Consider the following 69,848-nt stretch of genomic DNA (forward strand, 5'->3'; position numbering starts at 1 on the left):
GCGCAGGTGTGATGTAAATGGTGTTTTTCACGCCACTGGGGTCAGAGCCCAGGGGGACGCTTGCTGGCTGCAGGGGGAGGCTTGCTGGCTGCTGTGGTCAGGGTGGGCGTAGCTTCATGGGAAAGTACCGAACTGAGAAACCATTGTTCAAATGTTTAAACCTTAGTCTTCACCGCAACTGCTTGGGGTCGGTGCTGTCCTTACCCCACCCTGCAGGTGAGGGCACGAAGCTGCCCTCGGGTTAGGCAGCTGGCTGGGGGGCACGCGGCTGGACCGGGCAGATCTCAGGAATCGGAGCTCCACCCTCTCGCCTGATGCGAAGGCTTTGCTGCCCGCTGGCCTCTGCTGGATCCCATGTGGCCTTCTTCTGCTTCCCTGCCTCCACCCCTCCTCGGACAGCCTGGCCCGGCCCTGCCTTCGTGCTGCACTTGTCCTGCGCGTTTTCTCCCGAGGTGATGTCGTGTGGGCTCTCCAGGTGGCGTGCTCACTCCCGTGCAGCCTGGGGCTGCCGTGTCCAGGAATGGCCTGCTTCTCCTGCTGCCGGCACCTGGCAAAGCCGCTGGTCTCCAGCAGTGGCCCCAGGGGGCAGGAGGCCCCCCCCATCCAGCCTGCTCCTGGCTACTCTTCTCCCAGGCCTGGCACCAGCCCAGGGACACAGCGGTATCCAGTGGTCACTAGTGGTCAGCTTGGCCTTGAGTTTTTGCTGTGCAGCAACAGCCCCTCCGACACCCTCCACAGAGACACGTTCTCCTGCGAAGGACACGAGCTCGTGCTTGCAGATCCAAACAGTAGACCAGAGCAGACTACGAAAGGAAGGTTTCTCCTCCTCGTTGCTTGAGGTTTGCCCTGCACGAACAGTGTCTGTTCTTGGTCGTCTGGTTACTGGCTCACAAGCCTAACTGTCAGGATGGCAGATGTGAATTCCTGATTGATCAACCTCAGAGAGCGTCCTGTTGACTCCCCCGGAGGGAAGAGAGAATTTAGTGTTTTAGGACCTTCCTTCCTTCCTGCCCCTTACTTCCGGGTTTTGACTTGTAAAATAAGAAGGTTTTTCCAAGGGTTTGATTTATGCTTGAAAAGAGTGACTTGAATCTATTTCTCGATGTACCATCTCAAGACAAAATCTGTGGGGTCTCGCCTACAGGAAACAAGGAAATAGTGCTTGCAGACGGGCTCGCTGCCTCCAATTTCTGTCAGGCTAGCGTGTTTATGGTATAAGAAGACGGAAGCCACCGTTGCTAAGTGTCCTGTGCTTTGGGTTAATTCTGAAAACGCACTGACCCAGCGTGAGGGTATCACGATGCCGCCAACATTACCCGTGCAGAAGCCAGCTCCGGGATGAGGCGCCCAGGGAAGGACATAAAAGGCCGCGTAGGGAAACCTCAGGCGCTCGGACGACAAGGATCCACAGGGGATGGATTCTTCCCTCCACTTGGTCAAGTGCCCACCACCTCCCTGCACGGAGCCTGTGTCAGGTTTGAACCACGACTCCCTGAGGTGCCTGGTTTCTCCCGGGCTTCCTGGTTGCTGTCGTCTTTATTGTTGCTGCTCCTGAGAGATCGGAGGTCCCTACCACGTCTTCTGGGACGAAGGCCAGCTCAGGGTCTTCGAGTTCCAACGCGTCTGTTGTCCACACGACTTGCTCTCTGCACACAGTCTTCGCAGAGGCCCTGCCCGTCTTCAGACCACCTCCTCACCTGCGGTGTGGTGGTCAGCTTGGGGCTTTTCTACTGTGCACCCAAATCCTACATCCCCCCCCCAAGTAGTCCACGGTTATGGCCACAGAGCTGTGCCTCCTGGACAGAACTTCATCGTCTTGGGAGTCTCTGGGGCACGCGGTGGCTGGTGCACTAGCGGGAGCCCTAAAAGACGGCCAGAGAGCTCAGACGATGTCATCTGGGGAGAGTGATGGGGAAGAGAGGGGCTCTCGGCTTCAGGGGTGGCATGGCCTGGAGTGGCCTCTGACGCGATCACCCTTCTGACCCATGTCGGAGTTGTGCAGGGACCAAACCTCCCTGCCCGGGCGTGCTCCCAGGCAGCTGTGGGGGGGAGAATCCTGGAACAACACTGCCCCCCCCACACATGTAGAAATATGCACTAACACACAAACACGTTTAAAAACTTTGACTGAATCACTTCAAGGTATTTCAAATATTTTAAAAAATATTCTTAAAGTAATACCAGATTACTGATTCATAGTATCAATACTATATAGTTCACATTCTATGTGAACTGTCTCCAAAGTTTCTCCCGTGGCTTCTTCTTGACCTGGAATCTGATCACGGCTCCCAGCAAGCCGTCCCGCCTCCTTTGTCTCTGGCCCTCCCTGCCCTTCTCGGTCCTCATGACCTTCGGAGCAGGCTCTGTCAGAACAGCCCACACTTGGAGTGCGTGTCTCCTCCTGGTGACAGGTGAGAGCATGTCCCTGTGCCCACACCAGAGGGCACAAGGGAAGGGGCTGTGAACCTACTGGCTCGGGCAGGGGTGTCGGCCCCTGTGCAGGGAGGAGCTGTCCTGGTGTCAGGGGCTGACCTTAGTGTCTGAGGCAGACGGGGGCTCGGAGTACAGCCCCAGGGTGAGGAGGTCTACGGCCCGCCTGCACCTGTTCCCAGGGTCACGTGCTGTCCCACTTGGCCGAGTGCTGTGGTGGCCTTGCCAGGCTGATGACCATTGAGGAAAGCCACCGTGAAGGGCAGGTGTCCGGAGGGGGCAGGTGTCCACAGAGGGGGATAGGTGCCCGTGGGGATGACAGGTGTTCACAGGGGGCAGGTGTCCGTGGGGGGGGCAGGTGTTTGCAGGGAGAACAGGTGTCTGCGGGAGGGGGTCTGCAGATGAGGTCCGGAGCAGGTCCCACTGAGGAGAGGTCAGGGAGTATGTGGGAGGGGGCCTCAGAACAGGGACAGTGGCTGAAGCCTACTGAGGAAACCAGGGGACAAGATGGCCCTGGGTGGGTGCCACATGTCACTGCACAAAAACCCATGAGCTCTGGGCTGTCCCTGGGAAACAGCGATGTCCTGCGGGGCCCATGCTCCAGTCACACTGACAGCAGAGGCCACAGGATGGGGCCTGGAGCCGTTCAGACCTGCCTACGTCCACATCCCACCCCAGGATGGCTGGGGTGCAGGGTATGTGTGTGGACTCAGCTTCGAGGAGCTGTGAAGACTGGGGGGGACGCCACCTTCACCTGGGAGTAGATGACCGAGGAGTGCTGGGGTCTGGAGGAAGGCTGCTGGCTGGTGGCCGGGCCATGGCAGGGCAGGTGGGTCTGGAGGAGCCTGAATGTGGAGTGTGAAGCCGCTGTGGGAAGAAGAGCAGCACTGAGCTGGCCAAGACGGCCAGCCCTCTGGCCCAGCTCCACGTCCCCAACGTCCCCAACCCAACCTGGGTCCCCCCCCCGCCTGGACGGCAGCATCCCTGTACCGCCAGGGCCCTGTCCTGAGAGCCCGGCCTCCAGCAGAGCCCAGCCTCTCCTGGTCTCCCGAGAGCAGGAATCCACCTCTTCTCCTGCTAATGCGCGGAGCTCAGACTCCTCTGGCGCACTGCAGAGAGCCGCCGGGTCTCCAGGGTCAGGTCCCCACCTCCTCTCCTGCCTGGCGGTCTCGTCCGTATGGTGGGAGAAGTAGCATCAGCCCCTCTGGGGTTAGTGTGCATTGACGAGTGTGTGCGCGAGTGCGTGTGTCTCTTCCAGTGTCCGTCTCATGTGCCTGGTACCGTCCCACCCGCTGTGGGTGAACACAGAAGTCCACGGAGCGTATTTATTTACAGCACCTGGAACTGTACTGGGCACATGGGACCTTAACACATGTCGGTGGTATGCTAGGTGTTGTGATTACTTTTATACACTGTCCTAATGGAATGGAACAGGGCATCCAGCAAGCGGCTCTCTCCTGCTGGCCTGGAGGGACCATCTAGGCTTTGCAACTTCAGGCCGTCACTCAAGGTCCTCGGCCTTAGTTCCCTCATTTACGACCCACTTCAAAGGAGGCTGTGAGCGAGAGTGAGCTCCTGTGTGTGACAGGTGAACCGCTGAACCGAGTATGAGCCCAAACACAGTTCATTTCACTTTATACAAGAGGATTGGGAAACCAGAGAGGGAAGCAGAATGGCTAAAATCACACAGCACTCCTCGCGGAGCACTGGTGGAAGGGAGTCTGCCCCACAGGCCCGTCTCCCTTGTGCAGGAGGGAGCCAGGCTAGAGCCGTTCCTGGCTGAGCACCCACTGAGGAGGACAAGCAGAGCCTGGCCCCCAGCAGTGAGTCATCCTCGAGGTACTGGGACGGCATCCCCACGTCTGCTTTCTCAACCCTGTGGGTTAGGGTAGGAGGCAGAGTCTGGCCCCGAGACATCTGTGTCCCAGTCCCTGGAACCCGTGACTGTGTGACTTCACAGGGGACTTTGCAGATGGGATTAAGATTAAGCACCTTGCAATGGGAAATTATCCTGGGTTATCCGGTGAGATTTCGGGGAGAACTTTCCCAGCTGTGCTCAGAGGGAGACCCAGTTTGGACAAATGATCAGAGGGACACAGCACAGCACCACCCACTTCGAAGATGGAGGAAGGGGCCCTGAGCTGGGGGGAGGGGCGTCCTTGAGAAGCTGCAAAGGGCAGGGAAGTGCTTCTGCCCCCGGAGTCTCCAGAAAGGAGCGCAGCCCGGGCAGACCCTCGATGTGAGCCTGGGGGGACCGGGGCTCCAGCACGGTGAGATAATGCACTGGTGACGTCCGTCATGGCAGCAACAGAAAGCAGACGGAGGGAGGGCGGGGATGCTAGCCTATGTTCTGTGGCAGTAGGGAATGCCACAGCCCTAACAAGGCAGGTGTCTCCTGAGGCCGTGGGTGGGGGATGCAGAGCGTGGCCTGCACGGTGGGGCCGGGGACCCCAGCAGGGCAGGCGGGTACAAGTGAAGAAAGGTAGTGACCCCGCATGAGGGCGTCTCTCTGTCCCATTGGCCCAGACCTGCAGAAGGGCTGGCGGCTACGCTGCGTGCTGCCCACACCTTCGAAGTCGCGGGTCTTACCTGCATGTCTGTTCCCCTCCTGAATCCGCACTTCCGAGTACACCACGTCTCCTCCTTTAGGGTTGACTGAGAGAGAAAGCGCAGTTTGAGAGAGCTACAAGGTCCTTGGCCCTTGTCCGAGCTATTCCCCAGCCAGAGCTTGTCCTCTGCACGGCCCCGTGATCCCCGCCTGCCTCACCCCTGCCTGGACCAACCCTGGGGTCCCTGCCCGGGTGGGCACCGTAAGTCCTCACCATTGCTGTACACCGGCTGCAGCTCCATCCAGCCTGGAACGTTGTAGTAGGTGGGCTCTTGGGGGTCTGTGTCTGAAGGGCTCCTGCGAGACAGAAACAACCACGTCTCCCAGCAGCCCTGACGAAGCAGCTATGGTCATCACTCCCCGCTGCCAGGTCTCTCTACCACCAGGTGGCTGCCAAGCCTGGACGCAGAACCGAGCCCACACCCGACGGTCTGCTGTTAGGAGCCATCACGTTACAGATCACAATGTTTCCAGACTTCACGGGCACCTGGTACATAGCAGGCACTGTGCTAATGTTTATAAAAATACGAAGCTGATTCTGTCAGTATCCCTCTTTTATAGGTGGAGAAGGGGATGGTCCCAAGAGGCGAAGTGACTTGCCCAAGACCACGTGACTACGAAGGACAAAAGCCAGGATTCCAACTCTTAGAGAGACCAGGATCTCAGAGAAATCAGTCGTGTTCAGGGCCCAGAGGAACTCTGGTTTGGATGCTGCGGCCATGGGCTTGCCCAGAGATGGACTGTGAACCACGGCAGGGCTCCCAAGGTTCGCCTCTGAGATCCAAGACGGCAGCCCCTTCTTCCTAGGCAGTGCCTCTGGGTGGCTGGTCATGTGACTCCGTCTCTTAGGATGTCCCCAGAGCAGGTATTAGGTTGGTCATGGCCAGAGCTTTGCAGGCTGACCAAGCTGAGACTAGCTTAGGACACGGATGGATTCAGTCTTGTAGTGGTCACGCAGACCACCAAGGCAACAGGGGTAGAGAAGTACATCACTAAATTTAGTACCTCTTGATGCAAGAAGGCATGTGTGGCTAAACTGGTGGGGAGAAGGTCCTGGCAATTGCCTTAACATATGCCCAGGGAAACAGTAACAAGAAGGTCACAGGACCTACCTATCACACAACATGCCGCACAACCCAGCAGTGACCAGACCCAGTTCATTTTTATCCCCTGTGGCCTCTCATTAACCACGCAACACGGTCCGGGACATACCTGGAGGGGTCAGAGGTAGGCCTTCCTCCTGCAAAGGAAAACAGAGGGTCACTGGGGCCAGGAGAAGGGGCCTTTCCCAGGGACACGGGTGCTCGGAGGGTCACGAGAACCTGCCGCGGGTCAGCGGGACTGCGAGGACCCAGCTCTGCTACGCCCAAGGGAGGTGGGAGATGGGGCAAGACCGCCGGCCCTGGCTCGCAGTGGGGCACAGCTACACCACGGAAGAGGAGTTTGTCGAGAGCAACGCTGCGCAGCTGTCGGTGGGAAACAGGTCTGAGCAGCTGCGGAAACGCTGCCCATTAAACAACCAGCAAGTCATCAGGTCCCACTGCGTTTTTGTTCTCACTCCCATTTCTCGGTCTTTCTCCTCTTCCTCCCATTCCCTGGGGGCTCGTAAGGGTGCAGAGGGAGACATGCTGAGGTTTATGATGCTGGGTAAAGTCTGTCTCACGGAGGCATCTTCTGTGCACTGGGCTGTTTGGGCAACTCTGTTTGTAAAGACGAATTCTGGGGAAGTGGACGGGGAAGGTGGGCACCGGGACTGTGCAGGGGGAGGAGGTGCTGAGAGCTCAGGGGTGCTTACAAAAGCAGCAGGAGCCTGAGCAGAGAGGGCGGGGAGGGCAGGGACTCAAGCGAAGGCAACCCACCTGCTCTCCTGGGGAGACGGCAATACAACAGCAGAGCCACGACCACGAGGCCCACCACGCTGAGCAGGCCCCCGGCCACGCCTGTGGCAATAGGGCCACTTCTGCTCCCTGTCAGCCCTGGAGGGGAGACCCCGCGTGTGAGCTGGAGGGAGAGGCTCGTGGTCTCGCACTGCTCTGACCCCTGGAGCTGATGCCCAGGTCTGGGAGGGAGGAAGAATCCAGGCACCACGCCTCCCGGGAAATGGCTCTGCTCCCGGGGAGGGAGCTCATGTCTTTAGCTGAGGCTGGGCTGGAGGGCCGGGCTGGACGGGGCCCAGCGGTAAGCATCAGAGTCAGGGATCCTTCTTGGCCCCTGCTCCCACTCAAGTACTGTCCCTTCAGAAACACTTCAGAAGAGGACCACGTAGAGAACTCTCAGCTTTGTGTCGCTGTCCCTGAGAAGCCGTGCCCAGCCCAGGCATCATGAGGATTATCAGAACATCCTTGGAGACAGCTGTCCACATCTGCGGCCTGGGCACAGGAAACCCACCTGTGATGCTGAGGGTCACCACCTCGCTGCGCTGGGCCCCCAGGCCGTTGTCGGCCTCACAGGAGTAGTTTCCAGAACGTTCTGCGGTCAGAGAGAGGTTGAAGGATGCTCCTCCTCCAGAGGCGGCCGAGCTGCTCCCCAGGATGATGTCCTCGTGGTAAAACCGGTACAGGATGGGGGGAGAGCCGCTCTGGGCCTCACAGTGAAGCTCCACCATGTCCCCCACCACGGCCTGGGGCCCGGGCGCCCTGAGGGTGAGGACGGGGCGGGACGCTGGGACTGAGGGAGACAAAAGTGAATACAAGTTCCTATTTCTAACATATTCGTAAACAAGCAGAAATGATAACAAGTGGCAGAGGTCAGACTTCAACCTTGGATTCAGTCTCTAGACGGAAACCCCTGTGACAGACAAAGCTAATGACCTTCATCGACAGAAGCACAAAAATACCTAACAGAAAAGCGAGGGAAGGTGTGAATCGCTGAAAACATCAAGCAGTCAATAAATAGATAAAGAGATGATTGTTTTTATTCCTAATTAAATACATACAATAAACACACACAAGAGACAGATAATCCTCTTGGGCCTGTGGACAAACAGACCTCACCACGCTCTGGAGGGACTGTGGATTTGAGACACTTTCTCACATGGCAATAATTGCCTGATCTAGAATGCACGTCAAATTTGACCCCACAAATCTACCGGAAAGACTGCTTCCTTTAGGGATACTGACGTGAGTTAGTCAAAGGCATTTGTGCAAGGATTTCTGTGGTAGAATCTTACAATAGCTAAAAACTAGAGACAACCTTGTTAAGTGACTGATGAAATACAAAAGACATCCAAGATGTATTTTTTTTATGGGAAAATGCAAGTTGTAGAATTACATATAACCTGATTCTACCTCTGTGAAAAAATGTTATATCTCTATGTTTATAATATATTTGAATATTTCTAGAAAAATACCCACGAGTTCAGCACCTTAGGGGTGGAATATTAGGGGTTTTCTACATAGACTGTCACGTCGTTTGCGAAGAGTGGAAGTTTGACTTCTTCTTTGCCAGTTTGGATGCCTTTTATTTCTTGAATTGTCTGACTGCTGAGGCTAGGACTTCACGAAGGTGTTATGCTAAAAGAAATAAGTCAGTCAGAGAAAGACAAATACCATACAATTTCACTCCTATGTGGAATTTAAGAAACAAAACAGTGAACACGGGGGAAGGGAAGAAAAAATAAGGTGAAAACAGAGAGGAAGACAAACCGTGAGAGACTCTTAACTCTAGGGAACAAGCAGGTTGCTGGGGTGGAGGGAGGTGTGGGGGGATGGGGCAACTGGGCGTTAAAGGGGGCATATAATGTTCTACGCGACTGGTGAATCACTAAACTCTGCCTCTGAAATTAATACTACGTATATTAACTAACTTAAATTTAAGTAAAAAATTAAAAAAAAAAAGAAAAGTACCCGTGAAACTCTCTTCTTTTCTTCCCCGTGAAACTATTAACAGTGGTTATATCTGGGAAGTGTGTGGACGTGAAAGTGTGTTCGTTCCTGCAGGGATGTTGAGACCTTCACTTTTCATACTGTCCCTTTTGTGCCATTCATTTTCTTATCATGAAGATTTCTGTCTTCCTTCAGAATAGTTGCTAAAAACTCGGAAGTTGAATACCCACCATTTGTATTGACATGGTTGGAACTGGAGGGAATTAGGCTAAGTGAAGTAAGTCAAGGCGAGAAAGACACTTACCATGTGGTTTCACTCATAGGTGGATCATAAGAAATAGCAAGTAGGATGTTAGGGGAAGGGAGGGAAATCTGAAGGGGGAGAATTCAGAGAGGGAGACAGACAGACCATGAGAGACTCTGGACTGTGGGACCCAAACTGAGGGTTTCAGAGGGGAGGGAAATGGGGTAGCCAGGTGATGGATATTCAGGTGGGCACGTGGTGTAATGAGCACTGGGTCTTACATTCAACTAATGAATCACTGAACACTACATCAGAAACTAATGATGTACTATATGCTGGCCAACCGAACGTCATGCAAAAATAAAATAAGATTAAAAACTCGAAAGCTGAGTGAAAACACAGCCATAAAGGAATGTCACAATGTAGACTTGGGTGAAGACCTGGGTAGAGCCATCCTTCAACCTGGCTTTCCCATTGCCAGCTACGTGTAGACTGGCTGTTTTCTACCTCTAAGCCTCTCTTTCCTCTCCTGCAAATTGGGGATAAAAGTGGTTTCACTGGTTTATCTTTAAGATGAAATGAGGTATTACATGCTAAACACTAAGCACAGGGCCTAGTACAAGTAAGGACCCTGGCGATGGTGGTGATGTTGGTGGGTGATGGTGACGTGATGACGGTGGTGACCAGAACACCCATCTCAACTGCCCTTTGCATACTTTCGTTACACCCCAGTTCCCCCTAAGAGGACTTTGGAGGTTGGGCCAGCAGCACAGGGGCCATCACAACAGGTTCAGAGCTCACAAGCAGCAGCTTTCCTTTGGATATAATACTTAACGTCAAAAGGTGAAAGGGCATTGTAAAGAATGGAGGAATTTGGTGGAGTGCTGGCCGATTCCATCCATGCCATCTAGCTTTCACCTCTCTGTGCGGGCTTCCTGTGTCCCCATTGCTTTAAGAGTCATTTTGTAAACAGGATTGGCTTTGTCTCCTAAAGGGCTATGCACAGACTTACTGTTAATACAGAGTTTTTGATATGGAAGTTTGAGGCATGTTTATATTTATGGTAATAAAAGAGGCACAAGAATAGAGGCTTGCGAGAGTCAAAGAGAGAACAATCCAGGCAAGGAATGGCTAAATACTCAAAGACATATACTCAAAGTTTATTAATTTCTCTTCCGCAAGCATAACTACAGATCAGTCTAGAGTTTATGGTCTAAAAAGACTTTGGATGTCTAGTGAGGTGTTTGGATCCCATACAGGAAGAGGGACCTGGGCTTGACGATGGGACTGGATTCCTGCCGGCAGGAATTCCCTAGGGCTGGGCTGTCACACCAGCAGTGGGGGTGTTAGAGCTCCCCTCTGGCGGCCGGGGACAGAAGGCGTGCCACGCTTGGTGATGTTACTGTGGGCGGGACCAACCTACCTGTGACGCTGAGTGGCACCATCTTGCTACGCTGGGCCCCCAGGCCATTGTCAGCCTCACAGGCATAGTTTCCAGAATGTTCTGCAGTCAGAGAGAGGTTGAAGGACGCTCCTCCTCCAGTGGTGGCCGAGTTGCTCCCCAGGGTGACATCCTCATGGTAAAACCGGTACAGGATGGGGGGAGAGCCGCTCTGGGCCTCACAGCGAAGCTCCACCATGTCCCCCACCACGGCCGGGGCCCTGGGCGCCCTGAGGGTGAGGATGGGGTGGGACGCTGGGACTGAGGGAGGAAAAATAGTTAAGCGTCAGTTTCTACTGTTTAAGTATGTTCCTCCATAGGAGAGAGCTTTCAAACTGGAAACTGTTTTCCGTAGCTTTCAGGGAGCTTGTGGCACCACTTAGAACCCAGCCGTAGTTTGTGCGGGTCTGAAGAAACGACGACATTGGTGTGGCGCTATGTGCGGCACCGGGGTTGGGTATGCAGTTGCAGGTGTGTTTGGGGAATCTGGAAACAAAGATTCAGCTGACTTCCGGGAAATCAAGACAATTGGGGAAAAGGAGAAATCGGTGTCGTCAAAAGTAGGAACGGGAGAGACCTGTTATGCACGCAGCCGGGGATGGCACCGAGGACCCGGGAGGGAGTAAGGTGTCAGTGAGCCGGGGTTCTGCTGGGGTCTGAGGACAGGGGTGATTCAAAGGGTTGAAGGAGCAAATAGGACAGGAGGCTGTGCTCAGGCTGTTGGAGCCACGGTGGGCGTGGCAGCGGAGGCTGATGTGGAGCAGATGATAAGCCACGGCGTTGAGTCGTTCACCCACGCGGACGCTAGAGTCATGGACTGACGGCCGAATGCAGGGTAGGGAGGAAGACCATGGGTGAGGAGCCAAGCCGGCACCAAAGGGGGCATGGCAGGGAGGTCAGCCCATGACAGGGCCGGGTGGAGACCGTGCTGTAGCTGAACGCGCAGGGACAGGTAAGATGTCAGAAGAGGACGTTGGGAAGTCTTGTAGCCAGACCTCCTGGTGGGAGCCCGAGCCCAGAGAAATGAAAGAGCCAATGAGAGAGTGAATTGGCCTTTTTATGGAGTATCAGACGGAGGGAACCCCACTTAAATCTGCTGTGAGGTGAGACACACTGTACTTGTAATTTCCTTTCTTGTTGATCATTGTTGACTAGGACGCAGTTGGTGCCCTGAGAGCCTTCGCTTCTATGTTAGGGAAGTTTGGGTCACAGTGGCTACAGCGTTGCTTCTAGGGAGTGCACAGCAAGCAAAGGGAAGGTGCAGGTTCCCTAAAATGCAGACTCCAGAGCTCCCAGACGGAGGCTGTTAGGACAGTAGGCCTGCTGTGATGTCCCAGGGCAAAGGGCCCCGTGGGACCTCCAGTCTTGGTTACTGGGGAAGGTGGGGGCACGGTGGTCCCGGTTATGCTGCAGTTGGAATGATCAACTCACCTGTGACACTGAGTGAGGTCTCCTCACTGCGCTGGGACCCCAGGCCATTGTCGGCCTCACAGGCATAGTTTCCAGAATGTTCTGCAGTCAGAGAGAGGTTGAAGGACACTCCTCCTCCAGAGGGGGCCCAGCTGTTCCCCAGGATGACGTCCTCATGGTAAAACCGGTACAGGATCGGGGGAGAGCCCCTCTGGGCCTCACAGTGAAACTCCACCACGTCCCCCACCACGGCCCGGGTCCCGGGTGCCCTGAGGGTGAGGACAGGGCGGGATGCTGGGACTGAGGGAGGAAAAATAAGTTAGTTGACATCAAGATCTTTTCACATTTCCTTTATTTTCATTTTTCAGAGGTTACCCCTGTAGAGCATTTGTGGCACGTTCTAGGTCTTCCCTATGTATACGAACACCAGTTCACACCGACAGACAAGCAAACACGTGAAACATACACACACACGCGTCCTGGTCTCAGCCAGGGTTTCCGCTCAGCAGCAGCCACGAGCATCCTTCCACGTCACTCTTACAGGTGTATCTCACCCACCTTTAGAGACTTCACTGAGGTGTAATTTGTCCACAACAAAATGCAACCCTTTCAAATTTACAGTTGATAATTTGGGGTGAATACTGCTCGATTCGTTTAACAAGCACAAATCCTTCCAGTGTGTGGATTCACCATAGTGCACTGAAGGAATGCCCCCCGACCGGGAATGCCCTTGTTCTCCTCCTGCAGACGATGCCACGGGCCGCAGTCCTGCATCTCCATCACGGCCCATGTGCGCACACACTTCTTTTTTTTTTTTTTTTTAAAGATTGTATTTATTTATTTGACAGAGAGAGAGATCACAAGTAGGCAGAGAGGCAGGCAGAGAGAGAGAGGAGGAAGCAGGCTCCCTGCCGAGCAGAGAGCCCAAGGCGGGGCTCCATCCCAGGACCCTGGGACCATGACCTGAGCCGAAGGCAGAGACTTTAACCCACTGAGCCACCCAGGCGCCCCTGTGCACACACTTCTTAGGATAAATTCCTAGGAGTGGGATTTCTGGGATGAGGAATACGAACTTTTCAAATAAGCATGTTATACTCCATTATTCTTCCAAGCTTTGGACCCGTTTGCATCTGCACTAAGGGAACGTAAGAATTCCTATTCCCACACTCTCACCAGTGAGAATCACGGAAGCGCAAAGGCTTAGTTACTGTTTCTTCTCTGCTCCCAAGCCTCAATGCTACAGTTGCTCCATCTGAACAGCTCACTCACTGCCTCCTACGGGCCCCTGTGGTCTACTACTGGCTGTTTCCAGGGCTGCTGGTGAACTACAATCCATTGATGAGAAGGATTCAGACATTATTGACAAAGTGAAAGATTTGAAAACTCATTAATTTTTCAAAATGTAACCCATCAAGTCTTTTTTTTTTGTTCTCTACTATGAAATAAGGATCATAATCACGAGAGACGTATTCTCTTTTATTTCTTCTGCTCCCTTAGACCAACTGCCTTTTCTTTGTTATATATATTTTTTACCTTTTTTGGCACTTTCTGTAACCATAATTCTCACAGTTGATTAGCATTTGTTTTCATTTCTGAATCTGTGGTTGTCAGTCCTATTTGTACAATATTCTTACCTCAGGATGTGTTAAGAAATATTGATTCTGTGGTCACATCTGAGAGATTCTAAGTTTAATTGGTCCAGAGAGAGGCTTAGTAATGAGCCTGTTTCAGAGTTCCTAACTGATTCTCTCCGCGGCGGGTGCTGAACTCCAGCTGCGGAAAGATATTCGGTGCATACATTTTGTATCACAGTAAAGTAATTTTGAGTCCTTTGTTATCAATTCCTAATTTGGCTGGATGGTTTCTGTCATCAAGTGATTTTTAAAAAAATATTTTATTTATTTATTTGACAGAGAGAAGGAGATCACAAGCAGGCAGAGAGGCAGGCAGAGAGAGAGGGGGAAGCAGGCTCCCTGCTGAGCAGAGAGCCCAATGTGGGGCTCAATCCCTGGACTCTGAGATCATGACCCGAGCCCAAGGCAGAGGCTTAACCACTGAGCCACCCAGGCACCCCTCATCAAGTAATTTTTTAAAAGGGTTTAATAGATACTAAGTTCCCTGGGGTCCCTGCATATCTGAACATGACTTGTGGATTTGGTATAAAATTCTCGGTTCTCTTTTCTCTCTCCAAAGTCCCAGGACCCTGGGATCATGACCTGAGCCTAAGGCAGACACTCAATGACTGAGCCACCCAGGTGTCCCAGAACACTAAAATTTCTTAAATCATCTCTTTACCCCACACTTTATATAGGGGAAACGCCTTCTTTTGGCCATTCTTGACTTCTATGATCGAAAACAAAGGTTATAAAGGAGACAGAGAGCCTTCAGATCCACAGGCTCAAAGATAAGGCCATCCGTACCTAGACACATGTGTTCCTACGATCAGCACATCACCCATTGCACACTCAGCAGCTGCCATCTCCAGCTGCACTCACACGCTGACTCACACCCACTCCACAGCCCTCAGGGTGCCTCTCCAAGCCCGTCACGGTGGTGCTTTCTCTTGCTGGGACAGGCAAGTGAGCCCAGCTTCGCAGCCTGCATGGTTTTCCCCGGCTGTCTTCTCTGGGGCTTTGACTGGTGCCTCTCATACTCTCCCTCACTTCATTTCTTCCAGAGCATCATGAATTCCTGGCCCTTGGGTTCCTGTTCCAACTCAAATCACAGAACTCTGGGGCTGCAATGGACATTAATTATTGTCTTATCAATATAAGGTGAAAACAGTGGGACGAAGAGAGTTTAAATGTTTCGCCCAAATTACGAACCAGTGATGTTCATAGCCAGAGCTCGCATTCAGATTTTCTGACTCATACTTAGATCTGATGACCCGAATGTTTTTCAGGCACCCTGGCTCTTTCTAGGAAACCTCAGAATCTGTGCTATGCCTCTAGTTCCCTAAAACAAGCATTTTCTGAAACAGATTTCCTTATGTGTCATGTCGTCTCCGTACTTTGTTAGGCTAATGGTGGGCAGTACCCTGGCTGTGGCCTTGGTGGGTGGTTAGACCAGTGAGAGCTACTCACTGTTTTGGCAATGAGCCCCCCAACATTGGCAGCTCGGGCAGAGAGTGGAATCCAGAGTGAGGGGTCCCACCCAGAAGCTGATCCGTCGATGCTGGGTGTTGCAGAAGCTGTGAGTCAAGAGAAGTCATGAGAGAGAGGGGATGGAGTGGAGGATACCCAGGAACGACAGGGATGACGGGCAGGGATAGGACGAAAACAGCGGGTGGCCTGTGAGTCCCGTGATGGGAGCTTCTAACTTGTCGCGTGTTAACATAACCTGCTTTTGAGAAGGAAGTCTTATTCTGAGACACCTCTCATCTCTTCTGTGGGTCTGCACGTGTTGTCTTTCTTGTTTTACTCACTCCCTGGATGTCCAGACAACAAGCCTTCCCCCTCTGGGGACGCCCCGTCTCTGTTTCCTTGTAAGGGGGAAGGGGCCACTCAAGGTCTCTAGGTCATACTTCTGCCTCTCGTAAGAGCAGACACACCAGTGAACGACCAGACTTTCACTCTCTCATGAGCGAAGGTTCCAGTGTAAACAGAAGCGACTTCACCCCGAGCATGACACCGTTTTGGTGGCTGCATGAGTCACCACGGACTGTACACCCGATGTGTACCCTTTTCTGAAAAGGGTTGAAGTGCCATACTTCAACAGAAACTTTAAAGATGTAATACAGTAAAATGAAACTTATTTTAAAGGGTTAGGACAAAGCATCATGGAAACTCCAGAGAGCCATTCCCCCTTCCCTCGTCCGCCCTGCTGTGACCTCTTGAACCTCTTGGGAACTCTGGAGAAATTGAGGGCTCGCCTGCGACTCGTCCCCCTGACTGTGCTTGTGGCTACGTGAGCGCCTGTGTTACTGGGGAAAGCAGGAGATGCTTCTGTGCATTGAGTTAAGAAAAATGGTCTTGGGGACTGAACCTGCAGGGCAGGAGAAAATATTTTGAGGGGACGCATTCATCTGGCAAAAGCTGGGGAGTTGTGCTACCTGGGGGTCTGGCTGAGCCAGAGCTGGGTGAGGGCTGAGGCCCAGGCAGCTGGTTCTACAGGAAGGGAGCCGCCAGGGCCACCAGGGGGCTGGGGGTGGGTGGGTGGGCAGGGACCGGAAGGTACATGCAGACTTCAGAAGGGGCAGTGTGAGAGGCGAGAACTGAGTCACCTCCCCTGACTTCAGCCACAAAGTGCTCAGTGAAGATGCAGGAGAATGCAAACGAGAACGGGGTGGGCCGGCTGCCTCGTCACTTACCGCGTGGGGCCTCAATTTCCTCTTCTGTAAAATAGGGACACAAGAGTAGAAGTTGAGTGACCGGCAGGCATCCAGGGCTTACCTGTGACAGACAGGCTCTTGGGGTCACTGCGCTGGGGGCCGAAGCCATTGTCCGCCGTGCAGAAGTAGGTCCCGGAGTGCTCCGCAGTCAGAGCAACACTGAAGGACGCCCCGCCTGCAGAGGGGGCCGAGCTGCTCCCCAGGGGGACATTTCCGTGATAAAACTGGTACAGGATGCTGGGCGAACCTCTCTGGGCTTGACAGGAAAGCATCAGCCAGTCTCCCTCAACAGCTCGGGGTCCGGGAGGGCTGAGGGTGAGGACAGGACGAGACACGGGGACTGAGGGAGAGAAACATCAATCAGCAGGCGCTCCTGCGCACGTCCATCACGGGCCTGTCTCAGCCCCTGCCCTCCACACTGGCCTTTCCCTGTCCCGTCACCCACAGCCCCTTCTCCACAACCACCCCCCTTGTTAGGTGACCTCAGTCCCATTTTCCAGTGTAAATGATGCTCTTGGGGAAGAAGTTTCTTATTTTGCTGCTGCCAGGCCCCCCCCTTTCCTGTGACCCTGGTAGACCGAATTCCCCCCTGCCCAAGGAGGGTCCTCCTCCCCCATCTCTCCCCGCACCCGGAGCCCAGCTGCCTCTGTCCGTCCCAGATGCAGATGCTCTGGCTGTACTGGCTTCTTCCAAAATCCATTTAGACGTGTTTCATCCTCTGCACAGGGGAGAATCCACAAGCGCTAACTACCAGGTCCGTGTTCCCTCCTCCCCGTCAGTGCTTTTCTCCCTGGTTCTGAAGGAAGGGGCTGCACTTACTGTCTCCACTTCTCTTCCTCTCGCTTCTTTTTCTGTGTGCATTGAGACCTGCTTTTTACCCCACCCATCCGTAAAGCGGGTTTTCTGTGTTGGTGATGATAGTGGTAAGATAGGGCTTCCTTGCGCGCGCCGGGTGCATGTGCCTTTGTCTTACGGGATTGTAAACAGAGGCATGCGGACCTTTACTGAATTGCCGGTCAGTCCTGTGGGGCAGGCCCGCCGACGGACCCTGCTGTACGGGAGAGGAAGCTGAGGCCTGTCGCCGTAGGCGGCGAGGCAGCTGCGCGCTCGTACTCCGCTCTCGCTTGTGTTCTGCTTCTGCGTTCAGTGCTTCGTGGCTGGACTCAGGGGAAGTGACTCAGTTCTCGTCTCTCACCAGCTCTCAGCTCCGCTGCCTGAACTGGCCCCTGTCTTCTGCTCGAGCAGTCTCTTCCCTTGGTTTCCCTGGGACACGCAGACACGGCGCCTTCTCTGCCAGCCACGGTCCTCGGGGCCTTCCCCCTCCACGGGGCTGGCCTGGGGTCTGGCCTGGCCTCTCTTCTGGGGCCTCTGCTCTGCTCCTGGCTGCTCCCCAGATGGGCTTTTCTGCCATCGGTGCTCACCTGTAGTGACCTGCACTGACCCTCCCAGCGTGAAACTGTTCGCAGGCCCCAGAGCTCCCTTCAGGATGAAGCTCTAGTGTGCCCAGGCCTGGCCCTGGATCACTCCCTTCCTTCCCACAGGCCTTCAGCAACTGCCCCTGCCTGGGCCACAGCCTCTTGCTGTCCTTCCCCACTTTCCCTGAGACGCGATCCAGCCGTCAACTCGCGCACAGACTCCCCAGAATCCTCTCAGGGCACAGGAGAGATTGGGGTGCCTTCTGCGCACCTACAGCCCAGGTACTCATAGCCCTTAGACTGGTGCTTGCCCTATTGCGGTCCACACCTTCTGCGCGACCCCAGAACCGTGTGCCCAGGCCACGCGGGCTGGTCGGAGGCGTCGGTAGGTGGAGCGTAATCCGGCCCCAGGGCCCTCCTGCCTTAGGTGAGCAGAGGCACCGACCAGAGCCTTCCACCGTGGAGGGCGCTCACGGTGCTAACGGCGATGCCTCTGGCCATGTCCTCGGTTGTCTGGACGTCAGAGCCGCGTCTCCCCGGTCTTTCCTCCGAGGCCTTCCACAGGACTCCCGGGTCTATTTCCTTATAATGCTTTGCGCATCAGCTGTGGGAGGGGCTGGATTCAGGCTTGTCTCCAGCCTGGTTGTACTTTTTCCACCGACGAGGAAAGGGAGTCTGCTCTGGCGCTGAGCCAGGACTGGGCTCCGCACTGGTCCGGCCGGGCCCCTCCAGTCTCCGCCCCTCAACACTGCGCCTGGACTCTGTTCTCCATGGACAGCACGACGCTCAAGGCTCCACGGAAACCACTTTGGCTCCATAACTTGGACACCCAGTTGTGTGGCTTCGGGGCCTGACGCCGTGGGCAGGCTGAGCCATCTCTGCTCCCCGGGCCCCCTGCATGGCCTCCTGTCTGACTGCCGGAGCCCATCTGGCCCCACACCCTGTCAGTCCTCACATGCCTGAGCAGGAGAGGCGTCTGTGGGAGCCTGGGGTCCCGCTGCCGGCTGTGTGTCTTTCGTGGCTCTGTACCCTGTTGTGATCAATATGTGATATTAGGTGGACAAGAAACACCTGTGGGCCCTTGGGGACTGATTTTGTAGTTTCTGAGAACACCAGGCAGCAGGAGAGTCACAGGACAAGTGGTGAGAAAGAGGAAAACATCTGGCTCCTCAGGGGTCGGGGCCGAAGGGAGGTTGCTACCCTGCGCCAGCGGGGATGCACAAAGAGGGGGCAGCTGACCCTGGAGCCAGGACATCGGGCAGCGGAGGAAGAGGCAGAGACCCTGGAAGGTGGGGACATGCTTCTGGCTGGGCCGGGGGACTGACCACCCAGGGCTCACCGGTGACAGAGAGGGACACCGGCTGGCTGCGCCGGATACCCAGGCCGTTGTCTGCGGTGCAGAAGTAGGTCCCGGAGTGCTCTGCCTTCAGATAGAGTTGGAAGGTCGCCGTTTCCCTAAAAGTGACCTTCGTCTTCCTGAGAACCACTTCTTCATGAAGGAACTGGTACTCAATCGGGTAAGAGCCCGTCTTGGCTTCACAGGAAAGTGTCAGCCATTCTCCTTCAACAGCCTGGGTGCTGGGAGGGCTGAGGGTGAGGACAGGAGGAGACACGGGGACTGAGGAGAGAAACGTCAGTCAGCAGGTGCTCCTGCGCGGGCCCATCACTGGTCAGTCCACACTCGCCTTCCCCTTCCCGTCGCCTGCGGCCCCTTCTCCCCACGGACCCCCCCCCCCTTTTTGGTCAATCTCAGTCCCGTTTTCCAGTGTAAATGATGGTCTTGGGGAAGAAGTTTCTTCCAGGCCCTGCTCTTACCTGTTCCTTCCTCCTGCCAGTGACCCTGGACCCCTCCCCTGCCCAAGTCAAGGGGTCTTCCTCTCTGTCCCTATTTTCCACTTCTCTGCTCATTGGGGCTGGACTCAAGGATCTGCCCTTCCCCCTTCTTTCTTCCAGAGTCACACACCCCACACCCTTCCAGACCCTGTCCTCTGTCGCTCCGTTCTCCCGGCACCCAGCCTGACTCCCTCTGTTTCCAGATGAGAGAACGGAGTTAGGAAGAAGCGCACAGGCCAGTCTGCAACCACTCTGCCAGGTGTTTCCCGAGCCAGCCGGGACGTCGATCTGTCTCCTGAGCCCTGATCCTAGTGCTGAATCCCATGTCTTCTTGGGAGTGGGCTGGAGTTGGCCTTGTGTGCAGGGACGCCTCTGTAGAAGCTGTGACCTCTCACACGGCCACGACTGACCGAACAGCCTTGAGTGCAGTGGTGAAGGAGAGATTGGTCTGCAGCTCTCCACACCCCTGGCCACCTCTTTGGCGTAAACTTGATGCTCCCACCCACCTCTGTACCCCAGCAGGGGGTGCCTATTTGTTATTGTCAACAATTAACTGATGACTGGGAAGGAGACACCTCCATATCCCTGGGGGACAGGAGAGAAAAGGAGAGGGAGAGAGAGGGAAAGAGAGGAAAAGGGTGGGGAGAGAGAAGGGTGGAAATGCTGCAGACGTACTGAGGGGTGTGATAGTCCTGGGGTGGCCAAAGCGTGAGGCCCACAAAGGACAGGCTTGGGTTCAAACATCTGGGAGCCGGTGGAGACATCGAGATGTGTTATCAGCTGAACTCTGTTCCCTAGAAATGCATATGTTGAAGCCCTACCCCCAGTGTGGTATTTGGAGATGGGGTCTTGGAGGGGATCATCAAGGCTAAAGGAGGCTGTGGTGTGGGGCCCTCATCAGATAAGACTGGAAACCTCGGAGAGCAGGAGGAGACGTGGGAAGGGAAACTGGGTAAGGACACAGCGGGGTGGTGGCCCACTACGGGACAGACGACCTCTCTTCAGACACCAGTCTGCTGGCGCCTTGACCTTGGACTCATAGCCCCCGGAACTCTGAGACAGCACGGATCTGTTGCGCAAGCCAAACAGCCTGTGGTGCTTCAGTCGGGCAGCCGGGCAGCCGCGAGCAGGCAACTTGGGGAGGAGCAGGAGGCGGGAAAGGGGAGAGGTGGGTTGGGTGGCAGGAAGGGGACTGAAACCGGGACTGGTGGGGCTTTTACTGACGGACTGAGGGGACAGTCGAGGGCTGATGTGAGGCTCTGCCGGGCTCCTCCCAGCAAACCTCAGCACCTGCCCACACTTACTCCGCGCGGGTAGCTGGAGTTTCTGGCTGCTTTTGCTGCCACCGGAAGGCACTGCTGTTGCCTCACACCAGTAATACGGTGGGTCTTCATTCCCCGTGATGGAGGGTATCGAGGTTCTCAGAGAGCCCTTCCAGCCTGACCCCAAGCGCCGGTCATCTCGGAAGAATTGGAACTGGAGCTGCACATCTGACTTCTGAGGGGGGAGCTGGGTCTCACAGGTCAGGATCACTGGTTCCCCGGGGGTGGGTGAGGAGGGGTTGGCCCTCAGTCTGGGTCGTGGAAACAGCTCTAGAGAGAAGAACCACAACAGGCCCCAGAGCAGTGAGGCCTGGAGGAGCTCTGGAGAGAAGCACCGCTTGCCTGCGGCCGCCGAGAGCAGCACGAGCAGAGAGGCGGTGAGGTGACCCCCGTGCCCTCCAGCGCAAAGCACGCTCGCTCACTCTCTGATTCTTGCGGGAATGAGCCCCGAGGTTTGCTGACGCCCCAGCTCACCCTTCTCCTCCTCGACCGCCTCAGGGGCCTTCCTTCCCATGAGCCTCCTCACAAATGACGAGGGCTTTACCTTGGACTTGGATCCTGACTGCGTTTGAAGAAAAAGCGCAATGGGTCCCGAATCCAGTACAGCGATATTCTCCATTATCCTTCAGACCTGCGTGCTTGATGTGGAAGCTGGAGTTTTTACCCAGGTCTATCAGCTTATTGTCGTTCTTGTACAGGGTCCTGGTCTTCAGGGATAAATCTGGCTTTTCTCGGCACGTCAGAGTCAGAGGGTCGCCTTCAAACACGGAAGGGGGAGCCTGCAGGATCAGGTGAGCTGCAAGAGACACGAGGCTGGCCACCGGGCGCCCTCCGCGGATCCTCCCTCCTTGTCGTTACTATTCCACACAGATTTTATAGGATAGGACATGGGGGAAAAGAAAGCATAAAATAATTGCAATTCCTTTCTTCCTGATTTTAAAGTGAATACATACGCCCGGAGTAAACTCGGAAAGCAGAAACGTAAGTAAAAATCTCTTCTCAGGTGTGCACTTTCCTGGTGCTCTTCTCCGCGGCAAGTGCGGGAGCGTCTGTGTGTGCTGTGCTCTCTTCGGGATAGTGTGTGTGTTTCGTAACTTGTTCTTTGACTCACTGTGCTGTGAACACTTTGCCATCAACATCTTTACTGAACCTGACCTCTAATGCCCTTCAAGTTTTCCTTCCGTGTGACATGATGTCATTTACTTAGGGAGTTTCCTTTCTTTACCATTTGAGTTCCTTCAGTTTGGGGGGCGCATATCTATGATTTCCGTAGGTAAATTCTGAGGAGGGGAATTGCCAGTTCAAAGAGGATAAGCGTCTCATTTGCTCCTTGTAACTACCATACTGCTTCCTTGTTTGCGAAAGCAAACAGCATTATCACTGTTCAAATTCCAGACAGGTGGCTTTAGGGCACAGGAAAAAAAGAGAGATGTTTCTTCCTTGTCTCTTGCTTTCTGTATACAGTTGACCTTGCACAACGTGGGGGTGGGCACGGATCCTCCACCAGTGGAAAATTGGAGTATAACTCTGACTCCTCCAGAACACAACTACTCACAGCCAGCTGTGCCAGGAACCTTAGTGATAACACGAATGGTCGACGGACATGAATTTTGTGTGTTTTCTGTATTATAGGCTATATTCTTATAACAAAGTAAACTAGAGGGAAATGTTAACTAAGAAAATCATGGGGCGCCTGGGTGGCTCAGTGGGTTAAAGCCTCTGCCTTTCACTCAGGTCATGATCCCAGGGTCCTGGGATCGAGCCCCGCATTGGGCTCTCTGCTTGGCAGGGAGCCTGCTTCCTCCTCCTCTCTCTGCCTGCCTCTCTCCCTACTTGTGATCTCTATCTGTCAAATAAATAAATAAAATCTTTAAAAAAAAAAAGAAAATCATAAGGAAGAGAAAATACATTTATAGCTCTGTCCTATAACAAAACAAAACAAAACAAGACAACCCCCCCAAAAAACCTGCAGGTAAGTGGATCTGTGCAAGTCACACCCGTGCTGTTCATGGGTCAGCTGTACCTCGATCTGTCTGCCTGTCACCTATCTGAAAAATTCTCATGCTGCCTATTATTCCAAGTAAATTTTTTTAAAAAGATTTTATTTGTTTAACTGAGAGAGAGAGAGAGAGCAAGCGAGCAAACATGATTTGGGGAGGTGCGGAGCTGCAGAGGAAGAGGGAGAAGCAGACTCCCCGCTGAGCAAGGAGCCCAACACAGGACTCGATCCCAGGACCCTGGAGTCATGACCTGAGTTGAAGTCTGATGCTTACCAACTGGGCCACCCAGGCACCCTTCCAAGTAAATCTTATAAGCCTAAAATTACACATAGATTCAGAAACTATTCAAATAAATTTCTTCTCAAATTTCCTTCTACCTAAGTCACACACACCCCAAAGTTTATAGCAGCAATGTCCACAGTAGCTAAAATATGGAAAGAGCCCAGATGTCCATTGACAGATGAATGGATAAAGAAGGTGTGATATTAGAATGGAATATTACTCAGCCACCAAAAAGAATGAAATCTTGCCATTTGCAATGATATGGATGGAACTAGAGGCTATCATGCTACCTGAAATAAGTCAGTAAGAGAAAGACAAATACCATATGATTTCACTCATATGTGGAAATTAAGGAACAGAACAGATGAACGTAGAGGAAGGGAAGAAAAAATAAAATAAGATGAAAGTAGAGAGGGAGGCAAACCATAAGGGATGCCGAACTCAAGGAAAAAAAAAACAACCGGAGAGTCGCTGGAGGGGAAGGAGTAACTGGATGATGGGCATTAAGGAGGGCACTTGATGTCATGAGCACTGGGTGTTATATGCAGCTGATGAGTCACCAAAATCTACCCCTGAAGCCAATAATATATAAGCTAACTAAATTGAATTTAAATAAAAATTTTTAAAAATTTTCTTTTTACCTGGGTCCTGTCTGTATAGATTTTGGTTCTGCATAACTATATGCTTCCCAAAGTTTTTATTTCTTTCACTTTTTTCTCACCTGGTGAAAAGGTCAAGCTCACAGCATCACTTTGGGGCAAGCCGTGGATCTCACATTTGTACTCTCCAGATTCCTGGACCTGGAGGGTGTTTGCTGGGATTTCACGTAGTATTTTTGCCCCAAGGTACCACCGGTACCATTTTTTGTCCTCTGCTACGTGGCAAGTCAGAGTCACTGCCTCTCCGTTGAAGGTGACAGTCCATGGAGGATGGAGAGAAATCACGGGTTTGGATATAGGTGCTGAGGGAAAAAGAGACAGAGTCTGAGATAGAGACCCCTGTGGTCCCCAGTGCGTTCATCTTTGTGGTACAGACCCAAAGACCAGGATTTGGAGAATACCCAAGGAAGCCATCTGAGAAGGTCAGTGATTGCTCAAGGCCATTTGTCCACTGGAGCCCCCAGGGGAGAATGGTTGCTCGGGGATGACAATGAGCAAAATTATTTCAAGAAGGCAACACCAGCAGGATTTACTAACAAGTGCCAGTGGGAGAAATCGCTGGTTAGTCTGGTGTGAATCCTAGAGAAAGCCACCCCTACCCCACTTCTTCATCATGCTCACCAACTCATAAGAACCTCCCAAGGAACTGGGTAAATCACAGGTTTGTACTTTTCTAAAAGGATCAATCATATTTTCTGTAGATTTGGCACTGAGTAAAACTTGGGAGATTAACTTTTTTAACACCTTCATTTGATAGATCATGATTCTGATGCCCAGAAACTCTCACCATAGCTAATTGTGAAAGCAAGGAATGGACAAATCATTCACTGCAATCCAGATCAGCTGATTTTGGACAAGTGAGGATGTAGGTCTTCCTTGCTATTCATGGGCCACTCTCTGACCCAAGACGACAAAATTCAGAACTAAGAAAATGGGTGATACCGATAATATCCCCCCCCCCACTCCGATCTCTTCTTTTTTGCATTTCTTCCTTTAAGGGCCCGATTTTTGGGTGTTCTTCTGTTCTCCACACATTTCCTGGAGGATTTTACTTCTAAAACTATAGAGAATGTAATATTCACGCTGGTATCTTCACAGTGTGATGTTATCAGATAAGATTTTCTAGTTTGCTGATTGGAGAAACCCTACCCCAAGTCCTGCATGTTTACCATGGAGTTGAAGATGTCCTGCCTGGTGAAGTGGGTTCCATTGGCAATAGGGGTAAGTGCAGGGCATACCAAAGGCCAGGAGCTGCTTGTGCATTTGTCAGTTCTTCCAGGGAGAGTCAGAGGGTAGCCACGGGGCTATCCTAGCCCTTGGATGATGCCAATAGACCTCAGAACACTTTCACATCCCTTCTGGCCTCAGCAAGTAAATGTCTCATCTTTATTAGGGAGACACTCTTATCCAGGGACACTGAAGAGCAAAAGAAAGGAGAACTCACCAAATTGTCCACTGACAGGAGCTGGAAAAAAAAAAAAGCCAGAGATGAACACAGACCAAAAATTTTCAAAAGAAATGCCTGTTTCTTTTTCCTTTTCAAAAGTAATCCCTGTTTCTTTTTCATTTTCAAAAGTAATGCCTGTTTCTTTTCCCTATCCATTTATTATTTCCTTCATTAGAAATTCATTTTTTAAAAAATTAACAGACATTTGTCAAATGTCTCTCTATATACTAGTTATTGTGCTTAGACTTCTAAGATGAGCAAAAAATGGTGCCTTCTGGTAAGCAGTTGACAGAAGGTGAAAGCAGAAACATGAAGCAAAATTATATAATTATAATACAGAATGGAAGTACAATGGAAGTGCACATAGAGCAGCTTGTGGGCTGAAGAACCACCCCTGCCAGTGCGTGGGGTATGTGTGAGTGTGTGGTGAGGGGGGTGGGCTATGACATGTACCCGACACTGTGACACTTGAGAGAAATGAATGAACACATGGGAGCCAGCCAGGAAAAGGTGTCGGCGCATGGCAAGAGGTGATGGAGAGAGTAATAGAAGCAGAAAGGGCACAGAAGTGAAGAGATAGCCCTGGTGTTCAGAGGTTAAGGTGGAGTTTTGGAAGGTAGGGATTGAGGGGGAATTAGGTGAGAGAGGCATGCATGCCTCATGTCGTGGGGGGCAAGTAGCTAGGGTTTTATTACGAAAGCTACAGTTTTATTATTATATCCAAGAGGCATGGAAAGTCTTCAAGTAGAGTGTGACAAGGTTAGAATTTGAAACTTAGATGGAACATTGTGACAGTGGGCAGACGTCAGTGAGAACAGATGTGAAGCAGAGAGACTGATTAGAAGGCAGGAGAAGAGATAATAATGTTTAATTTTCTTCATAGTGTTTATCCAAAATTTTTTCTTTTGTTTATTTTCCCTTCTCTAGAACAGAAGTTCTGTGAGAGCAGGAACTTTTTATATTCATCATATGCCTCCCACCAACCTATAACAGTGCCTGGCATATAAGAGATATTCCATAAATATTTATAGAATATTTATTTATTGAGTAAAAATTAATTAACTAGGTCAGTAAATAGAGATAGGAGGATACAGTCTTGAGAAATGGGTAATAGAAAGACAGAGGAGGAAAAATTGGCAAGTTTATAAATTGTTTAGATATTTCAGATGAGGGACAGATTTGGTTTACTCAACACAAATTTTTGAAATGTCAGCTACGTGCCAGGGACTGGATAGGGCAAAGGAAATCCATCAGTAGGCAAGAGAGAGATTATCCCTCTCCATATGAGGGTGATGGAGAAGTAATCCAAACCCAAGTGTTTTTATAGAGAACAATGGATTCTTTGTCATTACCCAAATATCTTGGCCACCATGGAATTTGTGTTGTTTTAAACATAGCTAAAACTTTTCTGAGTGTTTCCTATGTGGTAGATTTCCACAGATATTATTTCATGTAATCTTGTCAATATCCTTATCAAGTAAGTTCTATGATTATCCCCATTTATAGGCCATAAACTGGTCTAAGCACCTAGTAGGTAGCAGAATGAAGTTCTGAACCTCTTGTTTGAACACATCTTGTTTTGTCCCAAAGCTTGTGCTTCTGGAAGACCCTGTCCTTTTGCTTCCTATTTCTGGAGTGTTTCATGCAGCTTTCATGGGATCTTTTTTCTTATGGTGTGTCCCGCTGTATCCCTGCCCCCTCCAGCTCCCACTCTCCCTCTGTCTCATGAAGTCATTACCAACTACTTGGCATATAGTTTATTATTTGCTCGGACCATCACTGGTAAATTTGGACAATTATTTAACTGGGATCTTGTTAGGGGGATGTTTCTTGTACACTGGACCGGCTGGAGGCCCTTTTATCTCATAAGTTTTCTAAGCACAGAAATGCTACCTCCCATGCTTTCCCATCATTCTCAGCACCTAGCGCAGTGCTGTACTTAAACGTTACTAAAATTTTTTAAATAAATGAATAAATATATTTTATTCTAATAATTTCAACTTTGGTAAAAACAAACCAATTTATATGTGTGAATTGATAGAAATGGAACCACACCCACAGGTCCAATTAGAATGTCAAGTTCCAGAAATGCAGGAGCAAGATGATGGAATAAGAGGTCTACATCCTGTGTCTCCCACAGACACAGATATTTTGGAGCCATCCACAGAAAAATGTGAGGAACTTTAAGACCTAGATAGGAGATTTCAAAATCCGACTGGAGCCCGAGACCAAGGAGGATCACTTTGAGAAGGCAGGCACATGCCCTGGGTGAAGACTCACTGACTGTGAACCCACCTGCATGCCTAGAGTTACTTCTTCTTTCCGTGGACTCAACTCCAGTCCAGTTTGCCCATGGTCTTGCCTCTAGATCCTATTGCCAAGGGACCCAAGAGGAACCATCTTCATCCAGGCCCCAGTAGCAGGCCCACTGAGCTCACACTTGACTATTATTGCTGAGGCAGTCCTGTGACCCAGCTCCAGTCCCACTTTACTGCAGTCTAGAGGGAGTCTTGGTCATCCAGCTAAGAACCCACTGGGAGAATACTCAGGAACCCAGCAGAAATCACACCTGTTCATTCCCCTGGTAAGAGGCTTGCCAACTGTGGGCCCAACTGCAGGCCCAGCAATGGCCATGAGACCCAGCTCCAGCCCTGCTCAACCATGATCCTGGAGGCAGTCCCATAAGTCCAGGGAATCAGCAGATGGCATTTACCTGCCAAAACCAGACCAAAAAGTTATCTATTCTTCTAAATAAACAGACGCCAGTGCACAGTTACACAGATAATGAAGGGTCAGGCAAATATGACAACATCAATGGAAATTAATGAAGCTCGAGCAACTGACCCTAGAGAAAATGAGATCCATGAACTGCTTGACAAAGAATTAAAAATAATAGTCTTAAGCTCAGTGAGCTATAAGTGAACACAATGAAATGAAATCAGGAAAGTAATACATAAACAAAATCTGAAGTTTAACAAAGAAATATAAAACAAAAGGACTCAAGCAGAAACTTTGGCACTAAAGAATAAAATAAACAAACTGAAAAACTCAATAGAGATCTTCAATAGCATAACTGATCATTCAGGAGAAAGAATAAGCAAACTTAAAGACAGGGCATTTGAAATTATCTGGTTAGAAGAATCTAAAGAAAAGAAAGAATGACAGAAAGTGAAAAATGCTTGAGTGACTTATGGAATAAAAAAAGTGAAGCAATACACATATTATTGAAGTCCCAGAAGGAGCAGACAACAAAGGCAGAAAGGTTATTTAAAGAAATAATGACAAACAACTTCTGAATCTGGGGAGACAAATGAGTATCGAGATTCATGATCCTTAAAGAACACCCAATAGGCTGAACATCAAAAGTTTAAGCCAAGACACATCATATTCAAATTCTCAAAAGTCAAAGACACAGAGAGTTTTGAAATCAATAAGAGAAAAATGACTCATTATGGAATATCATACAAAGAACCCCCCATAAGATTTACTGTGGATTTCTTTAGCAATATTGTAGGCCAGGGACGAGTTGGATGATATATTCAAAACTTTGAAAGAAAAAAAAAACCCCTATCAATCAAAATACTATGCCTAACAAACCTGTCCTTCAAAGATGAAGGGGAGATAAGGACTTTCCAAGACAAACAAAAGCTGGGAATTAACCATCACTAGGCCCACCTTACAAGAAAAGCAAAAAGGAGTTCTCCAAGAACACCAAAGAAAGGACACTAATTAGGGACATAAAAACACACAGAAGTATAAAACTCCCTGGTGAAGGTAAATACATTGTCAAATTCAGAATACTCTAAATACAGTACCTTAGTCCATGCAGTCTGCTATGATAAAAATACCATAGTGAGTGGCTTATGAAAAACAGAAATTAGTTTCTCACAGCTCTGGAGGCTGGAAAGTCCAATATCAATGCACCAGCAGATTCCTTTCTGGGGAGGGCACACTTCGCCATAGACGGCCATCTTCTCATGTAACAGGGAGAAGGTGAGCGAGCTCTCTCTGGGCTCTTCTACCGGGATACTAAGGATACTAATCTCATTGACGATGTCTTTGCCCTGAAAACTTAATCACTGCCCAAAGCCCACCATCTCTTAATACTACCACCTGACACATCAGAATTTTAACATATGAATTTTGGGGATACAGACCATAGCATACTGTATGGTGATACATAATCACTTTTAGCTGTTGTATAAGTGAAAAAAGATGAAGCCATTCAAAATAGCTACAGCTACAATAATTTGTTAATGTATACACAATAAAAATATGTAGATTGTGACATTAATAACAAAATGTGGGGAAGGAGAAGTAAAAGTGTAGAGTTTTTATACATGATTGAAATATATTTTTTAAGCTTGAATTGACTGCTATAACCGTAAGATGTTTTCTACAAACCTCATGGTAATCACAAAGGAAAAAAAAACTATAATAGATACACAACAGATAAAAAGAGAGTAATCAAATCACGCCACTACAAAAAAATCATCAAATCACAAAGGAAGACAACAGGAGAGGAAGAAAGAAAAAAAAAAAAAGGAACTGCAAAATAGCCAGAAAACAATGAAAAAATGACAACTATAGTCCTTACCTATAAATAAATACTTTTAATTTAAAAAGATTAAATTTTCAAATAAAAAACATAGGTGCAAAAACAATGAGTACTGTTACGCTGAAAATAAAGAAATAAATTAAAAAAATAGGTCAGCTGAATGAATAAACATAATACAACTATATGCCGCCTACAAGAGTTTCATTTTAGATTTAAGGGCACACATAGGCTCAAAGAAAAAGGATGGAAAATATATTCCATGGGTATGGTAACCAAAAGACAGCAAGAATAACTCTACTTTTACCAGACAAAATAAATAAATTTTAATTCAAAAATTGTAACAAGTGACAAAGTTACTCTACAATGATAAGGTGGGTATTAATCAAGAGGATATACAATACCTGTGCACCCTCTATGAAAGCACCTAAATATATAAAACAAATAGCAGAACTGAAATAAGAAATAGGTAACAATACAATAATAGCAGGGGACTTGAATAACCCACTTTCAAGAGTGGGTACATCATTCCGACAGAAAATCAATAAAGGAAATGACAGGCTTGTACAATACTCTAGACCAAAGGGTGTAGGTCTCTAATATGTAAAACTGATGGACATATATAGAACATTGTATCCGACAGCACCGGAACACACATTCTTCTTGAGTGAACATGGAACATTCTCCAGCATAGACTATACATTGGGTCACAACACAAGTCTCAAACATAAGAAGATTGAGTTTTCTGACCATAATGGTGTGAAACTAGAAATCATTAATGGATGAAACTGGAAATAATGAAAGCGAAGCAACATACTCCTGAGCACTCAGTGGGCCAAAGAAGAAGTTGAAAGGGAAATCAGAAAATATCTTAAAAGAAACAAAAATGGAAACGCCACATAGTAAGACTTACGGACTACAGCAAAGAGATTCGAGGAGAAAAGTTAATAGTGATTAACGCCTACTTTAAGAAAAAGATAAAGTTCCCAAGTAAAAAAAAAAACCTAACTTTACAACTCAGGAAGCCCAAAGTTGGCAGAAGAAAGGAAATAATAAAAATTAGGGCAGAAATAAATCAAATAGAAAATTTTAAAAAACAATAGAAAAGAACAAAACTAGAGCTATTTTTTAAAAAAGATACATTGACAAATCTTAAGATAGCCCAAGAAAAAAAGAGAGAAGACTCAAAATTAGAAATGAAAGAAGAGGCATCACCAATACCACAGAAATATAAACAAAGACTACTATGAGCAGTATATACCAGCAAATTGGAAAACTTAGAAGAAATCAATAAATTTCTAGAGACATACAACCTACCAAGATTGGGTCATGGAGAAATAGAAAATCTGAACAGACTGATAACAGGTAAGGAGACTTACCTGTTAGTTAACACCACACACAACAAAGGGGTGCTTGGGTGGCTCAGTTGGTAAAGCACCTGACTCTTGATTTCGACTCAGATCACAGCCTCAGGGTCATGAGATCAAGCCTGTGCCAGGTTCTGTCCTCAATGGCGAGTCTGCTTGAGGTTCTCTCCCCTCCCTCTGCCTCTCCCCTGACTCACATTCTCTCTCCCTCAAATAAATAAATCTTAAAACAACAACAGCAACAACAACAACAACAGTCCAGAATCAGATGACTTCGCTGGTGAATTCTACCAAACATTTTAAAAATTAACTCCAATGCTCTCAAACTCTTCCAAAGGAACGAAGAGGAGAGAACACTTCTAAACACACTTCCTGAGGTCAGCTAAACAAGCACACTACAAGAAAAAAAAATGCAGGCCAATATCTCTGATAAGCATCTAAAAAATTTTAGGATCTAAAAAATCCTAAAATCAAACATTAGGCAACTGAGTTCAACAGTGTAGTGAAAGGATCATGTGGAATTTACCCCTGGTTGATCCACCTTGTGCAAGGCAATAAATGGATATTCTAAGTTAGCAGAAGGAAGGGTAAAAATCTAACAATTATCTCAATAGATGCATAAAAACATTTCACAAAATTCAACCTACTTTCATGATAAAAAAAATCTCAACAAATTATGCTTAGAAGGAAATTATCTCCTTATATGACAAATCCACAACTAACATCATAGTCAATGGTGACAAGCTAAAGCTTTTCCTTTCAGATCAGGAACAGGGCAAGAATGCTCACTCTCGCTGCTTCTATTCAATACAGTGCTGGAAGTCCTAGCCAGAGTAATTAGGCAAGAAAAAGAAATAAAAAACATCCAAATCAGAAAGAAAGAAGTAAAATGGTCTGTTCGTAGATGGTATTATCCTATATACAGAAAACCCTAAAGATTATGCCAAAAAACTGTTGGAACTAAAAAACACATTCAGTACAGCTGAAGGACACACAGTCAATGCACAAAAATGAGTTACATTTCCATACAGGAGCAAGAAACTATTTGAAAAAGCAAACAGGGAAACAATCCTACTTACAATAACATCAACAAGAATAAAATATTTAGGAACAAATTTAACCAAGAAAGTGAACAATCTCTGTACTGAAAACTACAAAACAATGAAAGAAATTAGAGAAAACACAAATAAATATAAAGACATACTGGGTTTATGGCTTGGAATGACTGATATGTTAAAATGTTCATATTACACAAAGCGATCTACAGATTCAATGTAATCCCTATCAAAATTCCAATGGCACTTTTTCACAGAACTCAAAAAAAGAATCCTAAAATTTATACGGAGCTGCAGAAGACTGTAAGAGTCAAGGCAATACTGAATGAAAACAAAACTGGAGACATCGTACTTCTCGACCTCAAACTATATTACCAAACGATAGTAACCCAAAACTGCCATGAAAGTAGACATAGAGAGCAATGAAACAGAATCAAGGACCCAGAAATAAATCCACACATTTACAGTCGACTGGTCTTCAAGAGTGCTAAGAACACACAGTGGGGAAAGAATCATCTTTTGTATAACGTGCTGGTTCAACTGAATATTCACATGAAGAAAAAAATTGGGCCCTTAAATCTCACCACATACAAAAAGAAACTTGAATATATTAATGACTCACATACAAGGCCCAAAACTATAAAACTGCCAGAAGAAAACATAGGTAGAAAGCTTCTTGGCATTGGTCTTGGATGTGATTTTTTGGGTATGACCCCAAAAGCACAGGGAACAAAACAAAAATAGACAAATGGGATTGCATCAAAATACAAAGCTTATGCACAGCAAAGAAAATAGTCAACAGCATGAAGAAATAATGAGCAGAATGGGAGAAAATATTTGTAAGCCATATATCTGATAAGGGGGCTTAATATCTAGCATGTATAAGGAACTCTAACAAATCAACAAGAAAACAGACTCATTAAGAAAGAGGTAAGGAGGGCACCTGGGTGACTCAGTGGGTTAAAGCCTCTGCCTTCGGCTCAGGTCATAGTCCCAGGATCCTGGGATCAAGTTCCGCACCAGGCTCTCTGCTTTGGGGGGAGCCTGCTTCCCCTCCCCCCTCTCTGCCCTCCCCTCTGCCTACTTGTGATCTCTCTCTGTCAAATAAATAAATTAATAAATTCTTTACCAAAAAACCCAAAACAAAACAGGTAAGGACCTGAACTGATATTCTCAACAGAAGATATACAAATGCACTGGGTGTGATGCCAAAACAATGAACACTGTTATGCTGTAAATAAACAAATAAACGAATAAAAAAAATGCAAAAAAAAAGATATACAAATGGCCAAGAAGTATATGAAAAGATGCTCAACATCACTCATCATCAGGGAAATGCAAATCAAAACCCACAATGAGACATCCCCTCACACCTGTCATATTGGCTATTATCACAAAGACAGAAGATAACAAGCATTGTCTAGGAAGTGGAGAAAAGAAGTCTTGTGTGCTGTTGGTGGGAATGTACTTGGAGTAGCTATTATGAAGAAACAGCATGAATGTTCTTCAAACACTTAAAAATATGACCGAGCAATCCCACTTCTGGATACGCATCCAAAGGAAATGATACTAGTATCTCCCAGAGACACCTGCACTTCTGTGTTCACTGCCGCGGTCTCTACAATAGTCAGTATGTGGAAACAATTTAAATATCTACCAACCGATGACTAGATAAGGACAACATGGCACAGATATGCCATGAAGTATTATTCAGCCTCAAAAAAGGAAATCCTGCTGTTGTGACAACGTGGATGGACCCAGAGGACACTAAGGTCAGTGGAATTAGCCAAATCCAGGTGAATACTGCATGGCCCCTTTTTCATGTGGAACCTAAAGTTGACACAGAAACAAAGAATAAACTGGTGTTTTCCAGGTGGTAGGGGAACGGGGAGATGTTGGTCGAAAGAAACAAACTTTCGTTTATAAGACAAATAAGTTCTGGAGATCTAATGCACAGCGATGACTGTAGTTAATAGTAATGTATACTCGAAATTTGCAGGGAGAGTAGATTCTGAGAGTTCTTACCAAACACTCACAAAAGGTGAAGTGAAAAGATGGAAATGTTAATTAGCTCAATCATGGTACTTATTTTAATAATATATTACATCAAAATGTCACCTTTTACATCTTAAGTATGTACAATTTTTATTTGTTAATTATACTTCAATAAGCCTGGGGAAAAAGAATGTCGCATGCCTTAGGTTTTCCTCGTGCCTTACCTACCTCCCCTCTGGGTCCCTCCCTTCCCCTGTGTTCTTTATCCTCCCATCACTGCTGTGGTTTGCATTTGAGTATAGGGGAAGGAGACATCTTTTGTGTTAGAGACAGTGCCCTCCCCTGCCCAGGACCAGGATCTGGGCTTGTCATACAAGCAGTAAGTATACATATGTCCTTTGCAGAGAGAAAAGGAAGGTCTTCTGTAAATAAGGCAATAGGAACAAGCAAACATCATACATTTTCTGGACTTCTTGAAGTAATATCTATTGTAGAAAAACAATGACTAGGACCTTAACTGTTGGGGTCACTAGGCTTCCTCCTCTGTAGGACTGAAGATTTATCCCTGCTCTGACCACTCCTTCAGCCTCAAGGGAGAAACCCTTGAACTGGATGGTGAATCCTGAGAATATAATCTCCCCACACAGGAAAGAATGTCCGAGCTGTAAGAAGGACCAGGCCCCGGGGGAGAGGGAGGCTGTCCCTGCCCCACCTGGGGACCCCTTGAGAAGTTCTACTCACCCAGGACCAGCACTGACACCCACAGCAGCATGAAGACCTGGCCTGCCCAGGGCTGAGACCAAAGGAGCGGTTTTCTCAGGAGTAAAAGGGTTGGTTTTGATCAGCAGCCCCAAGGAGCACATCTGAAAAATTTCTTTTTCAGAGAGCAAGATGCCTTAGTGAACTAGAAAAAAGGAAGTGGAAGTACCCATTTTAACTACTAATCAAATTTTCCTGCCCTGTGATCGAAGTGAGAAAATAATGCTAGCGTTTTTAAAAAGCACATACCCTCGTCCCCACATTTCTAATGCTAAGAAATTACCTTGAGGAAAGTATGCGTGCATTGTCAAAGAATGTTTATGGTAGCGCCATTCAGAATCTCCCAAACACAGGAAAGATCACGAATGCGGGACTGTTTGCAAATATTCTGATACATTGCTACAACAATATGCAATGTAGCCATTACGGATGAGGCCAACCTGCAGGGATCATCAGGCAACACCACCCTGGCTAGTGGGAAGAGGAAGACGTGAGGAGAGGACTGATACATGGACTGTGGTCCCAGTGGCTTACTTGGGAAAAATGAAATGCGTGTATCAACTGATAGAGATATACTTTTTTTTTTTTTCCTGGAAAGTGTACCAAAAATAGTAGTTACATTTAAAGAACTGTGGATGGGGAAGGAAATACTTGTTTTATGTCTTTTAATACTGTTTGACTTTTAAAAAAAAATTACTATGTATGTGTATTGCTTTTATAACTTTTTAAGTCAAGTTTCCATCCTGGTCAACAAAGATCTTGAAGACATTAGTACCGTGAGGAGTGCCAGTTTCTTCCTTTCAAATACTATCTCTGATCCCCTTCTCAAGGTTATACTCTGGTCTCCTAAGGGGACCGTTCACATCTACAAATGCACGGCGTCTTGTATATACTGTGCTTCCTCCCACTTGCTATGCTCAGAGACCAGAAAAGCATATAGGGTAAGTAGAGGTTAATCCATCTTAGTCCAGCAGGAGGACCTCAAATGTGAGCAAAGAGGCTTTTTATGCTTTTGGATGCAAACAGCACTGCGTGAATATTCTTGGGTCGTTCTCTTGGACTGTGTGTGCGCACATTTCTACGGGGTACACGCCCAGGCTCCCAAGGCTTGCGTATATTTTTAGAAGGCACCACGGAACTATTTTCTGAAGTGGTTGTGCAAACGCACACCCCCATCAACCAGGGTGTGCGAGTTCTCGTTGCTCTGAAATCCTTGGTGATGTTGGTATTAAATGTATTCTTGTACGTTTCGGCCCTTCTTCTGGGATGATCGCAGTGTGGTTTCAATTGTGTCCCTGGTGAATTTTGCAACTGAGCAACGTTCATATTTTAATTGGCAATTTAGTAGTCTTTCTTAATGTGAAATGTCTGTTCAAATCCTTTCCCATTTTTCTATTGTTTTTCAGAGTTTCTCATCCTGTACTGTGGGCTTTTAAAACTGGACATGGATCCTTTTTTGGGTACATATTGCAATATCTTCCCTGGTCTGTGGCTTGCCTGTTCCCCCTGTGATGAGACCCTTTGGCAAACCACTCCTCCAACTCTGATGTGCCCTTTATCAATCTTTTCTTTATGGTTAGAGGTTTTCCTGTCCCTTTCAAGAAATTTTATCTACTCCAAGCTCTTGAAACTGTTCTCCTGTTACTTTCTAGAAATATTTATTTTACTTTTATTTTATCTACCATATCATTGGAATTGACTTTTGTGTTTAAGGGTCTATGTTCACTTATAAGTGGCCACTTTGCCCAGTTTTCATATTTACTGGAAATCCAGGCTCTCCACAGCTCTGTGCAATTTCACCTTTGTCATAAACCAACAGCCATGTGGGTCTGCTTTTGGAGACTCTTCTCTTCCGTTGGGCTGTCCGTTCTCATGCCAGCACCACAATGTCCCAATTAATGTTGCTTTTTATTTTTATTTTTTTTTTTAAAGATTATAGGTATTTATTTTGCAAGTGAGAGAGGGAAAGAGCGCATGTGAGAGAGCACGAGAGAGTGTGTGAACTCACTAACAGAGGGGGAGAGGCAGAGGGAGAGGGAAAAGCAGACTCCCCACTGAGCAGGAGATCCGATGCAGGACTCGAATCCAGGACCCTGGGATCGTGACCTAAGCCGAAGCCGGACACTTAACGACTGAGCCACGTAGGAGCCCCTAATGTTGCTTTTTAGTAATTCTTAGTATCTAATAGTTTGTCATGAAATACTTCTTTCCTCAACAAATCTGTGGCTCTTTTAGTCTCTTTATATTTTTCTGTGCATTTAAAAATCAACTTGTGAAATTCTATTCCTATCTTCTCAAAAAATACCAAAAACCCACTGAATTTTTAATGCTTGGAATTGTGCTGACTTGGTAAGTTAATTTATATAACTTAATACGGAGTGACTCTTCCAATCCATAAACATGGGTAGCTCTCCCTTTATGTAGGTCAGCTTGAACTTCTCTCAAGAATTCTCTGTAACTTGTAGAAGTTACATCTTTTGTTAGGCTTGTTCCTAAATATTTGATATAACTGTAAGTGACATCATCAAGTTTTTTCCTAAATATTTATTGTTGGCACATAGCTACATTTTTTCCCCTGATTTTCTGTCAATTACCAAAAGAATTATGTTAAAGATTTCCACTGTAATGGTGAATTTGTCTACTTCTTTCATTTCTGCTCATGTTTTCATTTTATATTTTGAACTTTCACGGGGTGCATATACATTTAGAATTATTATTTCTTCCTGGTGGTTTGAAACACTTACCACTATTAAATGTCTATCTTATCTCTATATGTTCCTTTTTAATTTTTTAAATTTAAATTCAATTTAATGAACAAATACTGTATTATTCATGTCAGAGACAGAATTCAGTAATCCATCGGTGGCATATAACACTCAGTGCTCATCGCTTCAGTTGCCCTCCTTAATGCCCATCCTCCAGTTAGCCCATCCCCCATCCTGCTCCCCTCCAGCCACCCTCAGTTTCTCCAGATGTTTCTAACCTGAGAACTACATCGGAGGGGGCTCGTCTGCCTTCAGACCTGATTTAGAGGATCGAATCTGTGTCTGAATCTGTTCCTGTGTTTGGATAGATCTTCGGGGGTCTCTGGAGGTGGTGGGCTTATTTTTCATAGAAGAAGGATGTGCACACTGTGGCTAGAGGGTGGACAGTCTCCTAAGAGACAGCTCTTCTCACATCTCTACGTGCATCCTGCTCTTGCCATCAGAAAGGTCATCGTACGTCCTTCACGTTGAATCTAGCTGACCTGCGACTTGCCAATAGAATGTGGCAGAAGTAAAGCTAAGCACGTTTTGAACCTGGCCCTTCAGAGCCCTGGCAGGGCTCGTTTTATTGTCTTGGAGCCAGGAGTCTGAGCGCCCTACTGGAGATCCTACCACCTGCGGCTGCCCCAGCTCCCCGGTGAGGCTCCAGACCTGAGAAGGAAGCCATCTTGCCTGTTCCCACTGACTGCGTTCCTAGGTGAATGCAGCTCCCTGAGGGACCCTAGCCGGCCCAGGTGCATGGAAAACCCGCAGCATCACTGCTGTTTTAAGCCACAAGTTTTGGGGGTGGTTTTCTATGCAGCAATAGGTAACTGAGATTGGCTTATTATATCTCTCTTAGGAATGGTATTTTTTTTTCTTTTACCATTAAGTTATACTTCATTTTCCCCTAATAATGCCTTTGTCTTTGAGTTTATTTTTCTAATTAGATCAAGCTTGTTAATCATGTCATTCAAATCTGTGTTCTTACTAATTTTACTCTGCCTCAGCTTCTGCTTTTTTATGCATGTATGTTTCAATTTTACCTTATTCTTTCCAATTTTTGTATTTTATTTCTCTTGGCCTTTAATCATCAGCCAGTGCTTTATGGCATTTACCGCTCACTGAATAGCCATATACTCCGCATTTCCCAGCTCCCAAATAGCAGAGGACCGTGTGAGTAGGTGTGTCTGGTGGACTGTGAGTGGAAGCGGCCCCTGCTTCTCCCAGGCTGAAACAGACGAGAGCAGGTGTGTGTGTCCCAAAATCCTGTGTGTTCCAGAGAGCACAGGTACACCGTGGTGAACGCCAGGTCATCTGCCCTTTGGAGGGGAGCTCCTGACTCATCTTGGATGTGTAACTTGAAATAAAAAATTAACTTTTAATGTACAGTAGGGAATATAGTCAATGGTGTTACAAAAAAATATAGCTGTGAAACTGTCTTGAACTGATTTTTTTTTTTTTAAATAAGATTGTTCCTTGGTAACAGTCTAAATTCCTACCATGGTAATTTATCTGTTCAGACTTTCTTCTTACCTCAGGACAATTTTTATTTTTATTTTCTTCTCTTTATTTTTCCTGGGTTTTATTTCCTGGTGTTTATAGATTAATTTCAAAATAACCAGCTCTTGAATTTTATTACAGTTCTTTTTCCTGTTTTGTAATTTATACATTTATGCATTTCTTAGATGTACTGTTGTCTTCAAATTACTCAATAAAATGTTTATCTATTTTAATTTTTTCTGTTTCTCAATATGAATATTCAAAGCTATGAATTTTTTTCTGTGCTTTAGCCATATTTTGTAAGTTCTGATACAGTTTTATTATAGCATGTCCTAGATAGTTTGTAATTTCAGTTCTGAATTTCTCTTTGAAACTGGAATTTTAGAATTTTAATATCTACATGGTAGTTTTTCTTTTTCTATTTTTTTGCTATTAATAATGACATTTTATTAATCATTCCATTTTTTTTTTAAAGAGCAGCTTTTTTTAAAAAATTTATTTGACAGAGAGAGAGAGATCACAGGTAGGCAGAGAGGCAGGCAGAGAGAGAGAGGAGGAAGCAGGCTCCCCGCCGAGCAGAGAGCCTGATGTGGGGCTCGATCCCAGGACCCTGAGATCATGACCTGAGCCGAAGGCAGAGGCTTAACCCACTGAGTCACCCAGGTGCCCCTATTAATCATTCCATTTTAATCCACGAATATGTTGTGTACATATCCTAGTTTCTGGAATTTACCAGGAGTTTCTGTGACCTAACATGGTCTTTGTTGCTGTGGTTGTTAAGTATTCCGTGAAAAGGAGTGTCTATTCTTTATCTTCAGGAGAGAAGGTTCTACACACACTTAGTGTAACCGGCTGATTGAATACGTTAAGTAGATCTTTACTGTTCTCTTGTACTACTAATTTTTGGTTGACTTGTAAGTTGTAAAGTTATGTGATCTGACAGATGGAAATTCATGATCAACCTCAGGTTCTTTATCACTATATAGTACCCTTCTTTTGGTACAATTTAAATTTTTTATTTTCTTTTTTAGCTCAAATTAGGTTTGTTTGGTATTAATGTCACGATTCCTGTTTGTGTGTCTACTGGGTATGCGTTTAGCATCGATTTACTTTACCTTCTAGGTCACTTTGTTGTAGAATGATTTCTTGCATATAGTATATGCAAAAGCCTCTTGGGTCTTATTTTTAGATCCCAAACGTCTATTGCTTTTATATTTGTTATATATTCATAGAGCAACTGTGTTGGTCTTCATTCTGTCGTTTAAGTCTGTGTCTTCAAACTTCCTCTTCTAGTCGTTTTATTTTCCTTCAGCCCCTGGTCTGTATTTTCTTTAAGGGTTGTATTACGTTGCTCGTACTCTGAAGAGGCTCCGTGTAGCTGCCTCTTCGTTCTCTTAGTGGGTTAACTCTACGACTCTAGTGTTCTTAAACCTCTTTTTCTTAATTGGACTCTATTTCCTGAGGAAAAAAGAGAGAAATCAGCCCACTTTACTTCTCCCCATGTTTTCGTCTCTCTCAGCTCCCGGTTAGTAATGATATGATTTCCACATTTCCCTGGTTATACCCTTTGTGCCGAGAGCCACAGCTGCAGGGTGTCGGCGCCGTGTTCTCATGGGTTGAGGGCTCACCTCCAACTCCACGTCCTATTTTGTCCTCAGGGCCCCCTGAGCTCCAGTCCCTATGCTCGTGCATGTTAGAAAGATTCTGTCTTTGCCTTTATTCCAAGGATATCTGGGTTTAAAGTTCTTGGTTCAACACGCTTCTCTTGCAGCATTGTCCGGTCCTCTCGCAGTGTGGGTTCGAACACTGCCTCTGCCCGCTGGATTCCGCCCTCGACTCCTTCCTGTTCGCCCAGCTGGACTGTCCCTTGATCAGAATATGTCTCCTTGCCAGTCCTGTCTCTGTACTCGGGATGTCCTCTTCTATTACATCTTTAGATATTTTCTATTTTCGTTGATTCCGTTGGCTTCGCTCAGCGTGCCATGAGTGGGTATGTTGGCTCTTCCGTCTGTCACTCTTTTTTTTTTTTTATATTTTATTTATTTATTTGACAGACAGAGATCACAAGTAGGCAGAGAGGCAGGCAGAGAGAGAGAGAGGGAAGCAGGCTCCCCGCTGAGCAGAGAGCCCGATGCGAGACTCGATCCCAGGACCCTGAGATCATGACCTGAGCTGAAGGCAGCGGCTTTAACCCACTGAGCCACCCAGGCGCCCCTCGTCTGTCACTCTTACCCGTTATTTTCCCATAATAATTTTAACCTTCTGATTCCTCCCCATTTTAGTGTGCTTACTTTTCTCAAAGCTGTCTTTCATCACTCGGTACATTTGTAGCAGTGTTTAGTCTTTTTCTGTTTTCAAACCATTCGCATTTACCTCCAACCTTGTTTCTTTTCTTTTGTTTTTCACTCCCAAAATGTCTATATATAAAAAAAAGAACTTTTCAAGGAATTTTTTTGATTTCCCCTATTTGACTTAGTGGCATGGGTCTACTTCTGGCCATACTCTGCCAAAATTACTCTTGTCCTTATGGTGAACCCAACGCTAGTAACATTCTAGAGCAGCTCATCTCTGAACGAGGCCCGGGGCTCTCCCAGCTGCGTGTCAGTTGAAGAGGAGGCTGGGGGAAGACCAGGGATGTGAGCCGGCGGCAGACAGCTCCCACCTACCCATGTCGCTTCAGAGCACTTCCTCACCGCGTCCGCCATGGCCTCTGTCCTGGGGGCAGAGGGCAGTCCTCCCAGCTGGAAGCACTTCACGGCATTTCTCTGTGACGGGGTTGGCTCGTACTTCTCTCCAGCTGACGGCGTTTGCACCTGCAGAGACAAGACTGCCCACCATCCCCTCCTGTGTCTGCGTGGTGCTTTGTTCAGCTCTATCGTCCCGTCCCAGCCCCCAACCCCCCCAAATCTTGCCTTTAAAAAAAATACTTTTTTCAGTGTTCCAAGATTCATTTGTTTATGCACCACACCCCGTGTTCCACGCAATACACGCCTCCTTAATACCCACCACCGGGCTCACCTAACCCTCACCCCCTCCTTCCAAAACCCCCAGTTTTGTGTCAACGTGGACGGGACTGGAGGAGATCATGCTGAGTGTAGTCAAGCAGAGAGAGTCAATTATCATATGGTTTCACTTATTTGTGGGACATGTGTGGGATATCCAATAACATGGAGGATACTAGGAGAAGGAAAGGAAAAGTGAATTGGGGGAAATCGGAGGGGGAGACAAACCATGAGAGACTGTGAACTCTGAGAAATCTTACCTTTTGAGTAAGGGGTCATGTGCTGAAGCTTTGGCCTTGAGGGTTTTGCCAGCAATGTTTGGAGAAGCTGGACGTCTTCCTAGAGGTGTGTGCAGGGTCTGTGTTCACAATCACCTTCTTTCTTCCCTTGGTTTGGTTTAAAATTTGAATTTCACTGAGGTTAAAAGCTGTTCTTCCTAGTTTGTGAGTGGGGATGTGACTTTTCAAGGGTTTCATTCTTTTTGACAGTTGTGGTGGGTCTGAGAGAGGACAATGTGGCAGAAAAGCTTCATCCGGAAGAAGGAGATCCTTACCCTCAGGGTTCCCCCACGTTGGATGCTCACTGTAGTAGAGCGTCACAGCAGGCACATTGCCTGGCTTCCCTGACTTAATCTTTGCATCAATCCCGAAGCGTGTTGAACGGGACTAAGACAGCGTGCTCTCAGGCAGGTGTTATTACCCTCATTTTATGGCTGAGGGAAACCGAGGCTTTAGGACATTAAGGGCCTTAACTTCCAGTCCCTTGTGAACCCAGAGCCTCACAGCCGGTAGGTGATGGAGCCGGGACTGGAACCCCCATCCGTTTGAGCAGGCATCCCGCAAATTCAGGGAAGAGACTCAACAGTTGTTGACGTTTGAGCCGGGCTCCAGACGCAGCCGTGCTAAAGCCGCAGTTTCCATGGTTAGGTGATTCGCAAGACCAAGTAAGGGCCTATTCTGAGTCCCTGCTGGCAGGAAATGGAAACCCTGAAACCCCGAGTTCTGAGTTCATAAATACACACTGTACTATTTCTGCGTATGCCTACCATGGCTCTGGGTCCCTGCAGATCAAAGCCAAACGCTGGTGGGGACCATTAGTAGGAAGGGGGGATGAGCCACAGTCATCTGATCCTTGCAAGGCTCTGTGAGTCCATCTGGGAGAAAGGCGGCCCCTCCCATAATGATCCTCTGTCATCGAGGAGACCATAGGGAAAGCTCTCATGGAACGTCGTGGCAAGAGGGGGCACACAGGTCAGGGAAAAATCTTCGCGGTGTGAACAAATCTGGACGAAAGGAGAGTTTAATTTCTTAAATGGTACTCTGAGGTCATTTTCAGGAGGGAAAATCTAATAGGCAGTGTTCTGTAGGGCCAGACAGGGCACGGGGAGCAGGCTCTGTCCCCAGGGAGACTCGGGGCTTTGCCACTTACCAGCTGCATGACCTTAAACAAATAATTAAACTTGATCCCAGGTTGCTTTGTCTTTACAAACAGAGGCAACAACACCTGTGCTCTTGGCTTGGTGTGAAAACTTTGTATTTGGCAAGTTCAAAACCCAGCCAGCTTGCCCTGAAGCCTGCTGCTCTCTCAAGTTTCTACACTTTAGGGATTCTACCTAACTGCCCTGATACGTGGTACTGAACGCTTGGGAAAAATCACTGAGCGAACGCTTATATATTGAGTAACTCCACTGAAGCATAATTTTCGATGAAAAAATTCACTTGTCTTAGCACCACTGCCCAAGTTGTAAAAATTTCCACTACCTCAGATAGAACTTTCCGTTCCCCCCACAAGCCCGGCAGCAGATTACTAATTTACTTTCTTTCTCGGTAGGTTTGCCTTTCTGACCACTCGTATGGACTCGTGTGATAGGTGCTGTCCTGGGTCCGGCTGCGTTCCCTTCATGCACGTTTCAGAGGCTCACCTCTGCGTCTGCCTCAGTGTTCGGTGAAGGGATGTCTTGAGGTTTGAGCATTTTTGGCCAGGATGACAAGATTTGTTAAGAGAGTCAAGGAGGATTTCACAGCTTCCTTTAGGGTGGTGTCTGCAGCACCTTGAGTCTCGTAGGTGAGGGCAAGAGGCAGAAATAATGAAGAAAGGACTTGTCTGCCATCTGCCATCAGACTTTCTGGGGCTGGGAGGCAAACCACCCATGCCCTTGGGTCACTTGCCTCCTGGCTACTGTCCTCCTGACTGCGTCCAGAGTGGGTGTTTGGTCAGGTTAGACTGGCCCTCAACCTTGTCCTTGACTGCAGCCCCTTCTCCGTGAGCTCCGCTCGTCCACCTCGCTCGGGGCTCCGGGGCAGACGCTCCCGTCTCCCAGCTTGTGGCTAGTCCTCCAGTCGCGCCTCCATCTCCCACAGTTCAGCCTCCGAATGTCTTCTGTTACTCTGCTTCCACACATTGTTGTTTCTCCTTGGCTACCCGGTTAGCCTGGTTCTCACTAGAAAAGCTAACGGGGGAAGGCAGCCGTCCTGAGGTTTGCCGAGCACATCCTGCCCACCCTGGGGACGTGCCGAGGCGGATCCCCCCGAAACCTCCGCACAGAGGCCCTCTTCCCTGCGCGCTTCCTCCCAGCGTGGCCGTCCCCACACCCACCCGTCTCATCTGTTCAGATACGTCGCTGGCCAGGGAGGAGGCTTGCTGCGTGGGCGGCGCGGGGCTGCAGTCGGGCAGGCATGAGGCCGAATCTCAGGATTTTTGGCCCCAGTTTCCTCGTTTAGGAAGCAGGTGTGACTTGTCCTTGCAGCCTGGTCGTCAGCACTGGATGGGCCGCCAGCCCCGAGAAGGGCCACACAAAAGGCAGGTGGGGAGCTCCCGAGCCCCCCTACCCTGGCGCCTGACCTCTGACCTTTCCACCTTCGTGGTAGCTGTGTCACGGGGCTGCCCCCAGCCTGGGGCCCGGGGTTGCAAGCGCCTTCTAACCCCGACACTAACCCAACGATGAAGCCAATGATGGTTCAAATAACCACAGAGAATTTAGAAAAAGAGAGTTTGAATTTTGGGGGGCCTGTTTGATCTCTGGAGGGGGGTTCCCAGTTGGAGTCGGCCGCTGACCGGGGCCTCACGATACGAAGCATCGAGCTGCAGCCGGCCTGGCGGGCGTCACGCAGGGCCTGCGCTCAGGAAGGGCCTGAGCCTGGCTGCCGTCTTGAAATTCCTGATGGTTTTTCTCTTTGAACCTGTGTTTTCTTTTTAGATTTTATTATTTCAATTTTATTTTTTTAAGAGAGGGAGAGGGGTGGGAAGGGCGGAGAGGGAGGGAGAGGGGGAGGGAGAAGCAGACGCCCCTCTGAGCATAGAGCTGGGCACCGGGCTTGATCTCATGACCCTGACCTGAGATCATGACCTGAGCCGAAATCAAGAGTTGGCCACCTGGGTGCCCTGGACCTGTGTTTTGTAAATGAAGTCTGATGGGACTGCGGCATGAACACGGGGGCAGAGGAAATCCCTGCCTCATGTGTGCCCATCTTCCTCGCTGCAAACACATTCCCGGGGCCCCAGGTGGGCCCACAGGGTGTGCGAGTCAGTGAGACTCCACGCAAGAGAAAAGCAAGTGTTTTGTTGCATCGATGACTAACAGCCCTGAGAAGCCACGCTTTCCGTTTGAACCCGAACCTGGCCTCGAACACAGTAAGAGACTCGGACAGCAAGGAAATACGCTTGTCCCTCCCTACGCGGCACCCCACGTTGCTTATCACTTAGGCTGGAAACGTCCTGATGGAGAGAAGAAGGCAGAGCGGCTTGTGTGTGGTCCTTTACCTCCCAGACCTCCTTCCTTCCCAGCTTCCCCAGGGTGGAGAGGGTGGGCAGGAGGCACACGTATGAAGAAATGAGTGCAAAATGCCGAGAGGTGGTTTTTCCGCATTTCCACCCCCCTCATAAGGACAGAATGCATGTGCGTGCGTCAGCTAGGAGATGTGAATTGTCTAACTTCGGAGATACCCCAGAGGCAGGAAGCGCTCTTGTGTCTGTGTTAAAATATAAAGATGAACAAGAAGATTCACAGTAATATCTTAACCTTTTATTTTTTCTCTTCTTAGAATGACTAAGAGCATCATGACAAGTCGAGGCAGAGACCACGGGAAAAAGGAAGAAGCTTTATATTTCTGTACTTTGAACGACACTTTTTTCCTTGCCTTTTGAGCATGGGGTCTTACATTTCCCTTTTTCACTGGTCCCCAACAGGTGTATACATCCCTGCCCTGCACCCTGCTCTGTCATTTGTGGTCCTGAGCAGCCCCCCAGGGGAGCACTGGCTTCTTGTGCTCTCGGGGAAGGAGGGCCCCATGCAGGTGAGCTGACTTCCTAATGAAAACTCTCATTTTTTAAACCAGACAATAACAGAAGCCAACCGGTCCGAGGCCTTCCCCCGCCCTCCTGCTTATGTAAATCTTTGAGGTGTTATTTTTCCATGCCTCTGGGAAGTCCAAAGACCCAACACACTTTTGCATAAACATAAATGATATATTTGTCTTGGGGTTCCTCTTTCTGAAACTCTTGAACTGACATTTGACTGGGGGCTGTTTTATATTTTACCTCCAGTTCACACTCAGCCTTTTAGATTTTATTAAAAATAATACACAAGAAATGGGGATGAACTCATGTGAGCTGAAGGCCGAAGGTGTGCCCCATGGGGCCACTGGAGACACAGCCAGAAGGGGCATGGAGGTCATCCAGGTCAGCTTTCTACCTAGACTCAAGTGGAAAGGCAAGGAATTGTCAAAAGCACTCAAAATTCTTAAAAAAAAAAAAAAAAGTTTAGGCTGAAGGAGAGAAAGCTAATGTGAATGTCAAACTTTCTAGAAGTTTCTGGGGGAGTAATTTGTGGAAAATTAAGTCCTGATCCATGATGCAACATGGAGGGGAACCAGAGGGGCAGTGAGCAGAGCAGGCTGACCCCATCTGAGGCCCTGCGCCCCACTTCCCCTGGTTATAGCAGCTCTCCCCGGAGCCACAGAGGCCCCTTGATGGTCAGTCAGCTGTGGGAGCTGGGAGGCGGCTGCTCTCTTGTCCGCCCACGGGCAGGGTGCCCTGGGAGCTGCTCGGCCCTAGGGGCTCACTCTCCAGCCGTCCCTTAATGTCCCATATTAAATCCCTGTCCTCATAAATCAGGGGCAGCGGATTCTGTTGTCCGCAGCAGAACCCTGGCTGATTGATGTAGCAAGGAGCACAGATTATGGAGTGGCGACCGTGTGCGCTCCTGGGGCTGCGCGCTCTCCTGGGGGCTGAAAAGAATCAGGGAGCCCTCTTCCAAGGCCGCGTCTTCACCTCCCTCTGGGGCCTATTGCTCTGATGCTTTTCAGAGAGGCTTGGGTTTCCTGACGTGTGTTTTTCAGCGCTGTGAGTGGAAAGCACTGTCCTCTGGGCCCTCTTGGGAGATGCAGTCAGGGTGAAACATGATAAATCCACAACCCCATCTGCACAAACCCGAATCCTTGCCCTGCCTGACACCCCGGGATCGCTGTCAGCCCTGCTCCAGGGATACCGGGCTGCCGCAGAGTCCAGTCACAGTCCGCCCACCGCGAACGCCGCTGGTCCGGACCACCGCGCGGCTCGTGCAGGTGCCGGGAACCCAGACCCTGGAAAGTGCGCCAAATCCCACTAACCCAGCCGGAGGCCAAATCCTCTTCGTGCTCCCTGGTCTCCCAGCATTGGCAAAATATGCAGGTTTGGCTGTTAGACTTCAGCAAATTCTTATAATTCTCGGGACGTGCAGTTCCTCCGCTTCTGGGTTTCGCAGTGTCACTGGCCCCCGCGACCTGCTGAGCACATTCTGCACACGCAGACTGGTGGCTGCTCGCATTTTCTTCAGAGAAGCCCACCCCCGGGCAGGCCCCTGGATGTCAGAGGCAAGGTGGGTCGCACTGGGCTGCCCAGCTCTGACTCCAGAGCCCGATAACCCATGAAACTGCGTCTGAGTGGGCCCTGGGCAGGCCGGGTGCCTCGGGCTGGTTCCGGCCAGGTGCAGCCCACCCCGGGGAGTCCTGGTGTTGCTAGAGCTTCCGGCCGCGCACCCCTCTGGACGCGGGTCTCTAACCTGTGGGGTGTGCGTGTCAATCCGCCTCTTCCAAGGCGACCCGGGCGTGCTTGAGGGTCGCACCACGAATGAAGCGGCATTGATGGGGGTGCAGAGGTTCTAGAAACACCTGCTCGCCGAGGCCAGACCGGTCACTGGCAGATACGGGGCCAAAACTGAGCTTTCCATGGAGTGGAAGACCCCTGTGGGGCCCGCTTGCTCCTTGGGCGGACTGTTTACCTCGATCCCTTCCGTCACAGGGAGGACGGGATTTACTTCAATGGAACAGATCACTTATTCTCTAAAAAGTGTTTATTATGCACCCACTGTATGCCAGGCACATTGTAGGTGCTCGGGATCTATCTGTGAGCAAAAGAGACAGAAGGTGTGGTCCCTATGAAACTTCATTTCTTTCTATTAGGAGAAGTGTAATAAGTAACTTTTGTCCTGTGTTTTGAAGTGTTGTGCTAAGGGGGAAATGTAAAGCAGCGCAGATACGGGGATGAGCCGTGCTGAAGACGGGGACAGCAGTTTCTGAAATACTGTGATTCAGGGTAGACCTCAAGGCCTTGATGGACGTCTGGGAGGATGAGCTCTCCACGCAAGCTCTAGAGGAAAGGTTGTCCTGAGGTGGGCAGTGCCGGCAGCTCAGTGGTGAGGGGGAAAGAAGCAGGAGATGGGGCAGAGGAGGCCCGGAGGGAAGTCGGTGGGGCGTTGCTGGCACACAAGGGGCAATGAGGACCCACTGCCAGGGTCTGACCACACGACCACGGTGCTAGGAATGGGGGTTATGGAGGATAGACACCAGCAAGGAGACAGCGAGCCAGAGCTTGAGGGAGGAGGGCCCTCGGCCAGGATGGGCGTGCTGGCAGTCCAGACTGAGATGGTGTCTGTGTGTGGATACTTTAGCACTTTATTGTGGAAAACTAAAAACATACAAAAGCGGAGACTAGTGCTAAACCCCCTTCCTCCCACGATGTACCTGCCACCCAGCTTCAGACATGGTGCACCCCTGGCCAGCCCCATTTCATCACACCCACCCTGCTCTTACCGAGTTATTTCGAACAAGGTTGTATCATTTGATCCACAAATACCTCAGAACGAGTTCTTACAGATTTTTAAAAAAAATACCTGTATTTTTAAAATGAAACGTAACTATAACACTATCACGCACACCCAAAAGCATCCTTTCTTGATCAAAACTCTTCACAGTGTAGGGATAGAGGGTACATACCTCAATACCATCAAAGCCATCTATGAAAAACCCACAGCAAATATCATTCTCAATGGGGAACAAATGAGAGCTTTTCCCCTAAGGTCAGGAGCACAGCAGGGCTGTCCCTATCACCACTGCTGTTCAACATAGTACTAGAAGTCCTAGCCTCAGCAATCAGACAACAAAAAGAAATAAAAAGCATCTGAAACATACACTAATTTCTTAATTTCTTAACATTAGTATACAAATTTCCTTTAGAATTTCCTAAGCGGTATTTTTCTTAACTTGGTTTGAGTCAGGATGCAAACCAGGCTGGTGGTCCCTTTGGTTGATGTGTGTCAAGTATCACTGAGCTTGTAGGTTTCTCCTCCCCCTTCCCTTCCTCCCCCGCCCTCCCTCCCTCCTCCCGTCCTCTCCTGCTCCCTCCCTCTTTTCTTCCTACCTCCCTTTCTTCCTCTCTCCCTCCTTCCTTTCCCTCCCTCTTTTGCCTTCCCTCCTTCCTCCCTTTGTCCTTCCTCTCTCTTCCCCTCCCCCTCTCATTCCTCCCTCCCTCCCTCCTTCCTTCCGCCCACCCATCATTTATTTGTTGGAGAAACCTGCTCGTGTGTCCTGGAGATGCTTCCAGTGTGGGTTTCGTTGACTGCGCTCATGGTGCCGTCTCACGGTGCTGTACCGTAGCTTCATGTAGTTCTTGTGAGCTGACGGTTTGATCTAGAAGCTTGATGGGATCCAGTTTTGATATTCTGGGCGGGAATACTTTGTAGGTGACATCGAATACTTCCATCAAGAGGCACATAATATAGGCTGTTTTGATGATAATCTAATCAGTAGGTGTCCCATGAAATATCTGGTCAAGAGAGTGGTTTTCTGTTTCTTTTATTCCTTCTTCACTTATTGGGAGAATTATTTATTCCCACATCAACTATTTAATGGTGGGGAAATAGCATTTGGAGACTACAGTCCCCGGAAAGGTGCTCACTGCTGTCGGATTGCTAATTATTTCCACTCCTTTTCAGTGGACAGACCTAGGAAATAAATATCTTTTTTTTTTTAAAGCAGGGTTTCACATCAGCTTATGCTGATACTTCCAACTCAAATTTAGATTTGTACGGCTGTTAACTTTTTAATTTAATTTTTACATTAGAGAAAAGAACTTTTTCAAATTTCTTTTCTCTAACGTTAAAAATCTTTGTCTGAAATAACATAGACCTAGTTGCCTTTTGCTTTTGGAAGCTCCACTTAGAGCCTGCTTCTTCGGTTCTTCAGATGATTTTGTAAAGTACTTAATATCCTGTTCAAATTCTTGTCCCTGTAAAGCCCTGGCAGGGATCCTTTTGTCTGCAACTGAAGCCTGACAGTGTAAACAGTGTAGGTAGGAGGGGTGACTCTGGGCACCTTCTGGGAAGGACCCGGGTACCACTTATAGTTAAGCCAACCGATGCGGATGGTCCCCAATGGGACAGCTGTTGGAGACACGTTGAGCAGAGACCCGAGTCACTCAGTTGCATCTACGTGCAAATTCCAATTCACCAAAATTTGTGCTTCTGGTTTTCAACAGGACTACTTCCTCTCCCTTCATCCTTTCCCCTAAATCTGACCCTGAAGAACACATCAGCTGAGGCTCAGAGCAGGTGTGCAGGATTTTGTCTCACCCGTGGACTCTGGTCGCTTGAGCAAGTCTCTCAGTGGCCAGAGCAGCTGAATTGGGAGTTTCGGATGTGATGCGCACGGGCAAGAAGGACTGCTACACTGGAACCAGCTTGTCACTCCAGGGGCCCAGGGAGGGCCTTGAGCTGGGGGCTTTGGATCAGGGACAAGTCATGTGAATTGGACGTTCTCATAACTTTCCACGGCATCTTCATCCTGAGACGTGAGCTCTCCAGCTGAGTCCCCTGGGAATCGTGTCTTCACGGCAGAGTAGACAACTGAGTCATGCTGGGGTGAAAAGGAGATAGAAGAGTAACTGGAAAGAGAGAGGGAGGACGAGGCTGGAGGTAGCAGGGGGACAGAAGACAGTCCGGGACTGATACTCACCCTGTCCTCTAGAGACGTTCTGGAGGTGCTGGCTGTGGGAGGAAATGGTCTCACTGAACTATGGGCACTATGACCCATTCAGAACAGCCTGCGAGTTTTCCCCCAGAGGCTGGAGCCACTGAAACTTTTCCATTCATGGTTATGTTTCCCACACCCCAACCCCCAACATGTCCTATGACACACGTGATTTTCTGTTTTGCCATTTCTTGGTCCAGCCTTCTGCAAGTTCTTTATAAGTTCCATTGATCCGTGAGGTCCCTCCTCACCACCACACCAAGAAGCCTTGTTTCCTTCCTTTACCAGATGATGCCACAGAATGTCGCTCTATTTTAACTTTTGCCTCTCTTAACGTACAGCACCTCCATCCCACTCCAACCACAGAGGCCCCCCGTGATGGCTCGGCAAGTCCCCATGAGAGCCTTCACGTGTGTGCCCATGGGAGAACTCATCACACCTTCCAGGGTTCTAGTTCTTCTTTTCCGCGGTTTTCTAGAGGTGGAGCTGCAGTGAGAGGGAAGGCTAGCAGGAGGGATTTGCAGGATCCTACATGTTAGAAATTAAGAGTCTCAGGGAAGAGGATGGAAGCATCAGAGCCATGTAGTGATTTATGGAGACGGAGACAAAAAAAAATGCCTCTGGGACAATTGAGGCTCCTCTCTTTATCATCATATTTTTTCCATCGAAATTTCAGGGTTACAGATATTTTCGATAATGTGATAGAGGCTATGTACTCATGTCCCTGAATGATAGTCATGTATGTGGACTTTGCATGCTATTTTAGGGGCTTCATGCAAACCTCAAGGAACTGGGGAAGATATCTTGCTACAGATCATTAATACGTAAAGTTCACAAACGACAACTAGTCCCGCCACAGAGTGCTTAGCTTCAATGGTGTTCTGACAAGTACGTCAGAGGAAGAGGGTGAAGAACAGCAAGTGGCCAGGCTAGCTCCACGAGATGCCTCCGTCAACAGAAACGACTTGGAGGCAGCTCTAATTCTACCATTCCGAAGGTCCCAGTTAGTGGGGATGGCCTGAGAAAGCAGAGTGACAGACAGAGCAGGTGATCTGTGTGGGTCAGATACAGCGATGGGCTCTGTGAGCACCAAACACAGCAAGACAGAAGACCTGGTCTTAGCTTTGCCTTTTTCAGGATTTGTGATCACTGGCAGCAATGATGTTTGACATCATTTGTAGCAGAAGTTCAAGATCAGTTACAATTGAAGTTTCTACGAGACACAAAGATATTGGGGATTTTAAATTCCCAAGTGAGGTGCCATGGTTGGAAAAGCAACCTATGAAATGGGAGAGAGCATATTTGCAAACCATATATCTGATAAGGGGTTAATATCCAAAATACATAAGGAATTCACGCAACTCAATAGCCAAAATACTACTACTAACTTAATTTTAAAAATGGGCAAAGAACTGTCATTTCTCCAAGGGCGTACAGACGGCCAACAGATACTGAAAAGGTGCTCAACATCACTTATCGTTAGGGAGATACGAACAAGACCACGTTGAGATGTGACCTTACACCTGTTAAGAGGGTGGTGCTAGAAAGGCAGGGATGGCAAGTGCTGGTGAGGATGTGGAGAAAAGGGAGCCCTCCTGTACCGTTGGTGGGAGTGTAAGGCAGTGCAGCCACTGTGGAAAACCATACAGAGGGTCTTCAAAAAATTAGGACGAGAACGACTGCATGATCCAGCAACCCCACTTCTGCGTATTCACGCACGGAATTGAAGTCGGGGTCTTGAAGAGATGTCTGGACCCCATGTTTCCTGTCACATTGTTCATGTAGCCAAGACACGGGAACGACCTAGGTGTCCATTAACAGATGAATAAAGAATATGTCTCACACACACACACACACACACAGAGTAGAGCATGATCCAGCCTTAAAAAAGAAGGAAATCCTGACATTTTGACAACAGGGATGGACCTGGAAGTTGCTGTGCGAAGTAAAATAATCCAGACGCAGAAAGGAAAATGCCATACGTCCTCACTTCATATGTGCAATCTAAAATAGGCTCATAGAGACAGTAGAACAGTGGTACCCAAGGGCTGTGGGAGGGGCAGCGGAAGTGACGGCCACAAGGCAGAAAGTTTGAGTCACGCAAGATGGACAAGCTCCACAGAGCCACTAGATAGCATCGTGCCTCTAGCTGATGATACCGTATTGCACACTTAGAATGTGCCAAGAGGGTAAATCTTACGTTAAGTGTTCTGACACGCACGCAGATAATGATAGTAATAACGGGGGTGGAAGGAAACTCTAGGAGAAGATACACATGCTTGTGGCCTCGATGATGCCGCTGGGCTCACTGGCACACGCTTATCCCTACATCACCCACTGTTACGCATTAAATAGGTATAGCCTTTTTCCATGTCAGAGAAAGCGGTGAGCTACTTGCAATATTCAAGAACATGGATGAGGGGCAGAGCGTTCTGTTAGGGGACAGAAGCTAGACAAAGAGACTGTTACCATCAGAAAGGATGCATACCCAACTTTTGTAGCAACATGGACGGGACTGGAAGAGATTATGCTGAGCGAAATAAGTCAAGCAGAGAGAGTCAAGTATCATATGGTCTCACTTATTTGTGGAGCATAACAAATAACATGGAGGACATGCGGAGATGGAGAGGAGAGGGAGTTGCGGGAAACTGGAAGGGGAGATGAACCATAAGAGACTATGGACGCTGAAAAACAACCTGAGGGTTTTGAAGGGTCGGGGTGGGAGGTTGGGGGAACAGGTGGTGGGTAATAGGGAGGGCACGTACTGCATGGAGCACTGGGTGTGGTGCAAAAACAATGAGTACTGTTATGCTGAAAATAAATAAATACATTAAAAAAAGAGACTATGTTACATATGATTCTATTTACAGGAAACTGTAGAGAAGCAAAACTTTAGGGACAGAAAGAGGGTCAGTGGTGGTCAGCGTGGAGCTGGAAAAGTTATCTGCAAAGGAGCAGGAAGGGACTTTCTGGGGTGTTGGAAATGCCCCCAGGTCTTGAAGATGGTGGCGGGTCTGGGCCTGGATACGTTGGTTAGCATTAATCAAAGTGTGCATCTAAAATTAGTGAATTGTACTTGGTATGTAGGTTATACCTCAATAAACCTAGTTGAAACAATAAATTTGAGTAGAAAAGAAAGTCGAGTGCGTCGCAGTATGATTATGAAGCTGGTGTCTCGGTGACGCATTAGTATTGGTGTATGTGCATGCTCCCACTGGCTAACAATAAAAATACTTGAGAGCCACCAGTCTAGAAGGATGAGAGCGCGGACGTGCAGCTGGTGGGATTATCAGGACGTTGCTGGGGCAGCAGGAACCCGAACCCCCACGTGTCCCCAGGGACAGATATGGTTCCGCTTGGACAGAGGACAAGAGTGTAGCCAAAGGAGCCCTGTCCAGTAGGACTGATTGGTACCAGGGGATTCCAGTGGTAGGTAGGAAGCTGGATGTGAGTGCTGGGGTGTGAGGACACTAAAGGGTCACAAACAGCTGCAGGGATTAGAGATGGCCAATGGTGCCAAAGGGGCTGCGGGAAGGAGCATCCAGCGGGGAACCTCAGAAGAGAACATGCACACACCTCCCGGGGAGGGCCCACTTCTGCACCTGCCAGACAGACAGGTCCAGCTGAGGGCGTCCTTTCCTGCTCGGGTCCCCAGTGCCCTCCAGGCCGGTGAGGGATGGCCAGCCACAGAAACAGAGAAGCCAGCTCCATGCTGCCCTCCTGCCCCTGCCAGCTCCCATCCTGAAATTTGCCTGAACAAGTGGAGGGCTGAGTGTTCTAGCTGCGGAATGGTGACTGTGACATACAGTGCCCACCTGCTGTCCGTCGCCTGAGAGACTGGAGAATGTGTTGACAAGCCTGTGCTGCCAAAATGATCATCTGAAGTGCATGGGAAGGTATCCCACAGAGTCAAGTTTCAAGAAATGGTGGGAAACACAGTTTTCGTAATTTGTAACGGGTCTTACTTGTCCAGTGTATTGGTTACACAGGGTTGTTTGTATAGACTAACTGAGCATTTGTCTGTGTGTACATACATTATGGGAACACGTCTCTATAAATGTTCTCACCATATAGTAGGTGGCTTGTAAACCTCATCACTTGATTACTTAATTCATTATATAAAAGAAATTTTCCGGGGCGCCTGGGTGGCTGAGTCGGTTAAGCATCTGCCTTCAGCTCAGGTCATGATTCTGGGGTCTTGGGATCAAGCCCCGTGTCAGGCTCCCTGCTCCGCGGGGTCTTTGCTTCTCCCTCTCCCTCTGCCCTCACGCTGGTTGTGCATGGTTTCTCTCTCAAATAAATAAATCAATCTTCAAAAAGGGGGAAAAAATCCATACACACATTTTCACGATCATGGAGGATGTTCAGTTTTTGTTCTGATCATCAGCAAAGATACATGCTGTATTTTTTTTGTGTCTTTTTTCTCTCTTTAGACTCTAAGCACTACTGTAGGGGGTTTTATCTGCCTTGTCCGTTGACCGACTCAGTGTACGTTCCGCAGCACTCAGCACCCAGCGCGTGTGGAACGAAGCAACAGAGTCCACAGCCAGAATCTTCCCCAGGACTTACCGGCCCCTTCTTGTCGCAGCTGCATAAACTGGACCTCAGAGTACACCAAGTCTCCCTCTCCCGCGTGCACTGCAAGGGACAAACAGCACTTTCCAGGTCACCCCCGTCAGAGGCACGCGCTACCCGTCTCCTCCTACGCTCCTCCCCATGCTTCTTGGACAAGAAGCGAGCCGGCGGCTTCCTGCGGGTCTGGGTTTGAGATACCGTAGGACACCAGGCCTCCGCCAGGCCTCCAGCACATTACCTGTCCCTGGCTCCAGCGGGACGGCTTCCCTACCGGGCTCCTCACCTTTGTCATATGACCACGGCAGCTCCCCTGGGGCAGGGCCCCCGGCCTGGGGCGCCTCTTCCGGGCCTGTGGCAGCAGGGCTCCTGCGAGACAGGGAGACGCGTGATCATCCCTGGCACAGCATACGGCACTGGCCAGAGAGGAGGGGGCACGGGGGACATCAGCGGAAAGCAGGGGACCAGAGACGCAGAGAGGAAGGGGCATCGTGGGGTGGGGGGGAACAGGAAGGGAGGGGTCAGCCGATGGCAGGGGACTGGGAGCAGGAATGCTTTAACTGGACCTTCAGCAGGTCCATATAGGGCCAGACTGTTCTTCTGAGAACAACTCAAGGACCACGGTGTGGGCCTGCCGCTGGGGAACGAGGCCGGTCACTCTCTGACGTCTTAGTGAGAAGCATCTCACAGACCATGATAGGAGCTGTCAGAAAGTTCTAGAAGTTGTGATGTTGGTCATTTCCAGGGATGTGAAAGTGTGGGCACGTAGGCAGGGGGACAGAGAGACACGGCTTGACCTAACGGTGTGAACCCTCAGTTCTGCGTATTCTGTTCCTGGAAGACCCGGAGGGCTGACGCCTCACCTGGCCCTGTTTCCCGGAAAACCACATCCTGCAAAACAAAGCAAAGGCACGTTTGTGTCAGCAGAGGGAGCTCGTTCTCAAACAGTTCGCATGGGAACCCGCCTTAGAAAGGCGGCAGAAAAAGTCAACTCAGGAAGCACGAGAGACCAGGGCCTCTGAGAGACAAAGCGAGGGTTTGGAGGGGTGGGGGTGGGGGGTTCGGTGAGCCTGGTGGCAGGTATCAAGGAGGGTGCGGACTGCATGGAGCACTGGGTGTGGCGCAGAAACAATGAATCTTGGAACACTGAAAAAATAAAATAAAATTAAAAACAAAAACAAAAACAAAAAAAAACAAGAGGGCGCCTCGGTAGCTCATTGGGTTAAAGCCTCTGCTTTCGGCTCAGGTCATGACCCCAGGGTCCTGGGATTGAGCCCCGCATTGGGCTCTCTGCTCAGCGGGGAGCCTGCTTCCCCCTCTCTCTCTCTGCCTGCCTCTCTGCCTGCTTGTGATCTCTGCCTGTCAAGTAAATAAATAAAATCTTCAAAAAAACACAAACAAACAAAACAAGAGGAAAAAAAAAAGAAAAAGAAAAAGTCAATTCAAACATGCACCGAGTCATGATTTTGGAACGTGGAAAAGGATGGGGGAGACAAGATGGCGGGGAAGTAGCAGGAGGCGCCGTTTCCACCTGTCCCCTAAAGTGAGCTGATTACCTACCAAGGAACTCCGATCAGCCATGAAACCAGCCTGATCAGAATTATACACGTCTGGAAAAGGATGGAACAAAATGCATAACTTGCTGGGGACAGGACCACACACTCCTGGGTCAAACATGCTGGAGACTTGATTAAGGTTCAAGGCTGTGATGATGGACGACCCCAAGAAGCCCTGAATGGGTACAGTCTGGCACACAGAGCTGGGAGGGCTGCAGGAGGACTTTGGGGAGCCTCGGTGGTCACGCCCAGAGCAGCCTCGGGCTCCCGCTCCCGCTCTGGCCCGCGGAGAAGCCTTGTCTTCAGAGCAGCCCACGCCCGGCACGGGGCGGTGCTGAGAACCACAGGATGGGTTGAACTGAACTGACTAAAACCAAGACACAGAGTTGGGGGGGTGGGCAATTGTTCTAGAGCCCGAACGGCGTCTGTGCGCGTCGCCCACATGAGGCCTCTGGCCCCTGAAACTAGTCTGAGCGCCAGCCCAGGCAAGAAGCCTGTGGGAGCGAGACTCTCCCCCAGGTAGGGGAGGAGCTGGCGGGCTGGCCAGCGGGGACATGGGATGGAGGGTTCAGGCTTTGGCGCCAGGAGGTCTCTGAGGAGGAGGAAGGCTACGGGGTAACCAGCTCCTGCTCTCAGAGCCCCGTGGCATACTGACTGCCCATTCGTGAAGGATTTAGGATGGGCGGCAGTGTGTAGTTGATCCATCTGTACGAGCCAAAAACTCGCCCAGGGAAACGGTTTGGATTAGGTTTTTGAAACTTCACATAAAAAATGGTACTTCCTTCCTCGGCGAACCCAGCTCGTGCAAGCCGCCCTCCAACGTGGCATCTGCTCCGCACGGCTCTGGGAAGGGCGCTGGTCTGTGGGGTCGGGGGTGCGGAGGGGGAGACTGGGGGCCGTGCCGGTGACCCAGGCGCCCGGTGGGGATAGGGCATGGCCTCCAGCAGAAGGTAAGGGAGAGCACACACCTGAGTTCCGACGGCGCCGGGGGTTGATCCACAGGACCACCGCCAGGAGAAGAATGCTGAGCAGAACCCCAGCGGCTCTTGCAGCAATGAGACCACTTCTGTTCCCTGGAGTCCCTGGGGGGAAGAGTCTGCGTCAGCCCCAGGGGCAAGGGCCGTGATGCCCTGGCACCTTTCTTCAGCACAGCTGGGGTCCTGAGCCCTGGGGAGGGAGGAGTCTACCCGACGAGGGCAAGCCAGGGCTGGTGCACACGGGAGGCAGCCTTCTGGTCTGGGCAGCCTGGCCTGAGCCTGAGCGGCAGGACAGGACTCTCTGCTCTGGTAGGAGGTGTAGGCTGAGGGTGGGGGGCCGCGCCAGAGGAGGAGAACGTAGCCAGCTCCCTCCACCCACCCACCGACATCGGTTCAGAATTATCATTTAAGGGGAATTCCTCTCTTTCTCTGTATGTCCCATCTTCTAGTGATCTGGGCTCTTGGGAATGTCCCCAGGCCACCTGGAAGACGTGACGTGATGCTGGTGTGTCAGCCCCTCACGCAGGACCGGCACTGCCTACGGGGCCCCCGGGAACCAGCAGCACCATTACAGGAGCTCAGTGGGACCCCTCAGGGAAACAGCACGGTCTCCGTCCTCACAGAAGCCCCAGACGGGATGAGAGATGCTGGTGAGGCTTCTGACTTTCTGTTGGGTCCCTTCTCCTGTCTTCTCATTCAAAAGACTTCCTTTGGCAGATTCCTTCATTCACTGAGCAGACATCTATGGAGTCCTGCCAGGTGCCAGGCCTTGAGGACAGAACAGTGACGAGGACAGTGGGGTCCCTGCCCTCCAGGGGTTTACGGTCCAGAGGGGAGGCCGACAATAAACACGAATACATTTGTGGAAGAGCAAACACGAATGGAGGCGCAGAGAGGGGGGTTCTGCAGGCAGATCCTTGGTCCCCAGGCAAACCCAACTCAGACTTCAGACGCCGGTGCCCCGGACTTACACAGAGAACCTCCACGGACCAGAACGACGCCACCACCGGCGTGTTGCCGTTGATAGCGCGGTGGTCGGCCTTGTGACTCCTGCCACCAAGCAAGCACTCGGCACACACGGCCACTGGCTGTCGCTGACATTTCTGTCCCCAGGTTTCCCTTCCTGACAAAATCAACAAACCCAGTCTGACCTATGAATGGTTCCGCCTGCAGGCGGTAGTTCCTGGGGGTCGCGAGCTCAGCCTCCCCACCATGACAGCCAAACCAGGGGAGAGATCCGCGGACAGAGCAGCTGGGCGGCCGTGTCCTAGAGAGCGACTTTCCCCTGCTGGGTTGCCTGCGGGGGCAACCACGTGTGCAGAAGCAAAGTCGGCCAAGGTCAGACAGACCAGCGATGAGCAGGAGATCGACTCAGTAACAAACGCTCCCACCAAAGAAAGCCCAGGCCGGATGGTGTCGCTGGTGCGTTCTTCCAAACACTTAAAGAGGAGTTAACAGCGAGTCTTCCACAAAACTGAAGACCAGTGAACATTTCCAAACCCCTTTCATGAGGCCGGCGTCACCCTGACACCAAGGTCAGATAAGGACACCACGAGAGAAGTACAGACCAATATGGATGATGAATACAGAAGCAAAGATTTCCAAAGATGTGTGAGTGGCCAATGGGCACATGACCAGGGGCTCGATGCCACTGGTCATCAGGGAAACACAAGCCTAAGCCGCAGTGAGATATCGGCTCACATCTGAGAGAATGACCCTTATCAGAATGACAAGAAGTAACAAGTATTGGTGAGGACGTGGAAAAAGGAGCCCTTGGTGCCCCGTTGGTGGGAACGTAGGTTGGTGCAGCCACTGTGGAAAACAGGATGGAGGTTCCCCACAAAGTTAAAAATATGATCCTGCAATCTCTCTTCTGGGCATGTAGTTGAAGAAAGTGAAATCACTATGTGGAAGAGAGTGCCTCCCCATGTTCACTAATGGGATTAGGGTCCTTACAGGAAGGGACACCACAGACACCTCTCTCTCTCTTTCTCTCTCTCTATCTCACACCTCTCACACCTGCTCCAGGAAGGCAGCTGTCTGCAAGGAAGAGGGCTCTCCCCAGAACTCGACCGCACTGGCACCCTGAACAGACTTCCGGCCTCCGGGGCTATGAGAAATGAATTTCTGTTGTTGAAACCACATGAGCTAAGGCAGCCCCCCTTAGCCAGGTGCTCCCAGCAACTGCAGACTTTCTCTGCTGCTAGAAATTCTCCCGTTTCTGAGCACAGAGATTTTGCATAAGGTCCATGAATAAAAAAGATCTGGTGAGAAATTCCTGCTCTGCCATATGTCCCCCGAATCCTTGACATCTGCTTCATCGCTGAGATCATCTGCTTCCTTAGCAGAGGACGACGTCTGCCTTGCAGGGTCGTGCACGCCGGCCCAGTGACATGTGTGAGCCGCCGGCTGGCCGCCCAGAGCACGGGGGTCGATGCGTTCTACTGATCTTACCTCCAAAGGGAAGGTGAACGCCTTCACACGCGTGTGCGTTTCCAACAGGTTGCTCACTGCTCTCTTCAGGGAATGCAGCCTTGGGCTCGCCGAGGACACCTTTCGGTCCAAGAGGCTTCCTGGAGAAGCAGGTCTCCCGCCGTCAGAGCCCCTCTGGGTTTCCAGTCCAGCACGTCGTGGGGGTGGTGGTGGCGGCCGTCAGCAGCTGGTCTCTCTGCTGGCTCTTCTCCCTCCTGAAAGGCCATCCAGACGGCGCGAGGCCCCATCTCTGCCCGTCTGTGCTGGGGATCGCAGCCACTCTCACTGTTCACTGAGAAATTTCCAGATCGAGAGGCAGACAGTCCCGTGGTATCTGCTGGTGGGAAGACCTGCCTGGGGAGGGCCCCCTTGGTCACAGGACTTGCCTCTAGGGAGCTAAGGGGAAAAGGGCAGAGCAGCTGGGCCACCCGTGTAGCACCCCTTCCCACAGCTGCTGCCCCGACAGTTCAGGGTCACGGTTCCGTCAGGCCTCAGCGCTCACAGACACAGCACCGTCCTCTGCCTGTTCGGTGTGGTGGACGGACAGCGGGACTTGCCTCTGCACCACTTCTTTGGAGGACTAACGAGGCCCTCTGTCTCTCCGAGCTAAATGATTGTGTGGAGGTGTGCTCTTCGTGGCCTTGTGAACGATACCCAATCTTTCTGGACTTCGTACTCCTTTTCTGTAGGATGGAGATACTGATATCCTGGTCTTCTGGGATTGATACTCTGGTTGCTAAAATGACGTGTGTAAAATTCGCTTATTCCGTACATATTTATTGAATGTTTCATACGGGCTCAGCCCTAGTCCAGCCACTGGGGATACAATAGTGGTCAAAATAAAGACCTGCCTTCGTGAGGCGAGTATGGGGGGAGTGGGAGGGACAGAGACATGGCATGGAGGCCAGGGATAAGTGCTCCGTGGAAGAATCCAGGGGTTCTGGGGAAGGGGCGTTGGGCGAAGGGCTCCTGTGTCATACAGGTGGTTTGCAAAGGTCGCCCTAAAAAGGGGAGCAGAACCTTGGGGGAGATGAGCGATGAGCACGAGAAGATCATGGAAGAGAAGTGCAAAGGCCCTGAGGTAGGACCATGACTGGAAGGCTTGAGGAGGAGACAGGAGGTCATGGTGACCGAGCGGAGGAGGGAAGGGGAGGGTGGATGGGAGGTCAGAGCAGCTGGACCTCGGGGGCCACTGAGGATGGTGGCTGTCCCTCTGGAGCCGGCGGGAAGCCAAGGGAGCATTTCGTGCACAAGAGGAGCACGACGTAGAGGTTCCTTCTGATGCTGCACTGGGAGTAGACTGTGGGCAGCCGTGGTGACACAGTAACCCAGGAAGGAGCCTGGGAGCTTGGGTCTGGAGGTGGCCGAGGAAATGGGAGGAATCAGTCACCTCCATGCTGTATCCTGAAGGTAGAGCCAGCAGGACTGGCAGTGGCTTCGAAGTGGAAGCCCGACGTGGAAGACCAAGTAAGAAGGAAAGTCAAGAACGGGGCCCGGAGCTTTGGCCTAAGCAAGGAGGGGGACGGGGTTCATTTACCCATGGGCTGTGTCACACGGGATCGGATTGCCGCGAACACCAAGACTGTGTTTCTGGATGAGTCGCGTTTGCGATGGCGCTTAGCCGCTCCCGGGGGGGCGCTTGATTTAAGCGCTTGGATGTGCGGGTTTTGAGCTCAGGCTAGAGGTCCGGGCTGTAGGTGGAGTCGGGAATCGTAAGTATACAGAAGTCAAACGTGCATTTGAAGTCAGGAGACAGGATGACACGATGCAGACAGCGGGCACAGATGGGGAGGTCTGAGGACAGAGACCCGCGTGCCCCTGGTCCAGAGCTGGAGATCCAGGGAGGACCTCGTAAGGGAGCCTGGCAGGAGAGTCTGACAAATGGGCAGAGGACCGAGAGCGAGCCAGGTCTGAGAAGTCAGGGAGAAACGTGGTCCAAGAAGGAAGGAGGGGCCAGCTGTGTCCAAAGCTGGTGACGGGGAGACCGAGGTACCACTGACTTTAGCAACGTGGAGGAAACAGACCTTCACCTGAGCCTCTTGGTGGCAAGGAGGCCTCAAGGAGGCAAGGCTGGTGCTGACAGGGCGAGAGGAGGTAGAAGCGGAGGGCGTGAGCGGGGTCACTCTCCGGAGGAGTTCACGTTCCAGGAGCCCCTCCGTGAAAGCGCTATTGGAGGGCAGGGGTGTGACCGCGCCTGCCGGAGAGGGGACTGAAGGTCGGCAGGGCCACGAGGGCTGCACAGGAGCCTGGCTGTGTGGCTTCCTGGGGACAGAGTAGGGGAAAGCAGAGGCCAGAGCTAGCTAATGCTGCTCCCGGACATCAACCCGTGATGGAGCGGGGTGCACACACGAAACATCGTCTCCAGCCTGTGAAAAGGCTCCTGGCCAGCACTCCCTCCCTGGAGAACCTCACCACGACCCGAGTGTTAATATTTGTGTTTAGAAACCGCCTGTCATGCTGTCTCACTAACAAAATGCGGATCATAAGTGTTCTGTCAGGTTCTAAGTTCTGAGATGATATGTGTAAAGCCTCCAGTAAACAAACAGGAAATACTTAACAAAAAGAAAGAAAGAAAGAAAGAAACTGCCGGTCACCACAGAAAGTGGCAAAATGGAGCCAGAAAGAGGAGAATCACCAGGAGGCCTGGCCGTGCCCACCCCCAACCTGAAACGCCGAGCGTTCTGAACAAAGCCCATGGACGCTCAGCCTCACCTGTGACGGTGACGTTCAGGGTCCCACTGCAGGCGAGGCCGTGGCCGTTGTCCGCTGTGCAGTAGTACCGCCCCGTGTGACTCCCCACGGCAGCAGGGATCTCCAGCTCTGCTCTCCGGGAACGCTGACGCGTGCTCCCCAGACGCTCCCCCGTGTCCTCTCTGTGCCAGGAGAACGTGGTGTCCCCTGTGCCTTCAGCCACAGAGCAGACGAGGACCAGACGCTCCCCTGCAAGCATGTGGCCCCCCTGGGGCTGGGTCTCCAGGAGCACGGCAGACACTGGGACACCTGCGTGAGCACGAGAGGACAGGTGAGGGCAGGTGAGGGCCGCCGGGACACATGTGTGAACATGAGAGGGCCGGTGAGGGTCTGTGGGGGGAGGGCAGGGCTGGCATGTTGGATGGGGCTCTGTAGTCTGTAGACTGTGGAGTTCGGAGCTAGAACATCACCGGATGTAATAGTTCCTGACACATGGGGCCACAGGAGAGAAAACCTGGCTATCCCTGAAGAAGCCTTTGAGTTTTGTCTGAGGTCCTGGCTGGCAGTCTGGATCGTCTGCAGGGGCAGGTAGCAGAGAGAGTGGTCCCCCTGGCACCAGGCTGGATCACACCCATTTCCAGCAGTCCCGCTTGCTCCCTGAGACCAGGCGACACTCACCATATTTATCTTCCCCTGCATGTCCTTCTCTGTGCATCGCACTTGGCGGGCACGCGCATCATTTGCTGCTGTTGATGAGGAAGAGGCTGAGGCTTATCTCCTCAATCGTTTGCCCCAGGATCTGGCCTTCTAGAATGTGTCACTCGGGGCACTTTATTTCTTGGTTTTGTTTGTTTTCCCTAACTCTCGAATCTAACTTCAAGGACCACCTCTATGATTTCGAGGTGCTGGAGTTGCAAAGGAAGTCTGAGCTTTTAGGCAGATAGTGGTGGAAATGAGCCCTGTAATTCTATTACAGTACCTGACTCCAGAGCCAGCCTGCGTCCATCAGGATGACCAAATCCATCCGTGCTGGCTGGTCCCTCCCTGCACAGGGCCACGGGGAGCCGGAGGGGAGGGTGCCACAGCCCTGGCTCTCCACCACTTGGACACTCACCATGCACACGGACCTGCAGGGGGAGGCTGCGTTTGCGGATGCCGGAGACGGCTGCCCAGGCCTCACACCAGTACGACCCCGAGTCCTCCCTCCAGATGGCTGTGATCTGGAGCTCCGGAGACCTGCTCCAGTTCGATAACATGACCCCGTGGTCCCTGAAGAAGATAAAGGACAGCGGAGCGTCCGACCGCTCGAGGGGCAGCTGCGTCCGACAGCTCAGGTTTACAGAGGCACCTTCCATGGGCTGGGCGGGTATGACTTCCAGTTTTGGTTGTGGAAACAGTTCTGGAGAGAAGAGAGAAACCAAGTTCTCAGATGTGGCACTTAGAGCCCCGGGATGGGCAGGCTTGGCTGCTTGGTTCTAGGAAACTTCAGACAGACACACGGCAAGACAGAGACGCGTTGACCCTGCTGTCCCGTTGTCCTTCAGCAGCTTCCAGTGCAGTGACCCCGCTGTGTCTGCTGGAGGACCTACGGCTCTCCTCCTCCGGGGTTGGGGCGCTAACGTGCGGGTCCCCCATCAGGCCCCCCCCGCCCTGACATGACTCAGCAATCTACCTGAGACGAAGGGCGTACCTCGAATGTTAACATATCTGGCACTTGACCTGTAGGAGTAACGATTTCCCTGCAGAAATCCAGTGCATCCGTAAAAGCCACTGTTGTTCAGACTTGTTTGTGGTATCGCAAGGTCTCGGGCTTCCGGAGAGGAGGAGATGACCTTCCTGTTCCAGCTGTATTTCACAGCGTCCAGTTTCTCTTTCCCCCTCATGCGGCATCTCAGAACGAGCGTGTCACCTTCAAACACGGAGGCCGGAGCCTGAAGGACGAGCCATTCTGGAAAGCACAGAGACCAGCGCCTGTCACTCAGGGACACCCCCTTCCTCCGTGCAGCTCGGCTCATGAGACTCGACTGGCTCTCTTTTCTCTTCCACAGGACTTAGGCTCCGGCCCAGGCTCACTCGTTTCTTCCAAATCCTCATGACCTGTTTCGTAAATAAGCCCCAAACACTCCAGCTCGACCCCCGCTTCCTACTCAAGGGCAGATTCAGTATGAGGATTCTAACGCGGGGACGGAGAGCTGAGTGGGATGTGGGTGACGCTCCGACATAGCTGAACAAGTTAAGGATCGCCACCAGCCTGCTCCCAGGGTCCCGGAGCGAGAGTCGCCGAAGAGGAAACAGACTAGGAAGGGTCGCTGCATTTGGGGGCTCGCTCGGCAGCAGGCTTGTTCTCAGACACAGACCCAGGGGTGAGGGATGGGAAATGGGGTCCTGTGAGGACATTCTCCTGCTCTTCAGCTCCGTGGGACAGGCCTGTTCTGGCCCCTCTGTCTGCGGTGACTGAGGGACGGCCTCTTCCCTGGAGCGGGGCTGTGTGGGGGTCCCAACCATTCTCTGTGAAGTAGGCAAAGCAGGACATGAGAGCGTAGGAAGAGAGTGGAGCCCCTGAGGCAGAAAGTGGGAGTAGAGTAGGGACAGGAGGGGACAGAGGCCTGAGGCAGAGACTCCCTCCTCCGAACTCTCGTCCTAGGCCACTTTTTGCACCTGCTTGGTGCTCAGGAAGCTCATGTCCCTGTCGTTTCTCCTGCAGGGGGCTGTGCCTCGCTGGAGGGCCGGCGCTAAGGCAGCTTCTGTTTTGAATCCCCTAAAATGAGCTCCTTCCTCCGCTGTGTAAATGCACAGGGAGGTCCGCGGATTGCCATTAGACGATGACATGCTAACGTCAACAGAAGTTTGAAAAACACCTGTAGGCATGAGGAGCTCTAAGACAGGAAGCCGGCAGGGGTCAAGGGTTAGAGCCACAGGAAGGACCTCGGGTCTCGTCAACTCCAGGGGACTGGGAGGCGTCGGAACCACTTCTTTCGTTTGAACTAACCCACCCTCTTGCTCACCTGAAGAAAAGATCAAGCTGACACTGTCACTTAGGAGAGAGCCCCGGGTCTGGCACCTGTACATTCCAGAGACACGGGCCTCAAAGGTGTTTCCTGGGGTGTCACGTAGCATTGCTGGCCCAAGGAACCACCGGTACCATTTCATGTTCTCTGCTGCGTGGACACGAGATGCATTGCAAGTCAGAGTCACCGTCTCTCCTCTGAAGACGGTGGTCCATGGGGGGTGGAGAGAAATCACGGGTTTGGGTGCAGCTGGCAGGAAGGAAGAGACAGAGTCTGAGAAGGAGACCTCTGTGGCTTGCACGGCAGTTGGCTGTTTAACTGGCCGGCCCCGGTGATGAACTAAGAGGAAAGAGACGTTGTTCTTTCCTGAGATGTTACTCCCTGCTGGAAACACACTCTCGCACCCCTTCCCCTCTGCTGCTGCCGTCCACCTGCTGGAAGAGCCTCATGTTGCTGGGCTAACCAGGTGGGCGCTGCTGTGCGAGGGAAGGGGACTGGAAAGTGACCTCCTGGACTCCTGTGGAGAGGCAGGAATTCAGGACGCTGGGAGCAGTTAGCAGTCACAGGACCCAGTTCTGGGTAAGGGGATGTCGGGGGAATAGAGCCAGAAGGGGCTGGGGATAGGGGTGCTGTGGGAGGTTTCACCCCTGCAGTAAGGGAGCAAAGCAAGGTCAAGTTCAGGACAGGGTGTGGGGGGGGCTCTCTTACAGTTTTAGTTGCCTCCCTCCTCCCCCACTTTGCTCCCTGAGCCGCCAGGATGGCTGAAGTCGCAGCAGCTCCCACATTTAAAAAATCAATATTCAATTCAATTTGTTCTGCAAATTGCCTGTGGTAATCTAAATTCTGCGAAGCAGAAAATGACCCAGATTATTTCCATGTGCATTATTTTGTTTTTCAAAACTAAAGTCTCAGTTATGGGGGTATGTAATTTACCATAAAATTTTAAGTGGAATCCCCTGAGCCGGGTTCCTTCTTCAGTACCTTGACGCTCGGAGAAGGAGGACTGCCTGCATTTAAGGACTGACAGACGGTGGCTGTTTTTAAAGCTTGACACCTGGAGTCGTCTTGCCTTTGTCGGCAAGAATCCTGGCTAGATCTTTCAGTTACACCCGAATGTAAAGGAGGTGCCCTCCCTGTGGGGGGCAGACACCGCAGAGGAACCTGACCTCTAGTTTTAGATGGAGCAGCTTGGGACTCTGTCTGGTCACGCAGATGTTCCTGGGTCTCTGCGGACCTTTTCTTTTTTCAGAGGATTGTACGGTTTATCCCGTGTCCCCAGTGAGCAGGGGTCATGTTTCTCCTGGAGAGAAGAGAAATCCCCACTGTCTGTGTTCCCGGGAAGACTTCGGGATGGGACTTGGGGACCGGGCAGCAGATCTCGTGCCCGAGAGAGGGGAAAGTTCTGCTGAGGGGAGCCGCCTGCTTCCTCACCAGTCCCCAGCTGCCCCTGCTGTGTGCTGCAGGACGAATCCTCCCCTCGGGGCCTTGTTGGTGAGGCTGGGATGGGGTCAGTGAGCTCTAGAGTAAGCACGTCTAACAGCTGATCTGAGACACTTCCTGTATTTTATTTCTCCATCCCGGAGCTTTTAGCAAAGTCCTGTCAAGTCACAGTCTCTTCCCAGTTGGGCAGTGATGTGTGGGAGGGTCTGTCCACAGCACTGAGCAGGGGACTGCAGAGCCTGGAGCTGCAGGGGAGGGCGTGCGCACCTGCTGGCTGGGGCTGGACGACAGCAAGCACCCCCCGGGATGAACTCGGTGCTCTTGAAGGGATTTTCAGGGACGACCACACCACCTGGAGACCCTTCTGCCGGCCCAGAAAGGCTGGCCTCCCTGCTGACCGGAGGACGGGCGCTCAGAGGCATCATGATTTGAGCTATTCACAGGGAAATGTCTACACAGCGTGCTGGAGTGTCGGGTGGACTGGTTGCATGTGGTTGTGCCATGCTGGGCTGGGCCAGGGAGGGTGGACGAGCAGAGCTCTTTGTGCCCCGGGCGCCCCACCCTGACCGCACTGGGGTCTCAGCCTATTCCTAGTGTCCCTCCAGAGTCTGTGTCTCTGTCAGGTTGGCCAGCACAGCACATCAGTTGGGGGGCACACTCCTCCTTGACCTCTGTGTCCTGCGTCCCAGGCCCCTCAGGTTCACCCGACACAATGGCGGGTTTGGCTTGAGAGTGTGACTCCCAGCTCCTACGGTCCGGGTTGCTGGACAGGGTGACACCGCCCTGTCTGAAGTCCTCAGGACAAGGACACGGGGACCAAACCGCCCTTACCAGCATTCCTTCCAGAAATGGTCACTAGAATATCTAGAAACATAAAAGAAAGGAAAAGGGATCTACTTACCGAGCTCTCCAATGACTGGCGCTGCAAGAGAGGTGAGGGCCACGGTCAGCACAAAGCACAGAGCCGAGCCCTCCCACCCAGAGAGCCCACTGCCCGCACACTCCATCCGGGGGTGGGAGAGGAGGGCCCAGCTCCACCCCTGGAGAAGCCAGGGCCACCGAGGCTTGACGCTCAGCGGCGTGGTGCTGGGCAAGCTGTGGACGGCTCCCCAGCCTCCCTCTCCTCATCTGTCACACAGAGACCGTAAAAGCGACCTTGTAGTCTTATTTCAGTGAGTTGAATTAGTAAGTCGTCCATGATGACCACTGTCACTGTCTGTCAGACCCGACCATGCTGTGACTGCCGTCCCCCTTGGCTTCACCGCCTCCCTGCCTGGAATGTCCGTCTCCTTCAGTGCAAAGAAAAGCCAAGTCATGCCCAAGCCCTCACACCCCGAGGAAATCCACCTCCTCCATGAAGTGTTCTTGGATGCCTCGGGGCTGCGGTGCCCTCACTCTGCTCTAGGCTAAGAACACCGCGATCACAGCTCTTTGGGACTGCCAGTCAGACATGCACGCGGGACGGGGGCTAGCAGCACGGTCCCAGTCTGCGTCCCGACCGGGCCACTGCACGGAACTTAAGGCAAACGACGGTCTCTGTGCCTTGGCTCCCTTATTTGCAAAATGGGATTTATAGCAGTTCCAGCTCATTGACTGTTAGATGATTGGACAGACCAATACATGCGA

The 69,848-nt window shown here is 50.2% G+C and overlaps 2 protein-coding genes across 9 annotated transcripts in view; both read right to left on the reverse strand.

Annotated features, from left to right (window-relative positions):
* Window positions 1–1,999: 1,999 nt before the first annotated feature.
* Window positions 2,000–35,053, reverse strand: FCRL5 (Fc receptor like 5). 4 transcript variants are annotated; one of them, XM_045983217.1, is made up of 16 exons: window positions 34,959–35,053; window positions 25,243–25,263; window positions 23,861–24,100; window positions 21,402–21,653; window positions 20,840–21,127; window positions 19,042–19,320; window positions 16,349–16,627; window positions 11,979–12,257; window positions 10,530–10,808; window positions 7,427–7,705; window positions 6,898–7,014; window positions 6,251–6,278; window positions 5,253–5,335; window positions 5,020–5,085; window positions 3,185–3,297; window positions 2,002–2,853 (listed from the first exon to the last, which is right to left on the reverse strand). In XM_045983217.1, the coding sequence occupies exons 1-16, from the start codon at window positions 34,987–34,989 to the stop codon at window positions 2,521–2,523; spliced, it is 2,967 nt and encodes a 988-aa protein (XP_045839173.1). In that variant the 5' UTR covers window positions 34,990–35,053; the 3' UTR covers window positions 2,002–2,520. The 4 variants fall into 4 exon arrangements, with proteins under 4 accessions (XP_045839175.1, XP_045839173.1, XP_045839176.1 ...); XM_045983218.1 differs by having other exon boundaries at window positions 2,003–2,853; window positions 21,402–21,614; XM_045983219.1 differs by lacking the exon at window positions 6,898–7,014 and having other exon boundaries at window positions 2,000–2,853.
* A 14,996-nt stretch (window positions 35,054–50,049) lies between these two features.
* FCRL4 (Fc receptor like 4) overlaps window positions 50,050–69,848 on the reverse strand; it is a 20,960-nt gene continuing 1,161 nt past the window's right edge. Inside the window, exons 2-13 of one of the 5 annotated variants that reach the window (XR_006815624.1) lie at window positions 69,124–69,144; window positions 66,780–67,031; window positions 65,465–65,722; window positions 64,889–65,173; window positions 63,796–64,083; window positions 58,603–58,716; window positions 56,942–56,969; window positions 56,365–56,447; window positions 56,076–56,144; window positions 51,492–51,523; window positions 51,110–51,392; window positions 50,050–50,261 (exon numbers count right to left, since the gene is read on the reverse strand). Coding sequence is in view for 4 of the 5 variants with exons in the window: in XM_045983221.1 (XP_045839177.1) it covers window positions 51,276–51,392; window positions 51,492–51,523; window positions 56,076–56,144; window positions 56,365–56,447; window positions 56,942–56,969; window positions 58,603–58,716; window positions 63,796–64,083; window positions 64,889–65,173; window positions 65,465–65,722; window positions 66,780–67,031; window positions 69,124–69,144 (1,547 nt within the window). In the remaining variant the exon portion in view is untranslated. Of the gene's footprint in view, window positions 51,421–51,491; window positions 51,524–52,608; window positions 52,720–56,075; window positions 56,145–56,364; window positions 56,448–56,941; window positions 56,970–58,602; window positions 58,717–63,795; window positions 64,084–64,888; window positions 65,174–65,464; window positions 65,723–66,779; window positions 67,032–69,123; window positions 69,145–69,848 lie in introns of those variants that run through there. The other 4 variants (XM_045983223.1, XM_045983221.1, XM_045983225.1 and 1 more) reach the window with 4 other exon arrangements.

Source organism: Meles meles, chromosome 17 (assembly GCF_922984935.1).
Source record: "Meles meles chromosome 17, mMelMel3.1 paternal haplotype, whole genome shotgun sequence".
Lineage (NCBI taxonomy): Eukaryota > Metazoa > Chordata > Mammalia > Carnivora > Mustelidae > Meles > Meles meles.

Excerpts from the sequence above, each read along its gene's own strand:
- FCRL5 (XM_045983217.1), bottom strand. The coding sequence starts at position 34,989 with ATGCTGCTGTGGGTGTCAGTGCTGGTCCTGG. Across the intron at positions 16,628-19,041 it reads GGTGTCCCTCTCTGTCACCG|TCCCCGTGTCTCGTCCTGTC; the intron begins GTGAGCCCTGGG and ends TCTCTCCCTCAG. Across the intron at positions 2,854-3,184 it reads CCTCGGTCATCTACTCCCAG|TGGGACCTGCTCCGGACCTC; the intron begins GTGAAGGTGGCG and ends ACCTCTCCTCAG.